Here is a 71,678-nt window from a genome sequence, read left to right as displayed (position 1 = left end):
CGTCCCTTGAGAGACCTGAGGTGCAGTCCTGTCCTATTCAATTTTGTGCGTTGAACCGACCATAAAATGCACTCGACACAAAAAGTTTGGAAACTGAAATTTGATCATATCTCCATATACTACTTCTATATTTCTGTCACAAAAAGAGTGAGAAACTAGGGATTGTGAACCGACACAAAACTTTTTACCTCAGCCTTCATCAAGGAAAATGACCCATTACTTTGGTCACATGACCTTAAGGACACATGAGATCTCGAGTCATAAATGCCCAAAAGCCTTGAATTTTTTTTGTCCCCATTCATGAACCAACCGACTTAAATGAACTTTCAGCTTTAGATTTTATTATTTAAAGTAGATAAACATGTTGCACACAAAAATATTTTTAAAGCATCTTATTACATATTTTTCTGCATCAGTATTTGTTAGATAAGGGCCATGTGTCTGATGCAAAGAAGTAAATATTAATTAGATTAACTTAAGTCAACACGAGATGATTAAACGTTTGTGTGTAACTGTCTTTAGATGTGGGCTAACTATGAGGAGCCCAAGGACATTGTGGTAGTGGAGGAGTCAGAGCGCAATGTCAGCTACAAGGACGTGGTGGTGACGGAGGTCGGGGAGGAGATGAAGTTCTACGCACAGCACGTGGAGACTGGTAAGTACACAATCTTCATGTGGGAATTCCAGTGAAAGCTCATCTGTGTTGGTGAATCCATAGTTAGCAATACTAAGTTACTAAACGTTGGCTCATGATTCCAAATCATATATATAAGAGGGTAGGTGTGCGTCGTGGGCGATTCATGGAACCAAAAATATGTTTCTGCGAAGAAAACAACCCCTTAATTGGTTTATTCCGGTGATGCCGGCATGTTGGTACAAATAAAGGGTAAAGAGTACATAACCTTGTATTATAGTGGGGAATAGGACAGATATGCCCTATGTTAGGTGCTGAATCCACAAATAGTGTCATCTTGAGACTAAAATACAGTCTCAAGTTGCATCAAAATCCGTTAGTTGTAGATACGTTGATGACAGTTAGACATCCATGCAGGTAAACAATACTCAAAGACAAATCAAACTCTACTGCTGTACTGCTGGATAAATAATAGAAAATTTCCCGAAGTTATCTAATAGACTAGTATGTTAGTTATCCAGTAGTAGAGTTTGATTTGTTTTTTTTAACACCGTTGTCTAGTTTAAACTTTGTCCCAACACAAAAAAGGAACTGACCATAAATTTTCGGTTGATCTCATCAACCTTTGTCAGGTGTGTGATCCACAGACTGCCAGGAATGTTCAATTGGAGCCAGAATGGTTTTGCATAATTAGACAAATAAACTTTAATGGAACTCTAGATATCTAGATACATATATCTCACAGAGGAATTTGTTCTTGGAACTGTCATTTAACTTTTCATCGTCTGTTCTTCCAAGAAAATCTGATTAATTGTTGAATCTGATTAGAGATGAACAAAGTACCAATTAACATTAGAGGATTAGTTTAATTGCCTAGCTGTGCAACCACCAATTTAGATTGGATTTATGGTTCTCAATTATGAATAAAACAAAAAAATCACAAAATGTTTCATAGTTATATGAGATCTTTGATTTCATGTTTGCCACTTTTCCACATCCAGATCTTCAATCAATTTTCCGTTATTAAGTTTCAGATATCACAGCCTTGCTATGTTATTGTATTTTTATCAATAAAGCCTTTGACTCAGTTTTAAGGTTGTAAAAGCGGTTATGTCTCATAAATGTTTCCCTTTCAATGGAGGGGAATCCATAAAATCATACAGTTAAAAATGTTGCTTTTTATTGCATAATAATCAAGTTACAGTTACTTTAGCACATGGACATGAAGTAAATGTGTTTATGAAGAACCGCCTCCATATATTTTATGCTTTTTGTAGCTAATAATGGTTTACGACTGATTTTATGGTAATGGATATTTTATATATCATGTATCATAAAATGATCAAGCCACACTTAGTCCCAGGCTCTTAGTCTACTAAGTTTTACTTAATGGTAAATTTGTTCCGAAAATTCTGCCAAATAACTTTGTTTTAGAAGTTTGTGTTTACTAGTTCCAGATAGACAACATCATTAACATCATCTTAACACCCCTACACTTTCATGTATCTTGGTATAGCCCCTTGCAAAATTTGTCTACTTCCCCATCACAATGTCTTTGAGACCTTGACCCTTTTGACTACTTTATTGTTACATATTGCATCCCAAACCTAGTAGCTTTCTTTAGAATAGCAGTAGGGGGAATTTTGTCACCTGCATAAAAAATGGTGTACTTACCGTATTGTTTTGGATCTGTTTGGCTGTTTGTCTGTTTGTGTTAACACCCCTACACTTTCATGTATCTTGGTATAGCCCTTTGCAAAATTTGTCTACTTCCCCATCACAATGTCTTTTAGACCTTGACTTTTTGACTACTTTATTATTACATGTTGCATCCCAAACCTAGTAGCTTTCTTTAGAATAGCAGTAGGGGGAATTTTGTCACCTGCATAAAAAATGGTGTACTTACCGTATTGTTTTGGATCTGTTTGTCTGTTTGTGTTTCTGCATACTTGTGGTCAACTAAAAAAGTCCTTTATGGATCGTGATGATATTTGGTATGTAGGTATACAGGTCTTATGAAGACACAGGTCTTAGGAAGACAAAGGTCAAAGTCAATGTGATGTGGCCATGGGCCTCCTGGTGGCTGTCCTTGGCACTGCAACAAAACTTTGTATCTTTTGTAGTTTTTGTATACATTATACTTTCTCCGGAAATGCTATGGTCTTAATTTTTCGGTAGCAGATGTCCGCCAGGAATGAAGCATTCACGAAAGCTCTTGTAGGTATGAGGTCTACGAATTCCTGTTTAATGTTTGGAGTGGTAGATTGTTTTTTGAAAATTATTGAATCGGATGTATGTTTTGCTGATTGCTGATTAAATGACTCTGCAGGCCCCCATCTGGAGAAGATGATGGAAGAACTGCGTACAGAGATGACGGACACCCCCCCTCTCCAGGGCGCCTACACCCCCCGGAAGGGGGACCTATGTGCCGCCAAGTTTGTGGATGAAGAATGGTGAGTTAATGGGATAAAAGGATTAATGACTCGGTGGGCGGGCGGGCGGAAGGTTTACTCTCAGCCTGGATGGCTGGCTTGATTGACAGATGAATGGGAGGGGAGGATTGTGGGTAATAAAAACATTTATCTTTGAAGTTTATCTTTATTCAAAAGTCAACCTGGCAGTGAAATATAAGCATTCTGAATTACGGTGATTTTTACCATTTTTATGCGTCACCTTGATGAGTATCATGTGTATAGGCAAGGCTTATCCTTCCTTAACCATCACCGTGCTGAAGTCGTGTTTTGGTACCAAATCTGTAGCAGTTACAGGGTTATGCAGCAAGGAGGTTAAAGATTTCGTTGTGCCTTTTCACAGATTTGTTAGGTTGAAACAAACGATACATCAAAATGCAGTTATTCCTCGAGGTACAGTAAAGAAGGGAATATTCATTTCCACCCACCGTCGCACCTTTTATGACGGTATGACTCATGTACATTCCAGCTTGGCTGACGCAATGCAGTAAATGCAGAGTTACGAGTCCCAAACACGGCGTATAACATGACAATATAGCCCTCACATTCCCAAGTCTGCGACATTGAAAGGCATAACGTTCAAGGTCATTACCGTAAAGGTAGAATACGGGCACCTTGTGACGCACGTGGTCCTTTTTTCCAAGCCATCGGAAGCCATGGATCAGGTATAGAATAAAACCAGAGCCTCTTTATTCCAGACATAAAGTCAGTAAAATGTTCAATTAAATACCGTTTGATGATTTGGAACAAGTGGCTCTGTAACTTTCACTACTGAGGAAATGTTTTCCTTTTTCCTGTCTGGGTTTTTTTTTGGGACCAAATTACAGCAAAGACATAATAAGAGACGATATAAGACTTACAACATGTAACTCCATTGCTGTCGTCATATTGTAAGGACATTTGAACGCATTCCATAATCTTACCCAAGATTTAAAATGCTTTTTTGCTGTCATCAGCAGGTTTTTATCATTTTCTTCCCCTTTCTAATTTTTTTAACATTTCACCAGGAACAGAATTCATCCAAAATTAGGCATATGCTAGCTTTCTTTTCAGGAAGCCTGATGCTATAAAAAAGATGATGCACTCCTCAGTAGTAAGCTTGGAACTTTCTAAGAATAATGATGGTTTTAGATGGTGATGCCTACATTTGTATAGCTATGGGCAGATGTCATGTCCACTATGTATGTATACTAACCATAAAAAGGTCTAGGGAGTAAAAGCATACTTCGTGTATCAGTTACAACTGGAAATGGAGTGGGATTCTTAGGCCTTCCTCAAGATGAATGACCTGTGGATTTGCACGTGTGATTCCTCCATTTGTGGTTCAAAGGTGCCTGGGAGGCTGTACTGTACCCTGTCTCCTGCTAAGGAAGACTGACTGGCTTGGATTTCTCAAACATCTTACATGACAATCATTGATAATTTTCGGTACCAAAAAGGTCTAAGATTACCAACAGGACTTTGTATGCATACAAAGCTTGATACAGCAGTTTCTTGTCTAGCCCCATTTAGCAAAATTTTGTGAAATTTGTTCATATACATGTAGGTATATTTTATTTCTTTCATGTAGACAATGTAGATTAGTTATAAAATTGAAAAAGACTAATTACATGGTGTTCAGATCAATAAAATCAGTCTTCCCCAAATAGGAAGCACAGACGTATCCCAAATTAAGTTTGGTACTTACACAAAGGACAAAATCAAATAGAAAGCAAACCAACATACTTGCCTTGTACTTTGTGCTGGATAGAAAAAAAAAGAACTGGTCAAAAAAAAATCATCAAATATCAACATATGTCCAAGTTTGTGGGGAAGTTTGGGCAGTAGAAAATGTAGTTGACCCTGATATCTTAAATCTGTTCAGAAGAGGAGACAATAACCAAAAGCAATAGAAAGCATATTTACCTGATACACACTGGCAAGAAAGCCTTTAGAATTGCTCACGCCAAAAGAAAGGGAAAAAACACATAAATCCAAGTTTGTAATTGTGGGAAATTGTGGATGGTCCGTAGGGACAAGTACATGTAGTTGACCTTGTCATCTTTAAAAACAAAACCAACCTTCATATTTAGTAATACATGTACTGTGTTCTATATATGTAAATGGCAAGAAAGCCTTTAAGATTGCACACTCCAGAAACCGAAAACACCATAAATCCAAGTTTCTACTTGTGGGAAAGCGTGGGAAGTGTCCCAGGGACACGAGGACTTCATCATCTTTAAAAGAAAAAACATCATAGTTTTATACTATATTTACCATGTATGTACTGGCAAGAAAGCCTTTAAGATTGCACACTCCAGAAGAAAACTGAAAACACCATAAATCCAAGTTTGTAATTGTGGGAAAGCGTGGGAAGTGTCCCAGGGACACGTAGTTGACCCTGACATCGTTAATCTTGTACCAAGATAAATGCCATGACAGGATATTGTACCAGATGTCGGCAGGGGTGAGGGGCTGCATGCCTCCCCGATCAGAGACATGACATCGGATCACAGCGCCAAAATGGAACTGTCAGGTCCGCCGGCGAACACGATTTATGACAGGATGAAAAAGGTCACACCCCATTGGTCAGAAGATGTAACCGGTGCAGTGGAAGGAATTTGGAGGATGCCGCAAAACCTGGATTTTTGACCAGAAAAGAGGAAATCTAATTTTCCAGCAATGGCCTATATTTGAAGTAGTCTGCAGTGATAAAGATGCATCATGTTATCTGCTTACAAGTAGGTCAGACTTGAGATTGAAACAGCTCGTGAAGGGTGACGTATTGATGTTACAACCGGGAGGTCTTTGATGTAGCTTTTTATCATTTTTGTCCCATACTTGCATAATGTTGCATATTACTCACTCACAAACGTACAACATCGTGTATACAAACAAAAAAAACACCTTTTTTGTTTTGGATGAATGTTCCTTTCTTCCTACAGTGATATGCATACATAGTATGGTTCCAGCCAACATTTTAGCAGAACAATAATAGTGAGGGAGAAAAGTGAAGCCAGGAATCAGTGTGGAGCTTTTGAAAATCTAAACTAAGGTGAAAAGTTGTCATTCCAAGCGTGCCCAAGGGTGGACATTATTCTTTGTAGGCCTCATGTAATTGGAAGCTTATTGTCAGTTTGGAGCTGGGTCATACATGTATCAACATTTTTCACATCTAATCTCACTGACTGATAACACAAGTACATGTAAATACAAGTACTATTACACCTGCTGGAAATGAGCATAACTGTCCACAGTGGGCTGTTAGTTACAAATACATTGTAATAGCAAGATGGACCGATACAAACTAGAACCCTCGAGATAAGAAAGTATTCCTCTTCTTTTTTTTGTATTGAAAACATAATTTTATACATATATATCACAAGCTAATTAGAATGCCAACACACTTCATACTGTATGTACATGTATATCTGCCCTAACATTTGTGGAGTTCATATATATGATTGTTCCATATGCTGTCAAAATATCTAGAATATTCAGCAATGATTTAGCTCAATTCTAATAGAGTTTTGATCCTTTGTGTTTTATCCATGCAGGTACCGTGCCAGGGTGGAGAAAGTGTCTGGGAACCAAGCCAACGTCTTGTATGTGGACTATGGAAATGTGAGTGGTCATATCTCATTACCTGTTGACGCACTTCAGTAATGGCGTGTTCACGTTCGCTGTAGTTCATCGTACAAACTGTATGATTTTTGGTTAAAATTTTCATTTATTTTGAAGAAGGGATGACATCATGTGAATGATTTTCATCTATTTCCCACAAGGGACATGGATATTGTAAAGAGGATGGTTTCTTAGGTGGCATCAGGAAGCAACAGTTAATATATTACATCAAGTAGATGTAGAAACAGTGTGGAGTAATTTATGTTCGAAAAATTCAGTTTCTTGTAGGATGGGAAGAAGAAAAGGTACACTAGTGGCACAGCCATTGGGTAGGGGAGGGGGGCTGGGGTTTCTCACTCCAGTTCAGCAGTTCAGTGGATCATGCTAATTGCTTGGTAGTATAGTCTTGCGGCATTCCTTTATAATCACATGTTCTATTGTTTTTTTGGAAGGTTTGCCCTGTAGCTGATTGATATGATTAAGCAGCACACAAACACCCATGTAGAAGTACATGTAAGGCCATGCTGATTTGATGTTGTTCAATTTCCAGTCAGGCCTTGAAGAACTAACTGCCAACAATGATCTAACACAGCCTTTTCATCAACAAGACTGCATTTTGTACGATGCAGGGTTGTCCCAAGATGGCCTTCAATTTGCGATCTTATGACAATCATACTCCATTACACCGTATGACCCATAAGGATGCTTTTTTTGTACGAAACCAACTAGTTTTGCTGGGCGTCAGTTCTACATATAACTTGTAGAGTCATGAAATGTTATACCAATCATAAAGTACTACCTTGTTCAATTGAAAACGTCTGACATTTGTCCCAGGTGGTTTGTAAAAATGATCCAATCCTAAAAACTTTTATTCAGCCTTTCAAGCCAAGCTATTGGGGCTGACTTAGAGAAATTAGCTTTTTTTATACAATCAATAAGAAGCTATCATAATAATTATTGTGTTTCTGGATAGGGGAGGGGGGCTGGCATGGGGTTTCTCACTCCAGTTCAGCAGTTCAGTGGATCATGCTAATTGGTTGGTATATGTAGTAGTCTTGCGGCATTCCTTTATACTTGAAAAAATTACTGAAAAAATTACAGTACAGTACGTGATTGAATTTGATGAATCTCAAATTTTTAAACTTTGCTTTATTTGCCAGAAACTGTGAAGTTTAGTCCCCGGGAATCTACAGATACCTGTAGTATTTCACATTGAAACACCTCGAATCGGAGACCATTAACACTCAGTCATGTTGTGAGTTGGGAAAATTGAGTCAGACCCTCTTCAAGCAGACCACCTGTTCAACCGGACTGTTTTTCTCTGGTCCCCTGGGTGGCCGGCTTGAGCAGGTTTGACTGTATGTAATGTCATGTAGGTCTTTTAAAATCCCATATGGGAATATTTGACAGCCCACCATGACAAGAAATGCGATGCCATCATAATAATCTTTTATTGAACTTTCATTCCAGGCATTGATTATGATATTGGATTTGGGATGAAATGGCCAGACAGAATCAGACGCATGTATAGTACAAGCTTGTGTTCTTCGTAAAAAATAAATACCACTATAAGGCCACACCAATTTAATTAATTGGTTCTCGGATTTGGCCTCTTCTTTTTTTCTGATTTGCAAAAAATTCCAAAGTTCAGGTTCTGAATCAACTCCAAAATGCTTATCTTTTGGAGGCAATGGTTGAAAAAAGTCCTTGTCTTCCTAGTCGTCACTGTTTTTCTATCTATCAATGCAGTGGTTTTATTAAAAAGTTCGAAATTCATAGTTTTCAAATTATAAGCCACGTACCCTGGTACATGTGTATGTTGACTCAGTGGCTTCTATTGTATCATTTGGGGCTATCAAAGGCCTTTTTTTTTTTCACCCTGTCGCTTTATATTTTATTCGGAACTAACAAATTAAATTGGTGTTTCCTAATGAAGTGGACTGTCTTGTTTGTGATCATTGAAAATAGCAGCGGCAACGTCTTCCCCCAGTTGCATGACACTGACTGATGCACCAGTGTATCGGAACCAACTGAAAAAACCAAACCCTCTTACTTTATAGCCCCGGGCTAAGATCCTATAAGAAAACATGAATTTTTAATTTTCAATTAGAAATCCCCAATAAGTCATGCAGCCACGTGTAAATGATTCAGAGACTTTTTGGGTTACTGAGGGATGTGGGAAGATGTCAGATCTTACGTCTTAGGCTGGGATTCTTTGAGGATTTATCTCAACATTAAGCTGGGATTTGCGCTGATCCTCACCTCAGGCAGGTATGAGGAGCTTAGACAAGTGGGAGACGGTAATGACGCTACACTAGACGTTAAAGTCATGACGTAATAAAAAGGTAAAGGTCCCGTAGTCAGGGCTCGAAATCCTTTTTTCTGCAAACCTGCACTAGTTCGGTCAGTGAACATTGAAAATTACTTGCATCAGATAAATTTTACCTGTACCACTTAGACATTGAGAAGTTAATAGATGGCATACTAAAAAAAACTGTTCAGATCTAGCTAGAAACCATTGCTATCATTTCTTTTATACGTCATAAGTGGTCTTAAACAGCCAAATGTAGCAAATAAAGATCTACATACACCTACATGTATATATGTACCCAGTACATAGACCAGTGCAGGTTAGGTGCACATACATGTAGACATCAGAAATACCTGCACAGCTCCAATTTTACCTGCACTGATATGATGTTTATTATGTGCATATGCACCCAGTATTTTGAGCTATGGTAGCCCTCTCATTCTAGATGAAGGAAACATAGTCTTGAAGACAGAAATATACAGAAGCTAGAAGTACCCGGGTCCATTAGCTGTAAGAAAACAATTCTGACTTAAAATACAGGAAAGAACAACATGGGTTTCTTGAATTTTCATTAAACAAGTATTGTGAAATGTGCACAGAATAGTGTTCTTAAGCTTGCTGACAGATAGATTTTCTTTTATATACTACAAAAAAGATGCAAGATGTGTAAAGTGCCTTCCTCGGGGACACAATCGTTTGCCAGGAATGCCAGGATTTGAACCCATGACCTCTCAATCCTGTGCCCCTGGTGTAACCACTCAGCTATCAGCACTATAGAGATCATGAAGTTTTCAAATCTCTCAAACTCCAGGTCAAGATAGCTTTGAATGATGACTAGACTCAGATGTTCAAGGGTTAGGTGTAACAAGTCGATCAATGTAATGTAGCCAGCTGCCACCGCGCCGCCTGCCTGCGAAGCTGGTGTGTTACACCGAAGAGGGGTTATACCAGCTATACAGATACAGAAGCTGGTGTGTTACACCGAAGGGCGGTTATACTGGCTATACAGATACAGAAGCTGGTGTGTTACACCAAAGGCGGTTATACCGGCTATACAGATACAGAAGCTGGTGTGTTACACCGAAGGGCGGTTATACTGGCTATACAGATACAGAAGGAAGCAAGGTTACCAGAATGATTGACACGACGTTCCAGAATTTTACTTGCCTGCATTGTAGGTATTATTGAGAGGATAATTAGCTTCAGCCTAACTAGATTGAGCTGTGTGAAGAAGATTGTGACACTATGTAGGTCAGTGATAATGGACTTAGCAAGCTTGTCTGTGCAGAAATTGGATTGATTATCAATACAGCAAGCAGAAGTGAATATGCAAATGTCTATGTGGTATAATTGAAACTTTTTTTTTCCTCCGTGTCCGGAGGATTTGTTTTGGTGTGTCTGATTATGTGTTTGCTTGTGTACATACATGTATGTACATGTATCTGTAGGTATTTCTACATATCAGGCATGTCATGGACAAGAAGTTAGGTGCTAACACTACCAACTACATTTGGTGTTAAGATGCAGTTTTGGGGTTACTCACGCCATTGAGTGGAGTGACAGACCCGTATCTATTGTTCTCTAGTAGGTATTTCTACACGTCATATTACGCATGTCATGGACAAGAAGTTAGGTGCGCTAAGAGCAGAATGTACAATGTAGGTGTTAAATGCCTTTCCATGAGCACAACATTGTGGCCTGCGAGGGATTCAAACCTAGAAACCTTCAATAGAATAAATAATTATCAATTCTTTATTCTCAATCACTAAAAGTCTTGTTTACATGTACAAGAGCCGATGATTTTATGACTGTCTGTCTTCATCGGGACTATAATAACTGGCTTGCTGTGCACTAAGGCTAGGTGTGAAGTGAAGCTGCTAACAGTGCAGTCACAAAATGTATCATTAATGGGGACCAGATCAGCTTTTTGACTGCAACAGTTTTTTGCCTTCTGCAGTTAGAAAGTTTTCTGTTAGGTGGCAGTACTGAATGGTGGTGTACACCATGTAAAGTGATTTGTTGTCACAGTCTTATGAAAAAGAATGTGTATCAACCTACATGTCCATGGCTGGACCACATGTCAATGTTTTTGTTTGTTCATTGCTTTTATAATTATAACATTGTCCTTCAATTTTAGTGTCTACATTCCTTATGCTGAGGTCACATTTCCAAACCAGGGCCCAGCCGGGCAGCTTTTGGGAACAAAAAGTACTACATTTGACATGTACATTTGACAGCAAAACACAAAAAAATCTTATAAGAATTGTTGATTTTTCATCCATGCAAACAGCCTGGCTGGGCCCAGTTTGAAAATGTGACCTTAGCATGCGCATAACCAAGGAAGTTAAATACAATTTTTAACCTCCTTGGCATAACAGTTGCTTTTCAGGATATAATTTTTTGGCAACACCTCAGGTTGGAGCTTTTTTGATATTCATGGTAGATTACACGATTGCATACAATGTAGTTGAAGGTGTAATACTTACCTGTGTGTCTGTGTTCCAGAGAGAGGTGATCCCAGCTGCCAGACTGGCCGCCCTGCCCTCCACATTCCACACCCTCTCCATCCAGGCTCACGAGTACCAGCTGGCCTTCATCACTGTCCCAGAGGACGTAAGTCTCGTAACAGTCACACAATATCTGCTTCATATTTTGAAACTTTTGAAACTTTATTTTCAATACAAACATGGCAGACAAAAGTCTGAATTGCGTTGGTATTTACAAACCATTGAGCTCGTTTTATATTATTATACACAAGCTGTGGGTATTTACAGTTTTAAAAGTAAATTCTTAATTTCTATATAAAACAAATTGGCATCTCTTAAAGATAAAAAGATCAATTAAAAACTCGTAGTTAGGCGTAGATTGACAACAAGATAGGTGCAGGGTAAACTTTAGATTCGAAATTCAGACAGTTTGTTCAGAGTACAGTTCAGAGTTCACTGTCCCTTGTTGAGAAGGTTTAGGAGGTATGGGATAGGAGAGTTTTTAAGTCTGTTGGTCCGACAGAGAGGTGTGTTAACTTGAGGCAAATGTATCTATTGGGTTTAATTGCATAAATTATGTTCATTGCTGACTTAATCAACAAGTGTAAATGTATTTATTGATGAAATTATTGTTTATCTGTGACGTGATCTACAAGTGTATAGTGTTAATTGGTGAGTTTATCAGTGAGTTTATCAATGGTCAATGGTGTTCAAGAGCTTTTGTGTTTACTACTGACTCTATAATATAGAAGTAGTTTTGCATGTATATTTCAAATTACATGTAAAATGTTTGCCAACATGCAATTTTTTATGTGCCGTGGGTTAACATTGGGACTTTTAATGTTGTATTCAAAAAGTGTTTCTGAATTGCAGAACTTAATTTTGATATTCTGCAATATTGCTGAACACTGAAAAAAGTATTTGTACCACTGCAAGTGTATTGTGTTCATGGGTAAATAAATCTACAAATAGTTTGAAGCAGCTGTCCTTGTTAGTACATGTACATGACTTGTATGATGTATCAAACAAAAAACTTGCTTTCAAGAAATGAGTTGGGTCATGCCAAAAAATACCCCGGCTACACTGCTTGATAGACAGTGTAAGGGGCTAAATCACAATGTAGGGGGTCTAAATTACAGCGTAAGGGGGCCCCTACGCTCAAACAGCCTAGTGAGAGCTACGAGTAACCCCCTCCCTACCCTCTGCCCTCCTCAGCCCGAGGCTAAGAAGGACGCCCAGGAAGCCTTCGCGAAGGACGTTCTGAACCAGCAGCTGGTGCTGAACGTGGAGTACAAGAACCAGGGGCAGGACATGGTCATCCTGCTGACCGCAGACAAGAGCTCGGACATCGGCCTGGGACTGGTGAAGGACGGACTGGTCATGGTGGAGGCACGGCGCGAGAAAAGGCTGCAGAAGATGGTGGGTTTAGATAATAAAATTAATCATTATAGTTAGAATAATTGGTTCTCAGATTCGTCCAGGCCTTCACTTTTTTTTCTGATTTGCAATAAAAATTCTGAATTAACTGAAGTTCTGAATTAACTTTAAAAATTCTCATATTTTGTCCTCAACAGTTGATGAAAGTCCTTGCAAGAGTATCTTTCATATGCATGTACCATAATTCATATAGCAAGCTTTAGTGTTTATTAAAATGTGATTTATGCATCTTTTTGGTGATAATCCTGTTGTGTACCTGCAAAAACGGAAAGATAATTTAATTCTTCCAAATACAACAGAAGAGATCACATAATGTAGCAGTTTATGATGAGACAGTTGATAAACTTCCTGTGACTTTTCTGCAGGTCAATGACTACAAGAAGGCCCAAGAAGCAGCCAAGAATGCTCGGGTAAGAACATCATTCATTGAAACATATCACCATTTACAACAGTACCATATTTGTCATCATGCAACATTCAGTTTTTTTTACTTTAACTTTAACCCAAGTGTCACTATGAACCCAGGTAGGCTTATAGCACAAGAAAATGTGTAAAACAACAATGTTTAAAATAATGAAAATCTTACATAATATTGCTTTAACATAGTCTGAACTAATTTCAAGGAATGTGAAATCTGTACAATGTCATGTTTGATGACAATTGTTTGATTACATGTATGTTTGTTTGTTTGTTTACAGCTGAACCTGTGGCAGTACGGTGACTTCACCGCCGACGATGCGGTAGAGTTCGGCTACAAACGCTGAGCGGCCCGCTCCACACCCAAGCACAGCAGCACAAGATGGAACATAGGGTCTTCCAATTCATCACAGTTCTGCCCGAGAGAGAGAGAGAGAGAGAGTACACTTTTCCAGACAAACCTGTAGTATACTACAGTTTAGCACACACAGTAAAAATGTAGTCGGTAGGCAATTATTATGTAATTAGACAGAATATGTAATTAATATTAATAGCAAAAAGTCTGAATAAAAACAACTGTAATTTTGATTTGTCAAATGAATACTATTAGATTGCTGCAAAGCAATAAATTTTTCCGCTGCAAAAAAAATGTAATGCTTAGCAATGATACTTATTAAGACTTTTTTCACTTGAAATATACTCAGTAATCAGTTTTAAAGGGATTTTATTGAGCAGTATTTAAATTATTACTACTCAAGAAACTAACTTATGGCTTGATCTTGAATCAGACAAAGCATATTGGCAAGTAACAAATGTATTAAAGGGTTATTATGTAACATATTTGCACCAGAAATCTAAATATTTGACTCGAAAAAAAAATCTTCATGTGATTGTCATTTACTTCCACTTTTCACCATATTTGTGCAATTATCTCATTTTTTACATTTATGGTTGGTGCTGAAACAGGCCACACCAGGCACACTCAGTTTGTGGTGCCACCACAAAATACACAAATGTAAACAAACATGGCTGACAGCTGTGTTTCCAGCTTTTTTTTCCATGGTGTAACATTTTGGCACTTACAGTTCCTGACTGACGCATATTTGTATTGGAGAAGGGCTGATTCAACTTACTTTGTAAAGAAATGGCCAAAAAATTGACTTGTGTCAAATGTTACATAATGCATCTTTAATACCCAACACTGGCAAGTTACAATTTTACCTACTTACATTGTACATGTACATGTAGATGAAATGTATGGCCAGTACAAGTTACATCTCATTAATGTTATGATGATACATTATTATATTTTGATAAGATGTATTTGCCAAAGAATTTGAGCATCTATTATTCTCAATAAGTAATGTATAACTGACAAAGCAAAAAAATACCATAGTGATATCTTTGAATACTCGAAATTAGCAAATGTAGGATACTTGATAATTGAATGTTATGAGAAAGTATAAAGAGACTGAGACGATAATAATTTGTTAGACTATACAGCGTAATGTTTTCATTTTCCATTCCAATATATTAGCAAAGAGGTCATTATGAAAAATAACTGTAATAAGAATGAACTGTAGGGAAAAGGTGTACAAGGGGGGCAAGAAATAAACAGAACTGTGCAAAATCAAGTTGTTGTTTTTTTCATTTAGTTTATTTCTCATTATTGATGTGAATAGATAGCTGACATTATTTGCACCCTAGACTTATAGGAATGCACGTCGTATGTATGAAAAAAAGATGGACAAAATACAAAATGTAATTCCCCTTTGTTATGTGACCAGGAACGTTCTTTTGGGTTCAATTACTCTCAATTACGCCTACAATCTTTCATAGTTCCTATTATCGTAACTTAGTGCACTAGTTTCTTTTCTATTTCTATGTAATACTGGTCAAAACCCCTCACTGGGGCATCACGACCAGGGTACTTAGTGCACTAGGGAGGTGTTCAGCACTAAGGACAGGTTTACCTGTGTGTGGAAGGTGTTCAGCACCAAGGACAGGTTTACCTGTGTGTGGAAGGTGTTCAGCACCAAGGACAGGTTTACCTGTGTGTGGACGGTGTTCAGCACCAAGGACAGGTTTAACTCAGTGTTGTGGAAGGTGTTCAGCACCAAGGACAGGTTTACCTGTGAGTGGAAGGTGTTCAGCACCAAGGACAGGTTTACCTGTGAGTGGAAGGTGTTCAGCACCAAGGACAGGTTTGCGTGTGTGTGGAAGGTGTTCATTCTACCATGGAATAAACCGCGAAAATAGAAGAATAGGAAAATTGGGCAAGAGTGTTATGTTTCATACTGTGGCCACATAAAAGTTTATTCTTGAAAACGTTTATTTGTGATGATAGAAATACTAATTTAAAGGTGCCCTGTAGCTGCATTTTTACCCATTTTTTAAACCGAGATTGACATCAACGTTAGTATCCTTCGTAATTAGATAATCTAATCGTCCTTCTTCGACACATAAGTGCCTGGCACGGAAACGGGCCGTCATTGGTTGTCATAATTAGATTATCAACTTCACATTAATTATGCACGGCCGTTCTGCACACCTGTGTAAAAACAAGTTTGGTATGGTCCACTTTCAAAATGGCGGTTTCATACGACGGGAATACTCTGGGCTGGTTTTTTCACAACTTTCTTGGTACTTTTAGACGTTTTCGTCGATAGAATGTCTTAGTAAGTGTGCAGCAGAATGTCTGGGAGTTTGTGCTGTGGATTTGTGTCGTTCTGGTGATGTTTTGAGGAGAAAATGCGGACTTCCTGACCTGGCGAATTTTGGAGAAGACAAAAATGGCGAGACAGCTCGGAAGCACGTGAAGGGTAACGTTAGCGTGGTATGAAGACGACTTCACTTACTGTAAGTGTTTCAGGTAAACCAGTACATTGTTTGGCTGACATTATTCCTTAGCAACTAGCACGAACATGTCAACATATTCCGTAAGAAATTAACTATTTCTGTATTACTAGGCAGCGACCGTTCCCAATTTTACACAGGCTTAGAAAAGTTCATCAAGTTGCCGCGTTTTCAACAACATTTTCAATGTGTGGTGCGCTTGTAGAGTGTTAAATGTATGTGCATGTCTTTTTAGTCAGTTGTTCAGCGTTTTAAGGAATTAAAAGAGAAGGAAGGAAAGAAATTCTGCATTGACCGAACCATTTTCTCTCTTTATCTCCACGTGGTTCAAAACACCTGTTGGAATGTGGCCATGTAACGTTACATAATTATTTTTGATGATTTTTGATGATCCCGCCAAAAATTTCAAGGCGCCGAAATGAATACGATACAAAACGTTTGAAAACTAGTTATGTCGAGTTGATCATACTTTCGTTCTTCATTATCATTTGCACCGTATGATGTTTAATTTAAAAGCTTGTTCGTTTCGTTTTTAGAGTAATTCAGTAAAGAATAATGACCAAGCCCAAGTATTTCTGGCGCAAACACTACAGTTGACTATGCTTGACGGTAGCAATTCCTATTTTCAAAACGTTTTGCGAGTTTTTTTCCACATAAAGTTTCAGTCAAATTGGGTTGATTTATTTTATTGTTGTTTCTATCCCCATTTTATGGTCATTGTGTAGAGTTTTCATGGAGGTTCGAGATATGTGTTTGTTGTAAAGTAAAGATATTTAAGGTGTGTGTGCGCATTGCTAGTTTTTATTATTTGAGACAAGTGTCTAACTTCTAATTTCTGTATATTAGTTGATATTTAAGTAATGACTGATGCAGTAATGAGGACTTCTGTCTGAACCTGACAAGACAGACTGGACCAGACCAGATGATTCGATGACCCGAAAGGAATATCAGGTAAGAAAAATCCCAATTCTGCATTTTAACTACAGCTATTTGATGTTATTTGAGACAAGTGTGTAACTTTTAATTTCTGTATAGTTAGGTGGCTGCTGACTGATGCAGTAGTGGTGAATTCTTCGTAAACCTGACGAGAAGATTGGACCAGACCAGTTGATTTGAAGACCAAAGATGACTCTCAGGTGAGAAAAATCTGAAATCTCCATTCAACTTACTATTTACTTTATTTCAGACAAGTGTATAACTTCTAATGTCTGTATAGTTAGGTGGCTGCTGACTGATGCAGTAGTGGGGACTCTTGTCTGAACCTGACAAGAGAAATTGGACCTGATCAGGTGATTTAGAGACATAAGAGCAAGATGATCGACATCAACAGGTGAGACAATGCTTTAGAATATCTGTTTGACTCTAGCACTCTTCCCTTATGTCTTTATAGAAATAACATACATGTAGCAAAACATCTTTCACATAAATTTTGTATTGCCTTTGACTTGAATAAATTACTATTACTAAGTATATTACACTTCTTGAGCCCTTGTCAACATTTGTAGGAAGAGGCAAAGTAAAAGGTCGCATACAAGAGATCATCTTTACCTGGTAGCTAGTTACCCATTCATACAATAGTCATGTACCTGGCATCAATTGTTCTTTTATGATTATGTAGTTATATTTAGGGTCAGCAGTACTGATGTTTCTGTCCAAACCAGGCTAGATGACACAGCTTGAAGTTGACGACAGAGTGAAGAGTTTGTACAGGTGAGACAATGCTTTCAACTTTATTTTTTCTCTGTGTTAAGAACTCAGAGGCATAACAAGCTACATTAACACTGTGTACATATCTAAGGGATACTGGTAGTTAAATTGCAGGATTTTATTACTTTCATAGTCACCTAGTTGCCTGGAAATTTTTGGGGGAGCATAACACTAATTATTCATTATACGTAGGTGTGTCCTGGCATTCCTGTCCTGACTGGGAGAAACCTGTGATGACGGCTTTGACAGCAAACTAGTTGACTTGATGATGCAGAAGGAAATGAAGACACCAAAGCAGTGAGAGAAGACAGTGGGCACACTTGTAACTTGTGAGTATAGTTAATTTGTTCAGCAACAAACCTAGGCTAATACATTTCTATCCTATAATCCAATCATCCAGTCACTAAAGCTTTCACTGCTTTTAATTGCATAGTTTGTTACACTTTTTAGACTCCTTTTAACATCTTTAAACAATTAGTCTGACAAAAGAGGTTACATTGTATAATGTCTCCAGTATAACCTCCTTGGTCCCACATTGCACTTTTAGTCATTTGAGATACAGCACATCACACTTTCTGCACTGTGCTTTGGACCTTTACAGGCAGCATTTGGCTCCATTCTTACCGTCATAAACTTGCATGTTGTGTGACATAATATCTTGCATTAGTAAGGCCTATGCTGGTGTCAATACAGTGACTTTTTTTCTCTGTCTTCAAGATGCGGACCCGGAGACTGGACTGCAGCAGGAGGAAGAACCAGACTTTTGTAGGCAGGGCTGCGTGAAAGAAGATGGGGAGGAGTGAGTATGGTTTCTTTATTAACACGAGACAACACTCCACATGCACACACTTGCACTCACATTTCTCTTTTCTCATTTAATGTTTATTGTAGCTGGCGACTTCAATTTCATTTCAAGCAACACTGAAAAATTCTTCATATTGTATGGTTGAATGCCAAATTGCTCCAAAATTGTCGCTTTAGACCTTTACACTTAAATTCTCCGGCCGAAAAACTTTGTATCTTAGCCGACCGCATTAATTCCTTATTCATCCTTTTCGTATTGTATGAATGCCAAATTGCCCCCAAAATTGTCTCGCCGAAAAACTTTTAATCTTAGCCGACCGCATGAATTCCTTAGTCATCGTATGCATCCCAAATTGCCCCCAAAATTGTCGCTTTAGACCTTTACACTTCAATTCTCCTGCCGAAAAACTTTGTATCTTAGCTGGCCGCATGAATTCTTTAGTAATCCTCTTCGTATCGTATGAATGCCAAATTGCCCCCAAAATTGTCGCTCTGGACCTTTACACTTAAATTCTCCCACCGAAAATCTTGATATTACAGCTGGCTGCATTGTTGTCGCCCCCAAAATTGTCGCTTTAGACCTTTCTTTACACTTAAATTCTCCCGCCAAATACATGTCTATCTTTGTATTAATTCCACACTAATTCCTTGTTCAGTCCATTTTCCCGCCAAAAAAAATTACTTGGCCCCTCACCTGGTTAATTAATTGGATTAAGTTTTCCCGCCAAAAAACTTAGTATATAGAGCACTCTAACCTTGAACTTGTGCCCCCCTCCCCACTCTTCCTGCCCACCTCCCACACTTCTTCCACAACTCTAGGAGTATGTTAGTTACACTTTTCTCTGCACTTCTTCGAACATGTAGTCACCACACTCTGCTACACAAACACTTTGTTGATCGAGTGCAGTCTTTCCACCACTTAGACTTTAGAATAATCTCTCGCTCTGCTGGTCGGTCAATTGCACTGGTATACTGATGTGTCGAAGCATCAATGTCTCCGAAAAGACATCCCCCGGGGAGTACACTTAGTGCATTGACCGACGAGGAGAGCGAGAGATTATTCTAAAGTCTAAGTGGTGGAAAAACTGCACTCGATCAACAAAGTGTTTGTGTAGCAGAGTGTGGTGACTACATGTTCGAAGAACAGTGTAACTAACATACTCCAGAGTTGTGGAAGAAGTGTGGGAGGTGGGCAGGAAGAGTGTGGGGAGGGGGGCACAAGTTCAAGGTTAGAGTGCTCTATATACTAAGTTTTTTGGCGGGAAAACTTAATCCAATTAATTAACCAGGTGAGGGGGCCAAGTAATTTTTTTGGCGGGAGAATTTAAGTGTAAAGAAAGGTCTAAAGCGACAATTTTGGGGGCAATTTGGCATTCCTACGATACGAAGAGGATGACTAAGGAATTCATGTGGCCGGCTAAGATTCAAAGTTTTCCGGCGGGAGAATTTAAGGGTAAAGATCCAAATCGACAATTTTGGATTCATACAATATGAAGAGGATAGGAACGTGGAATTCATGCATCCGGCTTAGATGCCAAGTTTTTCGGCGGAAGAATTTAAGTGTAAAGGTCTGAAGCAACAATTTAGGGGTAATTTGGCATTCAACCATACAATATGAAGAATTTTTCAGTGAAATGAAATTGAAGTCGCCGGCCACAATAAACTTTAAATGGCTCCTTACGAAAAAACAGAAATGCGAGTGCAAGTGTGTGCATGTGGAGTGTTGTCTCGTGTTAATAAAGAAACCATACTCACTCCTCCCCATCTTCTTTCACGCAGCCCTGCCTACAAAAGTCTGGTTCTTCCTCCTGCTGCAGTCCAGTCTCCGGGTCCGCATCTTGAAGACAGAGAAACAAAAGTCACTGTATTGACAACAGCATAGGCCTTACTAATGCAAGATATTATGTCACAAAACATGCAAGTTTATGACAGTAAGAATGGAGCTAAATGCTGCCTTTAAAGGTCCAATATTTCATTGTCATTTTTAGGGGTCTGCATGGAAGGTCCCGATCACGCTTTGCACTAAAAGCAGCAGCCACGAGTTATTTCTTTATTCATGCAGACTGGAATTGCGAATTATGCAAAATTCAAATTGCAAGGCACAAAAGTATGCAAAGCAGTGACCCGGCATTACGCTTCATTCATGCCGTCGCTGTAATATGTTACGACCTGACTTCACATTATGCAAATCTAATACAAGTGCTTACGCATTGCGGCATGCAGACCCCTTTTTGAAAGAGTTCTAAAAATAAAAGCCAACTCACGTCCAAGGTCCGATGTTCTCTTGTCTTGTAGATAGGTGACAGGTCCCTCAGGAACACACACAGGAATAGGACAGGTACACAGGATAGCCAACAGATCCTCAAGCTGGAATTTGGACAGGAACAGACAGGTCCCACAGCACACACAGGAACATGGTCAGGTACAGTCTCATCTTCCCGTAAGCTGTAGGGTGTAAAAGAAATAAACAGTCAGAAAAATCTCATGCCAAATTTACATACACAACGGATACAGCAATGTTTACAATATTCCCATATGCGTGACATCATAATATTCACAACATTTGTTACAAAACCTCCTTTGATTGGGGGAAGAGCACATGAAACATTAGTGAGGCAAAAGAAGAGCACAGCCAAAAGAGAACAGAATATTCTGACAAAACAACAATCACATGAAAATATGTCTCACACATGATATCACAGGTACATAAGATATCACAATACATTTGTTCTAAAATTTGTATTGGTTGGGAAAAGGACACATGGACAGTGAACAGACATGAAGAATATCATAACCAAACAATAATCACACTTTATATCACAATCCAAATAACATACACATGTAACATACATCTCATATTCACATTCATTAAATTATAACTAGGTACAAAAACATCAGAGCCAATGACAAAAGGAAATGCATTTCAATTATCAAATCATTGACAAACAGACGAAGCTCATATGCACAGAAATAAAACAGTAATTAGGCAATAGTGTTAAGAGCATTTCTAAATCTAACTTATAAGCAAGTTAAGTAAGACTGCTAACATCTGTGTCCATAATATCACCAGGGTCCATAATATCGCCACCTTGAGAAAAAGTGTGCTTAAAGATATTTTACTGCAACATACCCTAGGTATGTACATTTGAGGTGTGCAGGAGTGCATACCAAAAGTATGTTGCAGTAAAAATATCTTAAAGCACACTATTTCTCAAGGTGGCGATATTATGGACCCTGGTGTTATTATGGAAACAGATGTTAAATGCAAAGCCAAACATTATGATGTAACAATTTACAGCAAGTACCATCACAAAGTTATGATTAAACAGCATGTATGTATGATGATTTTCCCACTGGCATATCCATCTGAAAACATTTTTTTTCATAAGGCCACACCAATTAAATTTCTTGGTTAACGGATTCGCCGCTTCATTTTTGTCTGATTTGCAAATAAAAATAAAAATCCAGAATCAAATGCAAAATGCTCATTTTTTGCCCTGAACAGTTGAAAACACTGTCCTTTTCATCATAGTTGTTATAGTTATTCCATCTTTCAATGCAATGGTATCATTAAAAGCTCAAAATTCATTGTTTAAATTTTGAACCAGCCTGGTGTGTTGACTTCATGGCTCCTATCGTACCATTTTTGGCCATAATAGCATGCCTAGGCCTATTTTTATTTTTATTTTTTTTTCACCCGCCCGCTCCATTATTTTTCTAGAAAAATCCGTTAACCAAGAAATTAAATTGGTGTGGCCTAAAATATGAGCTCAAACACTGAACTGTTAGAACTGGGGACAAAAACGGTAAAGTTGCATGACTTGTATCATACTATATGTTAGGTCATGACGTTATCAAAAACATAAAACCTGTGTGCTGTGCATCATCATTCTAAAACCACACATTGTAGATAAAAACTCAAGTTTTACATTAAAATAGCAGACGACAAGTGTTTGATACAAATACTAAATACAGCAATAAAAGATATGGAGAAAAGCATGGGTCATATGTCAATTTACGTATCAGCATCAAATAAGTCAAGTTCGAGTCTCGGAGAGTCTGTTTGGGATTTAACGGTTACCAAACTAGATGTAACATCCGTGTCCATAATATCACCAGGGTCCATAATATCGCCACCTTGAGAAATAGTGTGCTTAAAGATATTTTTACTGCAACATACTTTTGGTATGCACTCCTTCACACATCAAGTGTACATACCTAGGGTATGTTGCAGTAAAAATATCTTTAAGCACACTATTTCTCAAGGTGGTGATATTATGGACCCTGGAGTGGTGATATTATGGACACCGATGTTACTAGTATGTGCTGTGCATGGTTCTAAAACCACACATTGTAATGGATAGATAAAAACTCAAGTTTTACATTAAAATAGCAGACGACAAGTGCTTGATATAAAAACTAAATACAGCGATAAAAAAAGATATGGAGAAAAGCATGTCATATGTTAGTTTACGTATCAGTATCAAATAAGTCAAGTTCGAGTCTCGGAGAGTCTGTTTGGGATTTTAATTTTTTTTTTAATTCGTTCACATAGAAAAAGGTACAAGACACATGGTGGTGCCCCACTCAAGTGGAAAGCACTAATATGTTTACGGCAACACTTAAAATAAATACATATAATAAAGAAAAAAACAAAAGCAACTTTGAGACAGGCAAAAATACAGAAAATTCAAAAGCGCAAGTCCGGTTCCCCACCCACATTTAACGGTTACCAAAGTAGATGTACATTTGTAAAGCACGTTGATCAACATCCCACGAATGAGAGCGGAATATGATACCAGACTGCCAGAGATAACAACATGCAACAACAACAAGAACCATCCAACAACGCAGGGCATAGAAAAGTCCTGAACTGTTCCATACCAAAACACCGCCTGTCGTACGGTCAAGCTTATGGTGGATTCTTGGTGTCTTTTCTACCTGCAAATTTACCTTCCTGAGCACTATGTGACGTATATAATTACCCTGGATACGGTCTTTGATACATAGAACAACTCTGTTACCGCCCCCCTCCCCACTCGAACTTACCGGTCGCCTGTCTCCCCTCCTTACAAATCTATCACTTTATCCATGTCATCCTCCACACAACGGTACTATCGTGTCCGCTCTGTCTGCTATCGGCCTCGGAACACTTTTGTTTTGGACTGAAACGCATAGAATATGACCAAAACACAGGACAACAACAAACCACGTTTCAAGCAAAGCTGTTCAGGTCAGGGGTCACATAAAGGCGCCCCTCAGCGGATTACTCACAAAGTGCACCTCTTAAGATTGGTGACGTTTTCCTGTTTCAGGATCATTAATTTCACCCTCATTGAATAAAATTTGATTCTATTCTATTCTATTCTATAAATACTGAGCAAAACCCTATCTTGGGCATCTCGCTCAGGGTGCGCGGCTATTGCGGCCGGTGGGGTGCGGTGAAGAAAGTGCAAGAAAACAAACAAACGAACATAAATTTTGTGAATTTTGTGACTGGCCGCAATAAGCAATCCCGACTTACATCTGTGAGACGGGGTGGCCCAAGTGCAGGGCCAACCCCGTCTTGAATGTGTCGACAGATAGTTGTGTCACTAAGTGTTGTGGTAATGCGTTCCATTCTATTAACTTTATAGTTCTTGGGAAATAACTGGCTCTGAAGATGTTTGTTTTGCAACTGAGAGTTGTGTATCTAAGGGGGTGGCCCCTTGTAGTGTTAGTGTTCCTTGTAATCGTGATTGATTGACCCGTGTTCAAATAATTGGTGGTTACGGTGCAAAAAAATTGAATAAACAGTTGAATAAATGAAAGTGCTTTTTTATCGACCACACAAAAGCGCCTCTATCGGTTACTTACTAAGTGCAGCGTTAACTCGTGGGGATAATTGCCGAATCTTATTATCGAAATTCTGTCTTTTTGCTTCATTCAACTTAAAGGAGATTTATCTATGACAGTCCGGAGAGTATCTACGACAATTTAAAGTACAACTTACCACCAAAAACGGGCGTGGCGCGTCTTCCTTGGCGTAATTGTTACCCGCTCGTTCTTCCCGTCCATGTACACTCGCCATCTTGGAAAGCTAAAGGACTAAAAGGCGTGTTTCACGCACGTGTCATGGGCCACCTGTAAATCCTAAGCAAAATTTGCATTCGATAATCAAGCTTAGATTAGATTTACGACAAGCCAATAGGCAATCATCACACATACAGGCCTGAAAAATACAATGATTTAATTATGACTTTCATCTTACAAATTCGAATTTTTCAATTTTTCTATCCTCATCATCATGCAACTTTATAAATTTGGTGATTGGTTAGAAACAACGATGACGTGTCACTTTACGACCAAATATGGGCAACCGACTCGAAACCATAAAGCCGCTTAGGCCACACCAATTTAATTTGTTGGTTCTCGGATTTTTTCAGAAAAAATATGAAGCGACAGGGCGAAAAAAAATAAAAATAAAAACAGGTTTAGGCATCCTATTATAGCCCCAAATGCTATGATAGGAGCCATGAAGTCAACACAAAAGGTTGTGTTAATATTTAAACAATGAATTTTGAACTTTTAATCAAACCACTGCATTGATAGATGGAAACACTGCAACAGCTAGGAAGAAAAGGACTTTCCACAACTGTTGGGGGCAAAATATGAGCATTTTTTAGTTGATTCAGAACCAGAATTTCTTTTTTTTTTTTTGCAAATCAGAAAAAAATGAAGAGGCGAATCCGAGAACCAACAAATTAAATTGGTGTGGCCTTACGTATTAATAAAACAACTGAAGTTACGAAGGATTTTCGGACGAATGGGACTATTGTGGGCAACTATGTCCCCCAGATAAGCTACAGAGTTGTAAGAACTGCCTCTGCAGAGAAAAGGAGCCGATTTATGAGGCTAGGAGAGGTGAAAATGCTCGGCAACGGCGTAATATTACTACGAACAGGGGAGGGGGGCATTATGCGGGGATGGCTTTCAGCACCAAGGACAGGGCTAGCTTCAGTTTGAACCTGGTCTTTTCTTCATGACAACAAACTGAATATTATCACACTGACGAAGAATGTACGAAGGAAATCAATTTGTGAATTTTTCGGTGTCATTCTTCATATCATATCAATGGAAACAGAGTCTCTGTCAGGCATATAACTATGGCAATCCCCAAGCTGTTACGACTTTACCTTCCACCATGCATCTGCTTGGTTTCCATTCATATCTTCCTGCCTCTCTACTGTAGTCAAATATCTACAAAACTTGTACATGAGTATAGGCAAACACACACACACACACACTCACTCACACACACACACACACACACACACACACTCACTCACTCACACACACACACACACACACACACACACACACACACACACACACACACACACACATACACAATACATACACACACACACAGCACACAATACACACACACACACATACACACAACACACGCGCACACACATACAAACACACACACACACATACATACACACACGATTACACACATACACGGGCGGGGAGGCGGGCATGTGGGAAACACGTGTGGGGCAAGTGGGTTGGGAAACATGCTGGAGTATACATATGCATGTCCACACACACACACACACACACACACACACACACACACACACACACACACACACACACACACACACACACACACAAACCCAGTCACACACACACACACACACACATTCCTGCACCAGGTGGTACATAGGGCAGCACCAATCCCCTGTTCAACAGCCCTTGGGCCAAACAGAATCCCTACAGCAGGGGGCTAGTCTTGTCTTGTTTTGTCTTGTTTGGGCACTGCACAACACCCCTAAATTGGGGTAAAACGTGCAGGGGAGCTGTGTGATGCGCTATTGCTGCGTCCTCAGGTGTTGTAGTACTGCAGCGTTGAACTTCGTAGGTTTCGCAGTATCAGTTATCTCTTGGGGCAAAATGTTCCAATCTCTGACAATTTGTGGAAAGTATGAATATTTGTAACAGTCTTTGTGAAACGTTAGTGGCTTGTATGAGTTGGAGTTGAAGTGTCACGATTGGCGCGGGATAGGCGGCAACAAGGTTTTGACCGGAAGGGCTGATTTTGAGTGTCTTGCTTTTTGAAGTAATGTGAGTCTACTTGCTGTGCGTCTGTCCTTTAATGTGTCCCACCCTAAATCTGTGACCAATTTGGTAGTGCTGGCATAAGTGTCATAGGTATTTGAAATGAATCTGGCCGCTCTTTTCTGGACCGATTCTAACTTGTGAATATGTTCCTTGTAGTACGGATCCCACGAGGCGCTAGCGTATTCTAGATGTGGTCTGACTTAACTAGTGTATGCATTCATCTTGACTGATTTAGGACTGGTAGTGATATGTTTTTCACTCAACTACCCTTTCCCAAATGCTGAGTGCTAATCAAAGAAAGCAGTATGAACCATTATACAGTCTTTGGTATGACTCGGTCGGGGATCGAACATACCGAATGCAAGGCAAGCACTAGCTGCCCACTTAGTTATTGCACTGGTTAACAGGTACCAAAGTGGCAAACACACTGACAAACACACCCAAAACAACAACTCCATATCCAGAAGAATGTGGTGCATATACTTTACTGTGCAACACTTGATACAAGGTACAAAGAATGGCACGTTTTAGCAACAAAGTTTTTTAACAATAATAAATGACTTTACTAAGTGTATTCTACATATTACAGTATCATACAGGAAAGCATTGGAATAATGTATGTAATACGTATACAATTTTACATTCAAAGTTTAACAGGGTTGATGACAAGTTAGTCTCTTACAGCAAGGTTAAATTGGTAGTACTATATACATGCTAGATCACAAATTCAAATTTATTCGATAAGGCTCTCATGGGCAAATACCCGAATTTCGTCCTTATTACATAAGTACATAACACATTAAAAACAATGATTTGTGACACTCTTCATTGTACACATGAAACATGGCAAGCACACTATTAAAACATTTCGAAATGATTACACAATTAAAATTTGCACACAATATGTGGTTATCACGTATGATTTTTGAGCTACTGGTGAATTGTCTAATGTAATAGAGGCGAACAGCGCAGTCAACGAGTTGCTAAGTCTCTTAGTCCTGGCTTTAGGTACTAGACTGATTTTGCCAGAGTTTCTGAGTGTCCGTCCCGTGGCACCTGACCTAGTGTGTGGTACTAAGTCATGTAGAGGGTGATCAAGATCACAAAAAGCAACATCCAGCACTATGAGCTCAGTATGTGTACTCAAACAATGAATAACATTGACTCCAATAAAGTTCAAACCACTACAGGCCCAATTCTTGGTACCATGGATCCTCTGTAGTTACTATTGGCTCGAGAAATGGTGCATACTCATTAGACTTTATTGTGCAACACTAATTAAAAGTCTTAATACAAGGTGCAATAAATAGCAAGTTTTGGCAAGAGGTATTTTCTAACAATTACAAATAGCTTGCCTTCATTTATTTTACATAGTACAATATGCAAGAAAGCATTTAAGAACATCAAAAGTAAGTACATGTATATTAAGTGTTGATAACAAGTTACAATGTAGAGTGCCTTACAGCAAGGTACATTCTCTATACACTTGCTAAATTACAGGAACACAAATACAATAATAATAATGTTATTATCAACCACTATACACTATACGCATGTACCCAAACAATGTATAACATTAACTCCGAATGAAGTCCAAGCAGACCCTAGCCACCATAGTTACTACACAGGCTCTCTTTTCTTGCTTGCTTAGTGCTTACGCAAAAGGGCTTCATTTTTGCAGTAATTGAAGAACTCTCAGCTGCTGTTTGATATCAAACCGAGTGGTTTGAGCACGTGGGCTTTGAGTCAATATTGTGAATGATTGACACTGCTGCATTCTTTGTCAGATGTTTAAAGGATCGCTCCCGCATCCAAAGGACTGGCAATTAACATACCATGTGTATCATAACACGGCTTCATTACTTGAGGAATTTTGAAATACTTGATGAAAATAGTTCTTATCATTTTTATTGGCTTATTAATGTATGAGTGACGCACTTTGAAGGTAGAGAGAGAATGTCTTTTTCATAAGAATCTACTGTTGGAAAGGCAACTGAAGGTGACTCAAACTTATTGCAGTACGACTGTCATAGAGATCATCTAAAATCTACATGTATATATCAATGAAACAAAATTCAGTAACTGTTGTTAACTGTGCCATTTCGTCTCACATTTGCATTCAAATGCAATGATGTCAAATCAAAATTAGGGAAAAGGATAAGTAGTAAAATGGCGTCATCAATAATGATGTAGTTTTGAGTTAAACATAATGTACTTTTATGCATGTTGTACCTGCTAAAGCCCACGTCTTGAGTATTGGTGTAAAAATTAAAACCAAAGGTTGTCTTGTTCAAACATGATTTTGCAAACTCGGTTTGCATTTCGGTTGCTTGATTTAGGGCTACTGGCTTTCCTTCTTCAAATCTGTAAAATGTTACAGCTCCTCTTTAACAGGTTGTTATAATTAGTGATCAATGTCTGATATCAAACACTTAGTGGTTTGAGCACGTGGGCTTCGAATCCGTATTGTGAATGATTGACACGGCTGCATTCTTTGTCAGATGCTTAAAGGATCACTCACGCATCCGAAGGACTGGCAATTAACATACCATGTGCATCATAACACGGCTTCATTACTTGGGGAATTTTGAAATATTTGATGAAAATAGTTCTTATCATTTTTATTGGCTTATTAATGTTTGAATGTAGAGAGAGAATGTCTTTTTCATAAGAATCTACTGTTGGAAAGGCAACTAAAGGTGACTCAAACTTATTGCAGTACGACTTTCATAGAGAATTTTGCACTGTCATGACACGGCTGCATTCTTTTTTGTAAGATGTTTAAACGATCGCTCACGCAGCAAAAGGACCGTCAATTAACATACCATGCCCATCTTTGTGAACCATCATAATATTTGTTGAAGACAGTTATTATTCTTAGTAGCTTATCAATGTATGAGTGACGCACTTTAAGTTAGAAAGAGAAAGTCTGTTTCATAACTATATCTGTAGGAAAGACAACTGAAGGTGACTCAAACTCATTGAAGTCTATCGCAGGTATATAGATCATCTAAAATTTCTACATTAGTGAGTGAAACAAAATTCAGTTGAATTTTTGATGTGCCATTTAGTCTCACGTTTGCAATGATGTCAAATCAATTATTACTAGGTTGAATCGTGGTCAGGCGTCAGAATAAACGGTTCAATGGCAAGCGTTCGTTCTTAGCGAGGCTGACAGAAACTTATGAAGTTGAGCATACGGACACAGATATGCTTGTACCCCCCGCGAATGTTCTTGTTCATAACGCCGTATATGATCGGGTTCAGGACACCGTTTAACGAGAGTAGCAGTTGGCCAACAGCGAAGGCTTCAGCTGGTACTTTGCTGGAGAAAATCATCATCACAATAAAAGGCATATTGCACAGCGTGTACGCAGCAAACAGGAACATCATCATTTTGATAATCTGCCTTTCAGCGGCGCTATTGTGGTTTTGAGAACTGTTTCCCGGGACAGCGTGAGCTCGCTGTGGTCCTTTATTTGTACCAGTCTGATCTGACACTATGGTGGCGGTTGGGATGACGTTTTTATCTGGCTCGTTGCCTTTTGGTTCCTGGTCACTGAGTAAGGATTTTTTGCCCTGTTGTTCACCTGTGCCAGGTGCTGAAGCAACCTGCACGATAGTAACTTTGGGTTTACCTGGCTTGACAACTGGCTCATCGTCACTTGATGAGGGATTTTCGTCTCCCACCCACACTACACCCTCCAGGTTTCTAACCGGCTTTGTCACCTTGTCGGTTTCCGCGCTCGTGGAAGGAATGGCTACACCACGACCACCCGACTTCGAGAACTGAACTGCCAAACGGTTTGTGGGGCCCTTTGCATGACCTTGGACACGATTCTTACTCTTTCTCACGTGGTTTTGGATAAGGATGTAAAAGGCAAGGGCAGCGATGTACGGGAATATGCAGTTTAGAATGGCCGGGGAAACCTTCGCCCAGAGTTTGTCAGAATTTGCCGTCCCACACCGTTTCAGCTTTGGATCCATCTTAACTTCCTCAATGATGTAAAGAGGCAAGAAAGAAAGGATAGGGACCGACCATGCAAGCAAGATCATGACTATAAGGGCCTGCTTGGACTTCAGACGTGTGCTGTTGGTACAGATCGTGAAATACCTTTGAAGAGCGATACACAACATGTGCCATAAGGACGCTCCCAACAGCACGGGAGAGGTATAGCCTATCAACCAGCACAGGGCTGGCGGGGGCTCCCAAAGGGGGTTTAGAATCTGCTGGATCCAAAAGGGGGAAAATATGGAGTTGAAGAGGATGTCTGTACAACCGAGGCTGACCAGAGGCACGTTGACCAGTTTTCGTAGGTCCGGGCGTGTGCAGATGGCTAGGATGGTGAGGAGCCCACCGACAACAGTCGCCACAACGGCAACTGTAGGTCACAAATTTTGAATAGTTTCCCCCATGAGTTTATGAACAAAAACTGCTAAACAGGACATTTTTAGCTTTCTTTTTCACAAAACAGAGATACCTTAGAGTTACAAAAGTAATGGGTACTAGCTGTTTATGTCAGGCTGTATTTGTGACACTCTTACGTTCAGTGAACCTCATTGTGCTTTTCCTCCGAATTTCCACCGAGATAAAAATTAAAGGATATAAAGAGAAGAGAAATAAATGGAGAACAGAGAAAACTAAATTTTAGATGTTACAAGAAAACAGAAGGCAAAAATATGAACTTACTTCCGTTGACCACAACCAGAATGTACTCCCAAGCAGTTGCCATGACAAAGTTTGGTTCCCTTCAACCTTCGCTGTCCATCAGTTCTGACTCTCTCAAAACAGCCCTACATCATGTCACACCTGGAAATTAGAACAATAGTTTTATTTCTCGAGAAAGGTCTACATGTGCACCACTCCCGTCACTGTAGAGATACTGGAAAGATACATGCAATCGTATGCATGGATACCAGACTATTCTTTATTCTCTTAACATGAAAATAAAAACGAATAAGTATTTGTTGCTTACTACGACTGCTTAAACATTGTACATTGTATAATAAGTGCAAATTCAAGCAAAAGGGGAAAATATACCATGTACAGAGTTACCCACCTGTCACAGTGGCAAAAGCTGTTGGTTTGAAACAGAAATCTGCAGAAGGTTGGGTACGGGCACCGGAGCTGTCAATAGAAATGCTCCGTGCGCAGAGTTGCGCAGAGTGAGCGACAACCTGGGCATCCAGAGATCATATATAGACTGATGAATGATTGCCCAAGGACATTATTTACGTCGTATACCCATAGGTTGTAATAAACGCATTCCAAACACCAGAAATACCTCATCAACTTGGAATGCTGTGCTACCACATACATGACTATCAAAGGGATTCCCTCTCTCTCTGATACCCTCCGTCAGGAAATAGTTGAGTAAGACATAAGATGTGTACACAGAAATTGGATGATATTTAAGATAAAAACTCAATGGACTTAGATTTTGCTTTAGCTTATAATTGTTATGTTAAAGCTACACTAAGACAGCTATAAATACTGAGCCCGAAACAGGTGGATGTAGATTACATGCACACATGGACACACAAGAAGCATGTCATAAAAAAACAGTTTTTTAGAAGGAAACTTTATTTTCTTTGTCTGGTTTGGAGCAAGTTACTCAAAGTTACATTGCCCTAGAAACCTGCATCAAATTACTTCATCACATGAATTAGCATTTCCCACACTAGTGTGCAGAAACTAAAGAACTTGTTACTTGAACTTCTACCACAGATACTGCAGTTTGCTTTATAACACTTGTGACAATCCTTGAACTATCATTTTATAAGGTTATGGTTCAATTCTTATCCTAAGGCCGTTCTGGTTTGATTATATGGATGACATCCTTTGGACACCCCAAAACTGATGCAAGTGTGCAAAAAATGTCAAGCAAAAAAAGGTTGCCTTCATTTACAAAATTTCAGGAAAGTTGAAGAAATGACTGAACAAACAGAACATGGTATACCAAATAATACATTGCATATTTTTTTATACATAATTTTTGAGTTTGAAAGACTTTGCAAAGGCCATGCAAAATGACTTTACAAAATGCATGTGTCAACCCTGATACAAATGGCAAAAAAAAAAAATATGGCAAAAAAGGCTTTCTACCACATGACTGTCCACTTTCTGATTATTTTTTTGCAATATATAGCAAGTATTTCCTCATTTTGCAGCTTCTTTGTAGGACACCATGGTCACAAACTGACAGTTTCGGATGAAAATTGACGGGCATGTGGATGCCATCCATACAATCACATCTGTGTGGCCTTATGGCGCCACTTTAGACTATTGTGATAATTGTGTATTAAAAGGGATAATTAAAGTTTCTCAGTCACCACCCTATCCACCTTATTTTGTATTTAATCAGTCATGAAATGTACATTTTAGCAGTGAACAACTACACTTCAGTTGAACACTAAAAAGCGTGGACTAATTATTTTGTCGTACAGTCTGGCATACAATATACAAATGTAGCTCTGAAGCGAAATTACCTAGTAGGGCGATTTTAGGTTTAAGCAACAGTTACAATACTTTTATAATAAGTGATTTCATCCTATATTAGTCTGTTCACTTTGGTGGGTTCTTCTGACACATGTTCACTTTGTCTCCCATGCTCAAGGCCATCCCCTGGAAAAGAAAAAAAAAAAGGTCATAAAAAGTGACACAGTGATCTCTATAATCAGTTCAGCTACTCTAAATGTACTTAGAAAGAACATGAAATTTGCTTACATGTAACGTTAAACATCACAACGTTCTGACAACTGAAACTTTACAACATTGCCTTTTCAAACACCATTGCTTCCAGAGACAATGTCTCATATTCAGATTTAGGGCATAAGCTTCTGAAACGTATGTTTTGGTTTCCCTTAAGGTACTGTAGATAAGACAGTTACCTCTCTTCATAGGAGGCTATGATGAGAAGGCCTAACACAAGGCCCCAGAAAAGTACTTGCCCTTATGTCAAACTTCTTCAACAGAAAGCCCTTCATAGCTGGGAAAGCTTAGAGCCTACCTGTTCCTTCTAACCCAAAAAAGTCTACGAATTGGACCAAAATTTTGAAGGAAAAGAAAGATTTTTCAAGGATGTTAAGTTGTCACTACTCTACGCGTGGGGTCGTGTGGCATAGCAGTAGCGTGTTTGGCTCGGAACCAAGAGGTCCCGGGTTCGAACCCTACCTTGTCACCAATCTTGTGCCCTTGGGAAAGGCACTTTACATGACTTTCCTCACTTTGCTCAAGTGAAAATGAGTACCTAGCTTTGGTTAGGGACGTCCCTTGGATAGGACGGTTAAGTTGAGGTCCCATGTTTGGGAGAGCCACACCCCACGCACGTTAAATAACCCACCACACCTTTCAAAAAAGAGAGGGGCATGCCCCAGTGTGCGATGGTCCAAATACTACTATGTGATGATTCACTACGGACTCCAGGAAGAGTAGTGTGAAATCCACACTAATGGATATCCTAGACAAACGTGAACTGTGACGTCAGCCCTTTAAGTATATTGTACGTACCTGACTCTTGGCCCTGATACGAATGTGTCCCTGTACCGGGGCGTCCTCGCCAAGGTGTATCATCTTCTCAATACTCAGGTTAGCCAGCACGTCCTCACCAAAGATGGAACGGGCGTACAGGTTGGCTGCCATGAAGCCACATTCTCCAGACAGTGCCTGGAAGAACCAATCAGAACATACATTACAAGATGAAGCATAATCCTTCACTTGTAGTTAGACTTACGTTGAGTACAAACGTTTTATGTTGAATACGATTAAATCTAATATAAATTTGCCTAGCAAGCATACTAGTTTTTAAAGAACTTACATTGAATACATCACACTGCACCATTTACACTTGTATTCACTAACTTGAAATCAAGACATCTGGAAAATATGCAATCCTTGGCTTTCTGAATTCCCCCATGCTGGCCCCATGTCAGAATCTGAGACATTTTACTTTTTGCCATTCTGCCTGTCAATCTTTGCCCCACCCACATGCTGTCAACCTACTCTGTTAGGATAAACAGATACGCAAACCCACAGCTTAGCCACCCAAAACAATACTTCAATACTCAGAAGTAACCAGTTTACAAAGTAAAACAACTGACCTTCTCCGGTGTGAGACTCTTCATGTTAGTAGACTTCAGCAGATGTCCCATGTAGGTTCCCAGGTCGGTTATGGATGTGTTCACTGTCACCTGTAGCAAAGAAATGTTCCTTTGTATTCAAATTAAGCTTTCATGACGTCATGAATACATTAACTTTTTCTGACTTAATGTGACCATACATGTAGGTTACCTTTTTTTGGCTCTTAAAATCTGTGAATCTGGCATGCCAGCACAAAACAGCCTCAGTTGTGCTTTGTTTTGTTTGTTTGTGTTTTGCTCCACTATTTCTGATAAGTGTTGTGAGATCGTCATAACTAGCTTGAGGGGTGTCTCTCCTCAAACACGAGACCTAACTTAAGTCAAATAAGGAATATAGATGTACAGTGTAACTTGTGTAAAGCGCCTAAAAGGGCACAAAAATGGAGTCTGTCAGGGATTCATGTCCAAAACTATTAGATTCTATGTCATGAACCTTTCCACAAGATCTAGATCACCTTGCAGTGTCATTTATCAGTAATCATCAATAGTTATCTGTTCCTAACTGTAGACATTTGCAATGTTTTCAGAAGACCCACCTTGTTTTCCCACTCGAACTCTGCCCACATCTGTCTGAACTCGTTGTCAGAACACTGTGCCGGCACGATGTAGTCCATGATGTCGATGTGGATGTCGTTCAGCACCACACAGTTACGGTCGCTCGCCGCTCCACTCACGTCATACACTGACAGAACAAGATGTAAGAAATATTTCAGCAAAGATGTAAGCATGGTCACAGTTTTTTGCATTGTTTGGTTTTGTGTACTGTACGTGCCTTTATGTGTAACACACCAGTTTTGTAGGTAGGTGCATCCCCTGCATAAGACTGTAAGATCAGAACCACTCACATCAGGAAGGACCCCTACTCTTTACGATAAGTGTGGTGTGTGGTGGGTTCTTTAACATGCTTGAGGCGTGGCTCTCCTCAAACACAGAACCTCTGCTTTACATCTAATATGAGAGGACATCCCTACCCAAAGATCGTTATTCATTTTCACCTCTCTCAAGTGAGGAAATAGGTGTTAAGTGCCTTTTCCAAGGGTACAATATTAGCACCTGCTAGAGATTCTAACCCAAAACCTTTAGATTCTATGTCCACAAGACCAAATTGCTACCTGATCAAATATGCATGTTTGAAATGCAGACTCAAGCAAATAGGGACCTTTACTCTTGAAACATCTAAATTTCTAAAAAGAAAGTGAAAACAAAGCAGGATAGTTCTTTGTAACAGTACAGTATGTATGTTACGTCTTTTGTAAGGGAAGTACATGTACTCACCGATGTTGCCAAATATGATGCCGTTCTCAGTGGAGGCCACCTTGACGTTAGCCTTGATGTTAGCGAAGTCATGAGGAGCCAGGATGATGGGAGAGGGCTTCTCTACCAGCTTCAGGTCACCTGGAACAACAAATCAAAGATTTTACACCTCCAGGAATTATGGAGAGTTGTTGTGAACAGACCTGCTGTCTACCGACCTACAGGCTGCAGGACTGGACATCAGCACCACCTGGGTGGCAGCCAGAGACAGGCAGACCTGGAGGGCTGTTAATGCAGAGGCACTACGCCCCCTGGAGGGGCATGCAGAGCTGAGTGAGTGAGTGAGTGTTGTGAATTTCTTGTTTTATCCATTGTGAATTTGTCACTGTTTCTGTGCACATTCCACGCTTGAATGCAAGCAATCCTTGCAATGCTTGCAGTGCTTTTATTTTTTACTTCTTCTCCCAGAATTCCAACATATAACAGTTAACTACTGCATTACACAACTGTTTCATCACGAACTTTAAAACTGTATAAGTTCTGTTTTCCCCTTCTACTACGAAATTGAGTTGCTAAGAAAATAAATGAATTTACAGTACAGACCTAGAGTAGCCAGTTCCAGAGTGACGCTCTGTAAGGTGTCACTGGTCTGGTTGACTATCAGAACGTCCAACACGATGTCATACTGGTTCACATGGACATACGCCTCCGCATACACCGGGTCAGAGAACCCTGTCAGCTGGTTCACCTGGGAACAAGAACACCACATATTCACAAGGAGAAAATTCTTTTAGAATTTGTATAAAAGCAAAACTCAGTATTGTTAACAATGTCATTATGATATAATTGGGAAATGATAAGAACTTAAATCCAGTACAATTTTCTAACTAACAGCTTCTACTACGGTCACTTGTTGTCTCTGACGTCACGTTCCAAGAGTAGACGGGTCCATTCCGTGAACAAGGTTGATGGAGTCAACCGAAAATTTGGGGTAAGTCCCAATTCTGTATCTAGTGTTAGAAGTTAAAGCTCAGTCTTTATTTCATAATCAAATTGATATACTTGAAAATCAAGATTTTAAAATGTGTGTATCATGAAATGGTGTTCAAAGACGCTTCATTGTTACCAGTAATCATCTATACCAGGTGAAGTGAGGAAATAGGTGTTAAGTGCCTTTCTCAAGGGTACAACACTGGGGCCAGCCAGGGATTCAAACCCAGAACCTTTAGATTCTACATCTATACAAGCTTCATCTCTTACCTTCTGTAGTTTTGAGGCCTGTGGGTCGGCAGCATCCTTCTTTTGTGGAGTCCCGACTGCTTGGAGCAGGCTTAACTCAAACAAGTCCTATAGAAAACAAGAAATCTTTCAATCACCACAAATAGACCAATACTGGATGTCAATCACAATTAGCAATTCAACCAATGATAGCATGGGAATTAGTGGTTCGACCAATAAGAATGTGGCTGCAAATGTGTAACATTTCTAATCACCACAAATGGAACAATCCTGGCTGTCAATCACAATTGGCATTTCAACCAATGATAGCACTGCAATTAACAGTTAGTGGTTTGACCAATGAGAGAGTAGCAGCACATCTGACAAACATTTGGATGTTATGTTCTTATTTTGCATTACTATTCTACAGAATTGTTTAAACTGCAAATTCATGACACTGTAAAAACCTTATCTTCCTTCTTAATGTGAAATAAAAATACAGTGTAAGTAAATGAATCTACAGTACCTCAGTGGTGCCATGTTCTGTCTTGTTGACCAGCTGCATGAAGCTGATTGGGTCATCAGGCTGAACACTCACTGTCTTCTTCTCTATCACAGTCTGCAAGGAAGGTTCAACAGTCACCAAACAGTAACAAAAGGTTCTTGAGAGGGGTGAAGGAAGCCATATACATCAGGGCCCATCACCCTACATTGAACCGTGACAGGGGCCGACATCGTCTACTAGATACCTTTGATCCAGTGTTGACGTCACACTTCAAAGAAGCCACGTGACAAGTCTCACTGGGTCAGTCTACTGAGGAAGACCAGAGTGACTGGTCGAAAGCTCTAGGTGAGAGAACTTTTTTGTGTTGGACCAAAAGTTTTAACTTCAAACAGTTACAAAAGCATCGCACTGATAACGGCCATGATAAGGGTTTAGAGTCAAAGGGCTCCACTCCGAAGCCATTGCCAAAAAATATTCAAACAGAACCTTCAACATAATAAGCCAATCCTGACTGTGTATCACAATTAATGGTTCAAATTCGTCCTCATTTCCTCCTGGCTTGCGAGGAGACCATTTTGACCTCCAATTCAAACTTCCTGTCAGTCTGTGGTTATGCAATTCCCCCCTCACTTCCTGTGACTGTACTTTACATCTTGTATTCAAATAACTATGGATAGAAAAGCTTAGAAACAGACAAATAGACAAAAAAGCAAAGCCTCCATACACAGGGAAAAAATATTACACATTTGTAGCAAACTTTAAGTGCTGTTAATTAAGACATTTTTAGAAGGTCAGTGACCTTTTGATTTTCCTTCTCCTCCTCATGTAGAGCAGCCAGCATGGTGGAGAGGGAATGGCGACACTCCCGACTGAAGATGTCGTTCACCGCGGGAGTACGGTCCGACAAGACCTTCAGGCACAGGGCGATTCTGTCCAGGTCGTCATCTGTGATTGGCTGAATGGGAATAAACAAGTTGTTTATAGCTTCAATCCTTCCAATGAGTTCCCTACTTATGTCAACTAGTATTAACTCTTTATCCTAATTGGAAAACACACAAAAATCACAACTAATAGTAAAACACAGAAGACATCATACCTTGGTTGCTAGTCCAGACTTTCCCAAATGGATAATGGTTGCCATGATCAGCATACACTCTGCATTGAAGGACTGGTTGGGAAAAAAAACACATCAAATCTGTGAGCCAGCTTTTCACAATAGTCATGTTTTATCACAAGACTAGTGATTTTGACTACCCGTATTATAAAAAATGACAATTCAGACATTATGAAATATTCTATGACTTGCTACAATAAAAAAAAGATCTCCTTACGTTGTGTTTCTTGGTGTTGTGTACCAGTTCTCCATACCGGATGGCCAGTTTGGTCAGCGTGGTGGCCAGAGACGCTCCCACAAAGAAGTCACCGTCCATCAGGAAACCTCGCAGTGGAGGCCTGGGGAAAAGAAAAAAAATTGACAATCAAATATAGATCCAATGAGATACATACTAGTTTCCAAAATGGCTCCTACCTTGAGGTGTTGCCAAAAAAATGACAGAATCAGACGTCATTGTTGAAAATAACATGCAAAAAAAAATGTAGCATTCAACAGCACATGAAGACATTTTAAATTGATGCATCATCTAAAGGACTGACCCTTGCTGTCAATCAAAATTAGCAAATTGACCAATGAGAGAGTATGTTTATCGAATTATTGCATTTCTACAACTTTGTTTACATATCATTTTGCTATCTAAATAAATGACTAAGTCTTTCTAAAATGTACCTCTTTTCCTCGCTGGACTTCTTGACAGTTGCAGTGAGCGCGCTCTGTGTGGCGTAGGTTCCCTCAGCCGTCAGGAGTTTCTGCTGAGTAGGGGTGAACTCATCCTCATCCTTTATCTCTCCTGCTGCCTTCTTCATCTCTGACTCAACGATCGGGATCTAACCAAAAAAAATGTAATTTGTTTAATTTTGTTAAAAACCCAATTACAAGAAAAATGAAGGTACTGCTTTTGCTGTGTGTGTGTGTGTGTGTGTGTGTCTTTGTGTGTCTCCATGTGTGCCTGTGCGTGTGTGTCTGTGTGTGTGCCTGTGTGTGTGTGTGTGTGCCTGTGTGTGTGTGTGTGTGTGTGTGTGTGTGTGTGTGTGTGTGTGTGTGTCGTCGTGTCGTCGTGTAGTGTGTGTGTGTGTGTGTCTCTGTTGTGTGTGTGTGTGTGTGTGTGTGTGTGTGTGTGTGTGTGTGTGTGTGTGTGCCTGTGTGTGTGTGTGCCTGTGCCTGTGTATGTGTGTGTGTGTGTCTTCACTTGTGTGTGTGTGTCTGTGTGTGTCTTCATGTGTGTGTGTGTGTGTGTGTGTGTGCCTGTGGGTGTGTTTGAGTGTGTGTGTGTATCTGTCTGTGTTTCCTCATATTCATGCTTGGCATAACTCAAGAAGGGATGGATTGATATGTACATGTAGGTTGATCATTGGAAGATGACGGTCAAATGTGTGACTCCTGGAGGCTGTCCTTGGTACTGCAATGGTACTGCAACGGTACTGCAACAGAGCTGTTTTTTTTTACGTATCTTGTGGTTCTTTGGATAATTAAAGATTGTGAAAGACGTAAGACTTACATCTCCCAGCGAATGGCGGATCTCGTGCATGAGTGCCTGGATGTCCTCCGCTGTTGTACAGTACTCGCCCAGAATCCACAGTGCCGCCCGGTGGATCCTACAAAAAGTGCATGCAACCAAGTTACATGTAAGTTTCACAAAGTTTCAATAGTTTGTCAATTCAAACATCAGAAACCTGTCTTTTATAATGATTATAAGATAGTTAAAGGAACACTTAAGTCGAGAGGAGGATTTTATTTTCCAATAGATAATAATTTTGGGAAATAAAAATGCATACAACTTAACAGTATGTGATAAAGTATCTACTAATCCCACACACACAAAAAAATGCATCAGTAGTCTGGAAAACCCTCTCGATAGCCTCTAAACAATCCTAGGATGTATTGCACCCAGTGCTAAAGGTATTATGTTAACCGAAGGAAAAAATATTGTTTTTGCTACATTTCCTCTTCTTCTTCTGTAAACAGTGACCTCTGATTTGACTGAACCAGACTGTCTCTCACCATGGTAACTGGTGTTGGGTTAAATCATGTTGCAATTTTATAGTAGGAGGGCTTTAAACTCCTGTCTATATACATTTGCTTTGCAAATGTTATTTTTCTAGTTATAACATGACTTACTTGACAGACTTGATGGAAGGAAAAACCTCCAACAGTTTCTCCAGGATGACGTGTTTCAGCTGGTCGAAGCGCTGGATGGCTTCGCGTACAAACACCAACACGTCAGCCGCAGCCAGCTCATTCTGGTCACTGAGGAACTCCATCAGCTGTAGGCAACAAGAGTTTCCACAGAGATATAAAATAAGCAGATATATAACCTTTTAATCTACAAAAAAGACAGCATTTTTCTTAGTTTTGTTTCTTCTGGCCCTAGACTATAGTATAAAATTTTACTGCAAATCTTGAAATACTCACCGTTCTTTTATCTTCATAGTTTTCCCTTGAGAAAATACCAAAGGTAATCCTTCAAGTACCAGTTCCAGTCTCTTCTTATTGTGGTAGTTTACTTTTGAGAATAGCCTTAGAGATACAAAGGGGCTTCTACATGTATATACCCTGTACTAGTTTTCTTTTACGGTTAATTCCTTTATTTTTGCAAGGACATTTAACGAAAGATGGGAAAAGTGATTTTTGGAGTACAGAAGTAATGTCATGAATTCACGGTGGAGTGATCTCTGAAAAAATACCACACAACATTTTTCAAGATTTACGGTATGTATGAACAGAAAAGATGCTAGTTATCTCACCACAGGTATGACAGTCCCGGCCATGTCAGGAAACTTGATACTACAGGAGTGCAGGGTTCGAACCAGTAGCTGACGGTACTTGTCTGTGTCCTCATGTTCAGTAATGTCATTAGTCTTAATCACTTCCTTCTTCAGCACAAGTACCAACTGGAAAAATAACACATATCAAAGTTTACATTGTAATTCTGTTTGTTTGCTTGTTTGTTTCACGTAACTGACATCTAAACAGCTTTTAGGTGTAAGTTACAACTAAAAGCTGTTTACATGCGTGAGTTACTTAAATGTTAAACCCGACAATTTTGTACAGTAGGAACAATACTGAAATAGGTAAAAAGTGCCTTTCCCAAGGACACAACATTGGGGCCTGCCAGGGATTTGAACCCAGAACCTTTAGATTCTGAGTCAACAACCCTAACCACAAGACCACCTTTGTATACACTGTGAAAATTGAACTAGATATGACTTAAAAGCTAGTTTTCCAAAGTCTCAAGGAACATTTAGACAGGGTTGGCGAATTAAGGCTTTTTTGGGCAAATCTCCATAAATTGTATCTCAATCACTGAATTTTCAAAAGTTAACATACCATAGGCACTGGAAACAACTCAAAATCATAAATACACAGGCTAGAAATGTGCTTAATCAAGAGGTCAATATAACAGAAGAGTCTACAAAAACTCAGCCCACCTCTTCAACATTCCTTGAAGACACCAGGTCAAGAGCCAAGTTAAGTGTCTTCTTCCGGACCTCCAAGTCTGGTGTGGACAGCACACGTAAGATGTCCATCACAAGATCCTACAGACATCAACCCAAAAATTAAACATGACCGAAACACATCATTTACCACTACAAGTCAACAGTAACTTTTAATGCCTTTATTAGTAAGCTAGTTCAAGGTTTAAACTGCACATGAGCCATGCCAAAGGTAAAGGTCCCTAACTTATAAACAGTTCTTGTTTATTGTTTAGACCATGTTTGATTCATGTCAACAAGTGTTCTGCTTATATCTCAGGGGCCTTGAACTTTGACATATTACCCACAACGCACATGTGCAGTTTAATTTTAGTTTTGTTTTAGTTCCTTTTTTTTTATTCAGTTCTTTTTAGTTCCTTTTTTTTCTAGTAAGCAAGTTGTCTGGTTCTACAGTTGCAAAAAGGGGAAGACTTACTTGTTCCTGGGGTGAAAAAGGATGCATGCAACATACAAAAGATTCAATTTGGTTAACCAGACTGTATATATTATTGAGAAGAGCCAAAGATATATTTTTGAAACATTTCCCATCCAACCATAATATATAGCAATGCTAGAAATACTTTTTTCTGCATACCTGCACTAGTGCAATTGACACTGAAAATTACCTACACCAAATTTTTCCTGCACCACTCAAAATTTAGGAAGTACGGATCATATTAAAAACTGTTTAGAAACTATTGTCATGATATCGATATGTACTTCATAGGTGGAAACAGTCAGTGCATCATGTCATGTAAACATCCACACTAACCTGCATATACCCAGTACATGGACCAGTGCAGGTTAGGTGCAGGTAGACATCAGAAATACCTGCACAGCTCCAATTTTACCTGCACTAACCTGCATATACCCAGTACATGGACCTGTGCAGGTTAGGTGCAGGTAGACATCAGAAATACCTGCACAGGTCCAATTTTACCTGCACTAACCTGCACATGCAGGTGGTATTTCAAGCCCTGTATGGACTAGCTTTTACATAGTTACTAAAAGAACAGCACATACAGTTAAGCAACTTTGTGTTATGTTTTGCTTAACGTGCGAGTTTCGGGCGCACTGCGAATGTCGTGTTGGCGTACCTGCAGTACCCTCTCGTGCTGCGGGTTGTCCTTCAGCGCGATAAGTCTGTCCAGAACGATGAGTTTCACGTTGTTGTCGCTCTCCTTCACAATAAGCTCGATGTAGCAGCTTGCTGCAGCCTATACAACATACATGTACAACGAATCATATCAGTGACCTAAATATAGCCTATGTCTAGCTGAATGTTCCTGAAATATTTTGAGATTATGCAAATTGATAATGTAAATAAGGTTTGTTTAAAGGGGTTGTTAAAAGCTATCTAGTGATGATGCCCCAACTATACTTGGTGGCAACGAGTTCCACTCTACGAAATTTTTTTAACACCTCAGTTCTTGGTTGATAGATATTTGACTACCTGTCACCCTTCAGTAAATGTAACTAGCACATGGCAAAACTGTAATGCACAGGAACACAGTCCGATACACAAAAAACAGTACAAAAAACAATTTCACGAAAGTAACAACAATACGTGAATAGTTTCATCAGGATGGTAGGACACTGAGTGAAGAGACTCTCTTTCCACAACCAAGTCTTTTATTCAGCCGACGTTTCGGTGACCGTCTGTCACCTTCCTCAGGGCAATTCTGACTGGTTCACATTGCACTGCAGCACAGGTGTCGCCGCTACAGATGCATTCCCATCGGCTGAATAAAAGACTTGGTTGTGTAAAAAGAGTATCTTCACTCAGGTAACAACGTTATTTCTTAGTGTGGACCAGAGAAAGAGACACAGGAACAGATCTAGAGTTGTGTACCTTGATAGCAGTGGGTGCACTGGACAGAGTGACCAGTGTTCCCGCCGCCTCGTAGCGCACGGCCGGGCTGGACGAGTTCAGCAGGTTGTAGATACAGCGGATGAAGCGAGCGCGCTCACTCGGGTTAGCGTGGCACACCTGTGGGAAATATACAGCACAGTTAACAAGAAATGATTTAGAAACTTCTGACTTTCTGGATGTATACCAATTCTCGGCTTCCTGAATTCTCAGCGTCCCATGTTGACCATTAACTCCAGCTGGCTCCCAGCCAGATTCTAAGACCTATGACTCTCTGTCATTCTGCCCGTCAATCTCCCCCGCCCATGTGCTGTCAACCTACTCTGTTCAGATAAACAGATACACAACCCATAGCTCAGTTACCCAAAATGATTGTTTGGTTCACATGCAGATTCACATGCAACTGGTCCTAAAAAAACAAACAAACCTACATATAGTTGACTACGAAATGAATAGATGGATGGATAAATGAATGAATGAGTGGTTGTATATCAAAACCACTATGTTATAAAACAGTTTACAAAGTCTTTGAGTTAGAAATTTCACTTTGAAGACCTTTCTGCTTAGAACCCTACCTTGTACACCAGCTCCACAATAACCAGCTGTAGAATGTCACCAAAGGTATGCAGCTGGTCGATACAGGTGCTCAGGTAGTCCAGTGCTCGTTCCTGTGAAGAGAAGAAAAAAAAACGAAAATCATCTTCTGTTGCATATCTGTACTTTGAACTGTAAAATGTAATTTCAATGATTTGACCCGAATAAATGGTCTGACTCTCTTATCAAAGTTGTTTCTGGTCTCTGAACCTGTCTTACCTGAAATAACTCTGATGAGAGACCATTTTTTGGCTCAAATCATTCATAAAATGTAGTAAAAATATTTGAGCCAAAAATGGTCTCTCACCAGAGTTTATGTCTTACCTGAAACAACTCTGACGAGAGATTTTTTATCAGATCGTTGTATAATGTAGTATAATGATTTGAACAAAAAATGGTCTCTCATCAGAGTTGTCTCTGGTCTCTCACCAGAGTCTGTGCCTCACCTGATCAGCGTGGATGAGCATCATGAAGGCGTTCCTCTTGCAGGAGGCGTCCTGTTCCTGTTCCAGGAAGTTGTGGATCAGCTCTGGGCCATCAGGAATCAGGGAGTCAAAGTTCCTGCAAAAATTCAACATTTCTTATATAAGTAAAATATGCTTTTTACTTGGTTATCAAAATTGTTTGCGCATGCCCAAGGGCCTAAGCCCCGTAACAAAAATGGACCTATACCCCTCCAGCACAATTGAACTGTTCCTAAATCAGCCCTGTCCAAAATATGAAGTGTTCTAATAGTAGTAGTCTATACCCCCATGCAGCAATGGAATCTTCCAATGCCTTCTGCGGTTGGAACATGTAGAACCCAGGTAGAACCCGAGAGTTCTATAATTATATAGAAACTTTATTCGCAAAATCATGCCCGTAGGCTAATTGCTTTTACAATCAAGTATAATACTCATTGCAATACAGTAACAGGAGACAGGTAACAACTGTCTGGAAAAAAACTTCTACTTCTACTACTACGCTAGCTATTATGGGGTTCGACTTCTTCTTTGAAGGCATTGGATAATGAATAGTCCCACATTCTGCATGATTAGTGGGTTTTGTGATCTTATAATACACCATATATGTGCCATAATACACGAGGTATAACCAAAGAAAGGTGACTGACTTGTAGATGGTGAAGATGGCGAGCACAGCGTTCCTGCGCACGTAGGAGTGGCGATGTTCCAGACAGGTGCGGATGGACGGCATGAGGGGCTCCAGTAGCTCCGGCTCCTTCAGCTTACACAGGAACCGCAGCGTGGAACCCCGGATGAACTCGTTGGGATGTTGAAGGTCCTGAAGAAAAACAAGAGATGTTTTTGGCGACGTCTCAGGGAGGAGCCTAATGATACTACAATATTGTGTGCAGTTCACAAGAATTCTAGAATTTGTATAGGAATTTTGCCCACAGGCATGGAATGTCCACAGGAATGACTCCCAGCTCTGTTTGTTGACATGCCCACATTCCTGGAAACCCTTTGAAGAACCTGTCTGCCCCAGATGCCCTACTTTCTAAGACCCCAGGGCTCGTTCACAAAACACTCAGGGGAGGGGAGGGTAACAAGGCTCCCTCAAAATCATGAAATCATGGCGGTGCCATGCAAACAATAACCCTAACAAACTACCATCGCCATGGCAATGTATGTTTTCATTGTTAGTCTTGTTTAAACTTAACATCTAACCCTTCCTACCTTAGCACATGGCAAACAACAGACGCTAAACTGGATAGTAAATGAGGGAGTGAGATTGTATCAAATTTTTTTTTCCCAAGAAATTTCGAACGATACTAGTAATAAAGTACTAGTATCCTAACGTCATCTGTCTTCACAGCTCCCTAATTCAACCCAAAACATGTAAGTGGTTCGTAACTTCATATGAGCTTTGAGGTGAAAATTGAAGCAACTACACAAGCTACAATGGAACATACATGTACAGTATCATTACTATCAAGACCAGAAATTAATTGCCTGGATGCCAGACTATTTCAAGGGCTTATACAGGGTGAGGCCAACTCCTTGGCTCTAAGGCCAACATGCCCCCAAGGAAACTGTTTCACAGGTTACCTTTCTGTAAGCATCGCAGACAAGGATAAACTCGTGCAGCATCTTGCCATCTGGTCCACACTTGGGCACGATCTCCCAGAAAATCAGCAGGAGTTTCTTAATGGTGTGGTCTTGGAGAGGCATCACAAATCTGGACAGACAAACAAGACAGACTTAATGTAAAGAGAGACAGCAATCTTAAAAGCTTGAAGTAGCAAATGGAAAGTATACTACTAGTAACAGCTTTTTTTTTTGGCATTGAAGCAATGTTCTAGTCAGCATTCATCTTTCAGTTATTTGAAGGAATTTTGCCACTCATTGTGTTATGCCATTTACACATGTTTTGCCCAATCCATCATCTTTGACGTAAAGAAAATGATGTGCAAAGATGGAATGCAAACCAGCAAAAATTGATCCTCAAAATGCACGAAACAGCGTTTCAGAGGGTCACGATTTCAAATTTTCATGGGAGAGCATGCTCTCTGAATGTTACAGCAAACCAACCTGAGACAGAAAAAAAATCAGGCTGGCTAGAACACTACATTGAAGCAAAAAAAAAGTAATTATCATTGCTATGTCTTATATTAGCATCCTTATGTTGCATACCTGATAATAGTCATGAGTAGAGAAGGCATCTTCTCTCCATTGAGGATCATGTGGATGACCTTCTTCAGGGCTTCTGTCTTGGTGCGGACATCCCCCTTTTCTGTGGGAAATAACACACAAAAGATTTGTAAAACATACATAGCCTGCTGCAGTACCATAGGAAAATGCCAGGTTAACCATTTTCGAACTTGACCTTCCTTTCCACTACTGTTACTCACCTACCAAACATCATTACCATCAACTTGATTAAAATCCATTCACAGCTTCTTGAGTAGTGCTGTAATTTAGTAGCAGACTACAGCTATTCTACCATGACACAACCCATAACATAGCCTTCTTGCTGAAGGTAAAAAAAAAAAGTCTTGCATCACTTTCATGGAGTAGTACCCAAACATGAAGAAATGTACACCAAATCTACATGTCTGCCCATACCCAGATCAGTCTTGAGTTGCAGTTCTGTGGGAGGTTCAGCATCAGAAGGGATGTTGATGAGGGTGTAACATGGCTGCTCTGCTGCAGTTGTCATCTTCACTTCTCTTCCTGAAAAAGTTAACAAAAATTATCCAATGCAAATTATTTCAGCATGGCAATACATAAACTATTCTGGATGAGAAAATCTGTCTGATATAATTTGCAATTGGCATTTTCTGTCAATGACGTTGAATTTTTGACCCGCAGTTATCAGCATGCTTATACTATATAGGATTTATTTACTTCTTTTTTATGGATTGGCCAGAAAAATTATCCAGTTCTGAAATAATTTTGCTAAAATTTATTAACATTATATCTATAACATTCTTGTTTGAAAATATACAGATTTAATAATACATATACACGTATTATTATATACATGAATTTATTTGTGCAGAATTTAAGGAATTCGTAAGTTCAAGAATTTAAAATCATCAAAAGTTCTTGACAAGAAATGTTACTAGACGGACACGTCGGCTTGTGAGGGGGAGGGGGGCATGCCGGTTTGACGTATTTTTAAGCTCAAAGAATCGAGTTGCGAAGCCTAAAACACAAGCAGTTTTCGATTCATATTCTTAATACGAATCCCTGAGACCCCAAAACAAGTGTACCTTACCTGTCAATGTCTCAAATATTCAAGAAAACTCCAAAAACCACTGACTTTCTGAGTCGCGCCCGGTCCCAAAGGTAGACGTGGCCAACTCTCGCGCGAGACGCTCATTAGCACCACGTGACTACGAGATTCTGCGTGACTTCACCAAATCCAATATTTTTCATAAAATATTGTCTAAATTTATTCATTAACACCAAAATATTTTCAATTGATAAAATATATTCAATACTTCAGAAATATAAACGTATACAAACGTTTTTGATTGTTTTGAGATTTGGCAAGTTACGTCATGTCAAGAATACTGAGCTGTGATTGGTCAGTTCGTTGACACGAATTTTGAAATCCGGGACCTAACGGAAGACACCATTTTCTCGAGTTCCAAGACAAGAATAAGGTTGTGGTCGGTGGAGAACAGGGAGTAACTTCTTCCTTTGCCGGCCCGGAGGCATCGGTATCTCAACAAATTTATATGAACTAGGTAGGTAACACTCATATTTTTGTGTTAGAGAGTTGTATAAGTCAAGAAACTATTGTTTTAACCCGCAATTTGTTAGGTTTTTGCAACCTACATGTGGCACAAACCGGTGTTTTGAAAGTCTAAGTACTATGTCTGATTTTGCAAAAATTTTGTCTTTCCAGATTTCGTATTGGAGTGTAGAAGAGGACAAATTTAACCTTCGTCATGCCGAGGGAACCTAGCAAAAGCACTGTGCTGACACACACACGTAAGTAATCACTAGATTTGACTGTTGTTAGTGTTCTTGTTGCAAATAAAAAATTATTTATGGTACCGTATATACACTGCATTGCACAGATGATGTGTTACAACAAAGGACAGTTATCTAACAGATACAGATATGTAAGAAAATTGTTTATAGTCTGATTTGGACTGTTTTGTTCTTCTAATTCCAGTTGGGCTTCGCCTGCACATGTTCATGACATCACAACTGTCAGAGTTCAACAGGACGTTTGAAGATGAGCACATGACATGGCTGAACGAAATCCTAGAGGTGGCCAAGAAATCTTTTGCCAGGTAAGTAAAATGCACTGTTTCAAGTAACTGTCAATGCTTAAAGACACATAAATGTTGTACTTCAGTATTTTTCTACGCCTCTACCAAGCTTTAGATCTAGAACTAGAGGCGACTGGACAGCGGCTAACTATGCAATGGTGGACAAACTCCCCTGGCATCGAACCTGTCTGTTTGGCCAATTTCCAGTCCCTTCTGAAGCCTGGTATACGTAGAGGCTAGTATTTTTCACACTCACATTCACAAGTCCTTTCTTCTCTGTCCAACATGTCTGAACATGCTAGATACCTTTTACTAATTGAATGCATTTAGTTCAAATGCTAATTTGTTAACAATAATAAGGTACAGGAGAGGTTGTTTGTTGTCTGTAGAGTATGAGGTGTGAACTTGCCCATAGACTGATGGTAGATGGAGGCTTTTCAATATCATAATGAATTATTATTACCATCACCACAATATGCTATACTTTTCTCAACCAGGAAAGAACCAGAGTTGCTACCCAAGACACCGTCAGCCAAGAACCGCAGGAGACGGATACGCAAACTTCCAGAAGTTGAGGAGGAGGAGGAGAATGTGGAGCCTGCAGCTAAAAGGAGGTGAGAACAAAAACTGATTAAAACTACCATAACAGACTTCTTTGTTATAAACCTTAGAACCAGGAAAGTCAATTGTACATGAATGCAAGTTAGATGCTTGCTAAGAAATAAGTATTTGTTTCTCTTTTTCTAGGAGCTCTGCCTCCAGAAGGAGTAGGGCCATGCGGCGATCCAACGCTCACGAGCTCAAGGCCATCTCCGAGACAGAACTGCTGAAGGCAACTCTCAAAATCCCTCCACAAAATGTGGAAGACTGCAAGACTCCGCCCCCTACGGCTCCCAGCCAATCGGTGAGCTTCGCCCAGCCGCCTCCCACCAGGACCTCCCGGTCTACTCGCACGCGGGGAGGAAATACCACGGAGTCGGATTCAGAGGCCGAGGTGACGGTGATTCGACCAACCAGAGCAACCCGTGCCTCTAGGCAGAGAAACGTGGTGCAGAACAGCACCGATACAGAGGGAGAAGAAACTACAGCACAAATCCCAAGGTCCAGAGTCAGCAAAAACAAGAAGTCTGACTCTGAATCAGACACTTCAAAGGCATCCGGCAAAAGTGACACGGAGGGAGAAGAGCCCATTGCAACAAACCGGTCGACACGTACCAAAACCAGACTGCAGAAGGAATCAGACTCTGATGCAGTGCTGGTGTCCGACAAAAGCGAAACTGACGGCGAAGAAACTACAAAACCAACGAGGTCCACACGTACCAAAACTAGACAGCAAAAGGAGTCAGAACCAGAGTCTGATGCAGCGATGGCATCTGACAAAAGTGAAAAGGATGGCGAAGAAACTACAGCGACAACGAGGTCCACGCGTACCAAAACTAGATTGCAAAAGGAATCAAAATCAGAGTCCGACGCAGAAATAGTATCTGGCAAAAGCGGAACCGACACCGAAGGCGAAGAAACTGCCACCACGACCAGGTCCACACGTACCAAAACCAGGCTGCAGAAAGAATCGGACACCCAGAAGTCGCCCACAAAGACGAGACAAGCCAACAAGATCAAGATCGCAGACAAGGTAGCCGAGACAGCAACAGAAAGCGAGACTTCAGAGGGAGACAAGAATCCTACAACAAGTGAAAGTGAGGAGCAAGAGGTAGAAGAGATGGAAATAGAAACGCAGCGCTTCTTCCCCGATGTTCTGAAGCCTGCAACCCCCGGTACCGGCTTCGTCAAGGATCTCATCAAGAAACACGAAGAAATGATCGTAAGTTCTTCCGATGATGACACACCCCAGAAACATCTGAAGAAGCCAAGAGGAGGAAAAGTGCAGCAGAAGTCAAAGACGCAGCTAGTAGCAAGCCCCGCTCCTCAGCCGCAACCAATGAGAAGCACTCGCTCGAAGGCAAGGCAGTTTGTGTCGGCTGCAGCCAGTAAGATCGCGGAATGGATGGGAGGGAAAGAAGCGACAGTAACTGAAAGTGCAACCACGGCGGGCGCTTCTGAAAATGTTGAAGAAGCTGCAACCCAAGAAGAAGAGATGCAAGTGTCTGTCGAGCAAGACAGCTTAGAAGAGGAGACCGCCAAGTCCGACATCTCAAGCACGAGCAACAGATCGACACGGTCTACGCGGTGTAGCCGCCGCAGCTCCAAACGCCAGTCTGTCAGGCTCTCCTGCAAAGTCGCGGCTGCCAAGAGGAAATCTTCCGTCCTCCCTCGCCAGAAAGTGGAGGTGGCGGAGACAGCAGGGCGCATGTCCACGCGAGCTTCGCGTTCCCGCGCCTCACACGTGTCGACAGTGTCGGATGACGGCAAAGATTCCGCAGTGGAGGAGATGGAACGACCACCCAGTCAGAAGAGAACATCACGAAGTGATGATGTAAGTTGTAGACTCAAATTTATAAGCTCAGGTTCACAGATTCAGCTGCAGTTGAGCAAGGTCAAAAGTGAAGCCACTGAATTTCCAAATTTGCAATTTCAGGGTGGCAAAACCAAGGATATTCTAGATGAAGAAATCTGTCTGATACTGACATTTACTACCATTTCTTAGCACATTTTCGACATCATTTCGTACTTTAAGAATGTGAAAAAGCCCCAAAACAACCTACATGCATATGAAAAGTCTCAATAAAGAACTAGAACCAGTACGTATAACCATTTTCCTTCAGTTGTTTCTACTTTCTCCACAGAGCTCAGATGGAGGAGAGACCGCCCCGGCCAAGAAGCGATCCAAACTGTCCCATTCTGAGGAGCCAGAGGTCGTTGACCTGTCCAGGGATAGCCTAGAGAACAGCCAGGGCTCTCAGGCAAGCTCCAAAGGAACAAGGTCAGTATTTCAGTCTTTAAACTAAAGTGTCTAGGCCTAGGGAAAAAATGTTGTGTTTCCTGTTTCAAGACCAACCCTAGATTCAGCCATTTTTTCTCTGTATTCCTCAATTGTTAAATTTCCTTTTTCTCCAGCGCGAGCATAGCGAAATCTGAGGATAACTCCACTGAAGATGATGAAGAAAGTGACATTGTGGACAAGACACCGTCACCCAAGTGTCCGCGGAACAAGGTCAGAAAAACTCCAATCAACTTCAGCTGCTCATGTATTTCTAACTGTCAGTGTCTTTTTGTCCGTGGAAACTCTGTTCTGGTGTCCTAAAAACTGCCACCTTTCTGTTAACAACGGTATTGCATGCATGCAGTAAATTAAATAAAAACTCCTCACTCTACAGGCAATTTTTTCAAGACCTCTTCTGAGATCACAACAACGGGTGAGCTTTTAAAAACAACTTTCTTGTGTGCCCTAACTCAGTAACTGGTTTGCTATCTAGAAAAAGTACAGAAATACTTTTTTTGTAATTAGAAATTCTTACTATCCTGAAACTCTTAAACTTATACTCAGTAATAGGCCAATCCCATAGCCCAGCCCACTTCAGTGAAAATGTAGAAATGCTAAATAAAAACATAAAAACAGTCACTTATTAAAGAATCTTCTACTAACTGTAATCTTACGTGACTGATGAACCTCTTCAACGATAATATATTTGATGGACAATTGCAGCCACTCTCTCATTGGTCAAACTGCTAATTGCCACACTGTCATTGGCTGAATTGCTAATTGGATGGGCTTTCAGGATTGGTCTATTATGAGGAAAATTCTTAGTGTTCTATGTAGTCGTCCTAGTTTTTGGCAATGCCTTAGGGGTGGAGCCATGAAGTCACCATTTTTGTGTTTTCCCCCAGGTTGTTCGTCCCCGTCCGAAGCAATTCTCGTTCCTGACAGGCAGCAGCAGTTCTCTCATGACCCCGGGTAACCTGAACGCCACGGTCACCTCCTTCATCAAGAGGAACACTCCTGTCAAACAGATGTCTTCAGAGGTAACCTCCTCGCCTTCCTGAATTCCCCCATGTCACCACCATATTTTTTGTGGATCTCGGCCAGATTCTGAGACCTTCTGAATCTTCATCTTACCCCATCTCCCCTGTCCAACTGTCATTCTGCCTGTCAATCTTGCCCCCACTCACATGCTGTCAACCTAGATCTTGAGCCACAGATTCTGCTAGCCATTGATTAAGATCACTTTCCTTTTCTGTAGCAAGCTTTACAATAATCCATCCATATACTGTATCCCTTTCTAGCACTGTAAGCAACAAGACATAATTAAAAACTTTATCTGATCATGAAACCATGCACACATTTATATTGTATTTTTTTGTCCACAGGAGAGAGCCAAACAGATGAAACTAAAACTGGCCGCTAAGAAGGCAAAGGAGGCAGAAATCATCAAGAAGAGAGAGGAGGAGAAGAAGCAGAAAATGGAAGAACAAAAACGGTCAGAATCAGATACATTCCATTAACAAACAACAAACAGTTTTTGGTTATAAAGTGCTTGACAATAATCTAATTCTTGTAATCAAATAGTTTAGAATGTGTAAAGAGAAAGTGGCAACTGAAAAACAATCATGTAGTTACATGTAAAAAGTAAAATCTTTGTTCCTCAGAAACTGACATTTACCCTTTGGCGAACAGTCATGATTTTTACTAATTTTACCAATCTCTACTTTCTCAACAGAAAACGAGAAGAGAGAACCAAGCGCGCTGCTAAGCTGCGAGAACAGAGAGAGAAGGCGGACAAGGAGAAGAAACTCCGTCTGGAGAAGGAGTACAGCCACCGCGTGGCCGAGACAGAGAAGATAAAGGAGGAACGTCTTGCAGAGGACGCCGCGAGGAAGAAGCTGAAGTTACAGAAGAGAGCCGAGGCCGAGGCTAGGAGGAAACAAGAGGAGGAGGCCAGGCTACTGAAACTGAAGGAACAGGTTAGTACATAGGAACTAAAGGCTCAGCCCCTGTGGTGTAGCAAATTAAGCTAGGAGGCAACAGGAGGAGTCAAGGGACAAACTGGAGCAACTGGTTTAAGGAAAACTATAGGCTCAGCCCCTGTGGTGTAGCAAAAGAATGTCAATGTTGATGAGACTGGAACAGGTTAGTTTGTAGGTAGTCAACAAAAGTAATGGCTCGGCCCTGTGTTGTTGCAAAAAAAAGGGAAGGGAAACAACAGTAGGCCAGGCTAAAGAAACAAGTGTAAGGAATAGTTTACTACGTAGGAAGTAATGTCAACAAAGCTAGAAGGTCAGCCCCTGTGGTGTAGCCAAAAAAAGAAGGCAAGAGAATGAGACTAAGCCAGTGAAGCTGAAGAAACGAGTTAACACAATTAGGAACTGGTGTCATCAAAACTAATAGTTCAGCCCCTGTAGTGTGACCATTAATGGAATGAAACTGAAGCAGGGTTCTCACCAGGATTTTTTCACAGCATAGGGGTCAGGTACAGAAGGGCAACTTTCTGTAGAGCAAGTCCCACATTGAGTCCCAAAAACATGACCACAGTAGGGGGTCTGGTATTCTTCCTCCCAAAATTTTGTAACTCATTATCTCTTGAGACACTATTTCTTGCTTATTGGGGAACAGATTTTGTTTTCACTTTGTTATTGGTTCATTCTAAAGTTATATTTTCATTTTTTGAATGATTTATGAAGGTTCTTCCCAAAAAAACACCCCTATACTGGTTGAAAGACAGTGTAGGGGGCTAAATCACAGCGTAGGGGGTCCAAATCACAGTATAGGGGGCCCCTACGCTGAAATAGCCTAGTGAGAACCATGCTGAAGGAACAGGTTATTAGTTCACATTGGAACTGGTGTCAAAAACTAAAGATGGTGTCAAAAAAGCTCTTACTGACTTGGGAAATGTTCTACAGGAGGAGGAACAGCGACGCCACCGCGAGCTCATCCTGCGTAAGAAAGAACACGAGGAGGCGGAGAGAGCGGCACGGGCGGAGGAACTGCGCCGACAGGCCGAGGAGCGGCGGCAGGAGCTGGAGAGGGAGAGACAGCGCGAGATCGAACTCAGGAAACAACAGGAGGAGGAGAAGGAGAGAGAGAGGCTACGCCTCGCAGAGGAGAGGTGAGATTTGTTATTTTGATCTCTCATGAGATTGCAGGATTTGAGATGGGGTTTTCTGCGTGTGAAAAACTTGCGCATAAAAATATGCAAATTAGCTGATTCCCAAACTTTTTGCTCTTTTAAGCTTGGAAAAAAGACACGAAAATAAAAATTTAACACCATCTTGCTTGCATTCTACTACACTACATAGTCTTGTTAATGTTATGTCAATTTTTCAGTGATTTCAGGTGATTTTGAAAGGTTAAGTTTCTACGCACAAAAAAGGTTGAAATTTGTGCGTTAAAGAATTTGTTCAAGAAAGCATGAAATCAAACTTCTGGAATGACTTACAGAAGAGAGGTTATATTTCGATCTTTCATGAGATTGCAGGATTTGAAACGTTAACCATCCTACTGCTGAGGTGACCACACGCACAGATGTACTGGTTATGAGATTATGCAGCATGAAGAAGGTTAAGATTTCAACAGGTTAAGTCAAAGATAGATCCTACAAGTACATGTACATCTGCAAAAGAAAAAGACTAATTACTTGTATGTATTTTGGGTTTCTAAGCTGTGGGTTTGTGTACCTGTTTCTCCAGACAGAGTAGGTTGACAGCGTGTGGGTTGGAAAAGATTGACAGGCAAACTAACAGGTCAATGTCTTAGAATTTAGCTCAGGGAGCAAGCAGGAAAATGTTGACATGATGTTGATCATAGAGGAATTCAGGAAGCCAGCAGGGATTGCACACTTCTTAATCTTAAATCTCTGATGTCTTTTTATTGTTTTATTGAGCATTAAAAAGTTATTTTCTTCCTTTCTTGTAGGGAGCGCGAGCGTAAGGAAAGGGAACGTGAGAAGGAGCTGCAGCGTGAAATGGAGAGGAAGGCTCGCGAGGAGGCGGAAAGGAGAGCGCGGGAAGAGGCTGAACGCAAGAAGAAAGAAGAGTACGAGAAGCAGAAAGAAAGGGTTAGCTGCTCTCCAATCTTTATTGTACTAGTAACTAGTTGCTTCTTGTACTTTGACAATGGATATTTTTTGTATTGCATTTTGATATTAATATGAAAGTAGGAACCCTGCCTCTTCTTACTCTTTTTCTTCCTTCCAAATAAAAAAAGGTCAATGACCTGAACCAGAAGTCTGTCACCATGCTAATTGGTGTTGGATTACATTATGTTTCAAGTTGCAGGACAGAGTTTAAGGGGCTGGTAATGATATTATGAATGTGTTTGAGTAAGAATAAACAGCAGTAGTAAGTTTGGTAGGCTGGACCACCTAAAGGAAAACATTATGCATTTGCTTTGCTGTTACATGTCTAGTTTTGGCTTCGATTGTTCAGAAAATCATGTCAAATGTACTTTTGTACAGTGTTTTGACTTCTGCTGTGTGTTAAAAATTAAATGCTAGAATAAAGATTTGGAACATGGCTAGCCTTTTATGTCCATTTCTAGTTACAAATCTAGTAATATGTCTAAATTTTTACCGATTTTGTCACATTTTCAGGATCGGCAGCGGCTTGCGGAGATCATGCAGAAGGAGCGCGAGCGACAGGAACGGGAGCGGCGAGAGATTCAGGAGGCCGAGGCGAAGAAACGTGCGGCCATCATGAACTCCTCCCTGAACACCAGCTCCACGGCTGCTAACACCAGTATGAACAGCAGTCTGCACAAACCCAACCTTAATGGCACCTTCAACAAGGAGGTGGGTAGATGGTGGAATTATACAACCTTGTGTAATACATTATGGTGTAAAGCTGCATACCTAAACCCACATTTAGGTTCAGGTCCGGATTCAAGTCCAGAGGTTTAGGTTCAGTTCCAGACTTGTAAGTCCAGACCTAAACCCATGGCATATACAAAATTGCATGTTGGCAACCTTTCAATGTTGTCTGTGTGAAACTTTGGCCACATAACATGGAGGCCGGTACTTGACGATGCCCGATGGCAATGTTTTCTTCATTTTGCAGCAAAGATTTTACAATCTATTGAAGATTTTAGGTGGTTTCATTTGGAAAGAAAAGGGGTACGTGAAATGGTATTTTATGGTAATAAGTCCGGACTCGGTTCTTGACTTTTAGGTTTTTTTAGACTTGAACCTAAACATTCTTACAAGTTCGGATCCCCAAGTCCAGTGAACCAGTATGCATCACTAAGTAAAACTGAATTTCAGAATCAATTTTTGATCCAGACTGGTTCTAGCTATTTTCTAGTGCTAAGAAATGTCAGTAATGTCATCAGATTTATTTATCAGATTAATTAAGAATATTTTGTTGGTTTTTGCCACCCTGAAATTGCATTGTGACCCTTTGCCTTACTTTGCCACTTGTAAAAAAAAAATTGCCTTGCATCCTTACAAGAGAGGATTCTCTAAAATTGTAACGTAGTTGCTGTATGTTCTGTTGGAGTTATCTGTATCTGTATAGCCGGTATAACCGCCTTTCGGCGTAACACACCAGCTTCGCAGGCACGCGGCGCTGGCAGCTGGCTATATATTACACCGATTGACTTGTTACACCTAACCCTTGAACTTCTAGCTCTAGACATTGTTTAAAGCTATCTATTGACAATGCCCCTACTGTACTTGGTGACAGTGAGTTCCACTCTGCGATAGTTCTAGGAAAGAATGAATTCTTGAACACCTCAATCCTTGGTTGATAACTCTGGTACTTGAATGCATGGCTATTTCTTGTTCTCTTCTGGGCTGGTATTAGGTACTCAGTAGTTGGGACATCCACCAGTTTATTAGTCATTGTTAGAGGGCACTTAGCATCTCTCTGATGGCAAATTGTTTCTATAATGTATTGCAATGAATCTCACGTGGGTCAGAAAAGGAGGGAACATAGATTTATTATCTTTCAAAATTATTTTCCTTGAAATATAGACGTTTCTTTTTTGTTCAAGAGTTCTACACACCCAGGTAGTGATGCATACCGGTTCACTGGACTTGGATCCGGACTTGTAAGAATGTTTAGGTTAGTCAAAAGAAACCTAAAACAAGAACCGAGTCCAGACTTATTACCATAAAAGATCATATCACATACCCCTTTTCTTTCCAAACCAGCTAAAACCTTCCGTAGATGTAAAATCTTTGCTGCAAAACGAAGAAAACTTTGCCATCAGGCATTATCAAGTACCGGCCTCCATGTTATGTGGCCAAAGTTACACCCAGACAACATTGCAGGGTTGTCAACATGCAATTTTGTATATGCCATGGGTTTAGGTCCGGACTTACAAGTCTGGAACTGAACCTAAACCTCTGGACTTGAATCCGGACCTGAACCTAAAATTGGGTTTAGGTATGCATCACTATTCAAGAGTTGTACACACCTAGGTCTGGTGTATTTATTTTCTGTGACCTTGCCTTCCAGGGGAACCCTAACTCGTACGACATGACCCCTCAGCAGAAGCGTACGTACAAGGCCGCGACTGAGGATAACTACCACATCGAGGATCTCAACAGCGATGACTCTACAGACGACGAGGATCAGCCGCGTAAAAAGATCCCGCGATGGGCGCAGGGTAAGTCTCAATTTCAATTTATTTATTTAACCAGTAATTACAACTAAGGCCATTTTGGCCTGCTTTTCAGGTAATCCTGGATACACATAAAAATACACACACAAATACACAGTACATAAACTATTACTAATTACAACATCCTAAACATCAACAGTGTCAAATCCTGCACCTAATGAACTGTCTAGGGCATATCATGTATTTTCTTCGTCCTGAGATATTTTGGAATCAGAATTAAGGGAAAGAAGAAATTAAGACTGGAAGAAACAGTTCAGTTAGATTATGTTATTATAAATAAATTCATTTACTTTCACTGTGATTTTATCGAAAACACCAAATTTTGGGGTGCCTATATACATGTATAATTATGATGTATGTTAGGTTCTTTAAGATGCCTTGAGTGTTCAAAATGTGCATTAAATGGCATTCTCCTTTTATACTACAAACATTCTATTTATTATTTGATTTTTGGAAGGTACAACATAATATTTGAACCAGCTTTCACCAAAAGTTCGACAAATATCTTTGTCCATTTAATGTCTTCATTGTATCAGTACTGTAACAAAAATGATGGCATGGGGCAGCTTTTGCACTTCAACCTTTTGTTCTATTATATATAATTGTCTGCATGGGTTGAGAAAATTTTTCTGTCTTCTTCATACAGGTGCCCCATTGAAAGCTCAGCTGATCAACCAGTGCTACTATCCTCCTGATCTCAGTAAGATCTTCGGTGACATCATCGACACTCCGGACCTCAGCCAGGTCTTCGGCGTGAAGAAATCTCGCTTCAACAAGCGAACAAGCTCCGCTGTCTGGAACTCCCCTCTACTCAAGTCTTAAATCACCATTCTGGATAATCTAGTATAGACTTATTCTTGCAAAAAGTACTTGCATTAAAAGAAACTCCTGTAAGGAGGTTGTTTTTTTAAAGTTCCTCCAAAGCGCAAGATCTTACGAGCAGCACTTAGCAAAGTCGGGTAAAGGCTTTAGATGACATTTTTTCGTTATTCCTTTATCCTAACTGTAAATAAATGGGGTAAAGTAGAGAGATTTTAGATTTTGTGCAAATTTGGAAGTGTGAGCTAGGTCGTAGAAAGGAGCTGTCAAATTCAGTTGAAACATATTTTACATTTTAATTTCTTTTACATTAAGTCATTTTGAGCAGTATGATTCTAGTATGAAAACAAAAGTGAGATTTTTATGTTCATTTTTGACACATTATTTTGTTTTTTATTGGAAAAATAAGGTTTAAACTTGGCAAAGAGTCTACATATTGCAGACCTACATGTATATTTGAAGGCACTATAGAGCACACTAGCATTATGATCAGAAAAAAAAACACTACATTTACTTCAGATGCTGTATAGTTTTCTTTCACTTCTCGTAGATTTTATGCTGCTTTTCAGATTCAAAATACAAGTAGAGAGAAATCCTCTTTGTTGTGCAAATTTATACAAGTCTCAGTTTAATATTACATCATTGATATCATAAATAGATGTACATATAACTAGTCATTTTTTTCTGTCTTATTTTTCAATGGTCGGAAAACATGGGATAGCATAATAATGCTGGGAATTGGGATCTGTTTTGTTTTTCAGATCATTTGAAAGACAACGCATATTGATAAAGAATTTGCTGTTTTTATTATTTCTAGATAGTAATAAACGTGAAAAAGCTACTTTTGTGTCGGATATGACTGTCTTGGCTTACTTTATCTTGAGTAGAGTAGCTTACTACACTTTTATTTTATACATTTATTATCTCCTTAGCCCGGAGTCCAGCCTTGTTAGCTTGGTCCGCTTCCCAGCCAACAATCTTCTAGCCTCTACCAGGCTTGAAGGAGTAGACATTGGTCATTTATTTTGACAAATACTTATATTTGTTAGGCAAAACTGTGATGTTGCTGATGGAAAACGGTTGCTTGTTTCATAGTAGGCTAGCCTCTACCAGGCTTGAGGGCGCGGCTAGAAATAGTAGAAATTGGCCAAATAGAGAGATAACACACCGAGGGAGTTTAGCCATTCAGTTTGCCGGCCCCTCGGTGTGTTATATCTCTATTTGGCCAATTTCTACTATTTCCAGCCGCATCCTCAAGCCTGGTAGAGGCTAATTGTAGGCTGGTTCTAGCTATTTAGACCATGTTGATTTGATTCCATGGATAACATCCTCTGGGAACCCCAAAACTGATGCAAGCGTGCGAATAAAAAAAATTTTGTAAAGAAAAAAAAATTTCATTCTGAAATCTACGTGGTCATGAAGGTTGAACAAATGACACAGAGTATGGTATGGCAAATAATCCACTCTTCAAATTCATTCAAATTTCTTTACATTTTCGTCTTCTTAGTTTAATTTTGGCATTCTACGACATTGGTACCGCTTTCCAATATTTTTCTTGCAACTTACGGTGTATATTTGCAACTGTTTTGTACGATTTACAGATTGGTTGAAAACTTGCACGGATGTCGTCCATATTATAATCAAATCAACATGGCCGTATCGCGGTACCAAAAAGTAAAGACTCTTCGCAAAGCTTTTCAAGTATGAAATACTTCAACAGCCGACTGCTGCCCACCCCTGGGACAGGGAAACCGGCAGCAGTAAAATCTAAACCAGGATAGTGAGTGAGTGAAATGAAAGAACTTTGTCATACATATATAAGAAGCATTAACTGCTAAACACTGACCAGACCACAGACAAAAATACAAAAAGTAAGAGTTTTCTTTATTCTTACTGCAAAGTTACAATTTTACGAAGCCAAGCTTGTCCTTTATCCCTATACCTATGGTTAGTTCACTGTACAAGGCTTCTGGGTCATTTTGTCATCATTGCATAGTGTGGCACTCACTGCTAAAAAAATCTGGCCACAGCTTGCTGTACAAAATCGCTCTGAGACATAGGCGCTACCGCAACTTTTTGATCATCTTTCGACCAAACCTGCTACATGTATTACTGATCTTGGCATGTTAAATGTTGGATACCCCAATAACACACTGAAATTAGTCACTAAAACGTCACAATGGGTATCTTAATTTAAGTTCCATTGACAAAAGATGGTGTTCAACTAGAAATGTAGAAGAAATGGTAACTTATACAACAACTGCTTAACTCAAAATAAAACCCCAGTTCTAAAAGTTACTACAATGGATATGGGTTTGTGCTTGCTAAAGTAAATTTTCTGTGGAAGTACACTGCTCCACTCCTGAGCAGTTGCCAAAAATCTGATCACACAACAAGAGGTATTGCAGCTGGGTTACATACATGTATGCAGGGTTTCCACCAATCAAAAACATACAGGTGTGATTCTAAATCAAATCTAAAACGAATTGTGTCAAGATAAATACTAGTTATGGCAGCAAGCATTTCGCTTTTTGTTGGTCTGTTGCACCATTTACTAACATTGATATATGTTACATGGCTTGTACACATTCTAATCTATCTTACTCATAAACTGTAGGCACATTCGATACATGTAAAGGTTTAGAAGTCTCTGCTTCTGCATGTACTTTGTAACAGGTGTGCTGATTGGAGGCCTTCATTTCACAAGTAGTACTTTGTAACAAGTGTGCTGATTGGAGGCCTTCATTTTACAAGTATGTAGTACTTTGTAACAAGTGTGCTGATTGGAGGCCTTCATTTCACAAGTAGTACTTTGTAACAAGTGTGCTGATTGGAGGCCTTCATTTCACAAGTAGTATTTTGTAACAAGTGTGCTGATTGGGCTCTTGCATTTTACATGTACTTTGTAAGAAGTGTGCTGATTGGTGCATTGCATTTTACATGAATGTGAATATCTCAGAGTACAACAGAAACCTCAAAAATTATCACTGACTTAAATATTACAGAGGTGAAATTTTGTCTGAACAGTGTGGCACGCTTTACTCTTCCATTTTCAAAATACAGATCTATGAAAATAGACCTAAACTGTTGGAATTAACACTTTCCACAATCCCACACCGTGGTCTCTTAGCATATGGATAGTAAGCCATTTCTGAAAGCTCCTAGTTTGCTCCAACAGCATAAAATGAAGAAAACACAGTCCAACAACAACACATGTCCCTCCTCCTATTACTGATAGCATACTAGTAAGCTAATTGAAGATTTGAAGTGCTTTTGCAGTGTGATGCATTGTGGGTAATATGTCAAAAGTTGAAGCCCTTTGACCCCTCTGTATGTATTGTCAGGATTACATGTATGTCAGAACGTACTGCGCCTGTGCGAAATGAAAACCGTGTTTCGGGTTTTGCACAGCGTAGTACTTTCTGCTTTTGCCAGGAGCCTTTGACTTTGACACAATATCCACAATATACTTCAAACTGCAACTGGCTTATTATCTTATGTGTACATTCAGGTTGATGAATTGACGTTGTATACAATAAAAATAACCAAGCCTACTTGATGACCCCCCTCCCACACTCACCAAGAAAAATAATATAAAACTAAAAATGTCAAATTAAACATCACGACGATTTATAAATTGAGATTTTGCACATGTAGTGTTGACACTTTTGGAAATATTTTTTGTACCATTTAACAGAATCTCCAGTATTACACTCTTTGATCACGTGTGCAGGACTAAGAAAGACTGTCATTCAAAAAAACAGCACAATCTAGGTCTACATGTATATGCACAACCTTTTGCTTAGCTGTAGTTAGTTGAAAATAAGGCAAAATACAGTCCCTACATGTTTTTCAATAGCCTCTACCAGGCACCGCGGATCGCTGGAAAAATAGTAGAAATTGGCCAAAATAAAGGGATAGTATACCGCTCCAGAGAAGATCCAGGGCCATAGAAGCTCCAATTTGTGACCCACGGCCCTGGATCTTCTCTGGTATGCTATCCCTTTATTTCGACCAATTTCTACTATTTTTCCAGCGATCCGCGGTGCCTGGTAGAGGCTAGTTTTTCAAGGGTTCAACTGCTTTATGTGTGCAAAACAATCTCATCTATGGACCACATTCAGTTTCACTGATTCTGCCTACAACTTACAAGTTTACAACTCCACTTTCCAAACTACTGATACATTGTACTCTTACAACACTGGGCACTTTGAATTTTGAGGAAAGCATTTACATGATTTGAGGTTTACTCCGTTGTAAGTCCGACATCGTAACTTGCTATAGTAAGTTTAGTTTATCATGTCATTTCAAAGGTCCAGATTCCCTATGTTTTACCATTTTTTCCTGTCACAATGTAGAGATATTTGACTTTTGTTATACCAGTACCAAGTTTCTACTCAACTTTAAAAGGCAAGGAGCAGTGTTTTTCTGTTACTGTACTCAATCAACTGGATAGACTATGAGAACTATCACAACTTTCAGTACCCTACTGGTAGTCATTGATGAAAAGTAGTGGATGCTACTTGAATCGTCTGACAGTTTTCCAAATCTTTCCAGTTGCAATTTTAGCAGGTAGAATGTTAAAATGGATTGCATTTAACCTTGAATGAATTTGAGGATGATGGACGATGAAATGCAAAATTTTTGTCTATCTCTATATACCGTAAATGCGTTTAGTTTCACTGTGGTTTTATTTCGCAGTAGGACGGAATGGTTGATTTTTCCCATTGTCTCAATGCAGTTTAAACATTTCTGTAGTATAAGTGCAAACACACACATTTGCAGTGTAACAGTTTTGTGGTAAGAGATCACCACGAAAAATGCAAAAATAAGACCACCGTGAACATTTTAAGATTTACAGTACCAAGTGTCGGTGAGTAAAATGTTTATGTTACTTCTTCTGTTAACTTACATTGCCAAATATGAGTTGTGTTATAAGATATTTTTATGTAAAATCAGTAGTTTGTGTATGGAGAGCAAAAATCTTTAGAATGCAAAAAGTTTTGCTTGTTTTTCAAGACCTAAAAATACTTATTATTAATCTGAACGTTGCACACATACCAAAACCCAAAACAGAAACATAATACAGTACATGAACAATATTAGAAGTTAAACCATTGTTTACACACATATCATCAAACAAGTTTGAATGGTAACTTAGGTCACTGCCTGCTTTGCTCTTCCAATAACTTTTTAAAAATCTAAAAGATATTTATTAAAATGGCTATAACTGTCTAACGTCCCTAGTTATTCTCTTACGATTAGTTAAAAGGTTTTTTTTACCTGATGTTAGCGTCATAATATCTGCATATTTTTAAAAAAGTCAGATTTTTTCTTTATGGATACACTATGTACTTGTAGGGTGTGAGCGAGGCAGGTTGCCGGTCTCACAAGATGGTACATCTCCTGCGCTTCTTTTGCTTGGTTTCGTCTACGGGTGGACATTCCTCCGCTCGGAATTTCCTAAGGGATGAAAACAACACATCAGAAATCCGTGAATAATTTTGGTAAGGCCTACGAAAAAAATATATTCTGTTTCCTGTTTCGGTCCTGAAAAAATTAGGGTCGGTAGGGATTATCTTTTTCTTTCCTTTTTTTTTTTGTTGGACTTTGGCAATCTCTAGTGATCCAACTTATATAATACAGTTTACTTTAAGAAAGTAAAACTTGCACGAGGATTGTATGTTTCATCACTCAGGCATCAAACTCAAAACAGTGATGTTAAGAGAAATGGTGAAAACCTTACCTGACTATTCTAACAAGTTCGTGGAATGCTTGGTCTACGTTCAAGCGGGTCTTGGCGCTGGCCTCCAGATATCCCACCCTCAGCTGCCTGGCCAACTCCTGACCCTCCTCTTGAGTAACCTACATGTAGTGAACACATGGTCAATAACCTGGTCAGCAGATACATAGATAGATACCTAGTTAGAGAACTTAAACCAATAGACTAATTCCATGGCCCCACCCACACACCATTGTCAAAATATAGACAATGGAAAATAGAACCATAAAAATGCAAATACTTCATGGACATGAAGCCAATTTCTCATTGGTTGAACCCTTAATTGCCATTCTCTCATTGGTTGAACCACTATAATGTACAGTACACATATTTCCTATGTACATATATACACTACCAGGACCGTAAAATTTAACGAACTTTTCGGTAGCGTGTACACGTACACGGCGAATGCACGATCGTGTGTTCGGCGTGTTTACGTTTGGGGTGGGCGGGATTTTGGGGGCCAGTAGGGCGGGGAATATTCAGAATATTCATGTTTCAGGCACCGTGTACACGGAATATTCATGAGAATATTCATGAAACAGCACGATTTACGGCAAAAAAAACAACAACGCATCGCCGCGCCAAGGCAACTGCGCCGCATGCGCAGTGTTTTATTTTGGCAGAGATGACGTAAATACCGTGTAGAATCCTTTCATATGAAGCTAACAACAAAATACAAGTACCATCCAAAACAACTAGATTGCCCAGTAACACAGTCTACATGATTATTTTGAGCAGGAAGTGCGATTCTGCTTCCTTTCATCGACCATATTTGAGCGAGCGATGATGTACGAAGTCCCTCCCACCGGGCGCACGTTCTCATGAACGTCTCCCGCGCCTTTGATAATACACATTTACTGTACCACGCCTGCGGAGGGAAGAAAAAGCAGCAGCCGCTTTGGTAGTTGTATTCGTGTGTCAGACACTGAAGTTCTGATAATACCTGTATGTGTCTTACCACGTTTACAATTTATGCCAAAGTCTCAATATCTAAAAAAAATGCATATCAGCCTCCCAAACATCAACAAATCATTCAAAGAAGCAACGAGTCCTTCGCCCACACGGCGTGCACACTCCGTGCGCACGGCGTATTTACGGTGAGATACTGAACACAGACAGAGTACGTGCAGTAAATGAGCTTATAGGGCGTGGTTTCGCTTTTATAGCAATAATTTCCCTATCAGCATTTGTATTCTAAAATTACCATGATACTTCTTTTAAGTTATTTTCATGTATCTGTTGACAATTTGTGGATAATACATGGGATTAGTAGCGCAGCGGCTACAAGCCGTGGAGCCGAGTTTATTCAGATTCAAGCGCAAACAACTTGTTGGAAGTTGTTGGAAACGACTAGCTGGAAGAAATGATAGTTGCGTGGTGTTGGAACTTAGAGAATGATTGCTTCAAGGTTGAGAATTAAACAAAAGCCGACAGAAAAACTGGCAGACATTTTGCCACAAAAACGTACGCCACAAAGAAAGGTCAATGACCGTGCCTAGCGAGTCGAAGTCAGCGGCGTTATAAAAATTTTCTGCAACTGCTATGCTGAAGCTACGATTTGATCATGAGCGCTGTGACAAAAAAAATAGCGGGGTTTGACACTGTTTGTTCCTGAATAAAACAGAGCTTGTAGATTACGTGATACGCCTGTGATTTTTACGTCCATGCTTTGGCCCAGGTGGCCAAGTCTTTTCAGTTTAGGCGTTCACTATTCCCACGGCTGCATGTACTTGATTGACAGGCGGTTCCCTTTGAAAAAGTTGCCGCCGGCAGCCGTCGGCGCCCCAGAGTCTGATCGGCCTACGGGCCGAATAATTCAATTATCTGAGCAGCCAATGAGCACTGAGAAAAATGTTTCGTCCATCTTCGCTGTAAAGTCGATCTTCACCGACTATAATCGAGGTTCTACGAAGAATCCCGAAATTTGTCGAGTGTATACAGCGGTGTTTTCAGCTTGTTGCAGACGACAGGATCGCAAGACAGATGATTTGTGACATTTCAGAATCGAGAAAAATCTACAATACACTGATATTTCTGCATAAAATTAACGAATATTTAATGTACTATGGAAACGTCAGTCCTTCATTCCGTGAGGCTGAAACAGCTATGTCAGACTATTATGAACCAATTATTTCCTGTCGTGGATATTCGCCGTGAATATTCGACACGTTCTGGACTGTGTACTGTGTGTGCCGCGAGTAAAACTTTCAAGCGAATACACAATAGTTCTAGAATTGCAGTGCAGCACCATTCTAGAAGTTTTACAGGGTGATCAGATTCCACTCGATAATACTAGCTTGACACTGGATTCACGCTTGCGTCCGGCCTCTAGTCCGGCCCGCAACATGAGAAAAATCATGACTCATTGTGAGATACCGTAATTTTAAAAAAAGTAGAGCTGCCGAAAAATGTTACTTACCTGTAAAAACAAGCCAGCTCCCACTGAAATCACCTCTTTTCACATTTTGGGGGGACACTACTTACCTCTAAATTTATTGCGTAAGATCCGTCGGGTGTGTAAACAACATTTATTTTCATTCAACAAAAAATGAGCTGTAGCTGTGATCTGTATACTAGTAATACTTGAAGTAGCGCCCTAGTACAATCATTCAATCCAAGAACAGGACGTAGTTTGTAACATTTTGTAATGTTTCTGACACACGAAAAAATGCTGACTAATTTTCTAGTAATTTATTTTCGATACTTATACATGACTGTGCTTTCTATAGTACGAGCAAGGAGGTTCAAGTTTTTTGTATGAAACGCCTACCAAAAAATCAGTTATTAGAAGTCATGTTAGTATTACAGACTAACTAATGTTGGGCAACCAAACACATACATAAACGTTGCTTAAACAACTCGTCCTTGTTTCTTGCAACCCCCTATGTTTTACCAAGGAGATTTTCGGATGTTAACGTCATTTTTATTCGTGATAACAAAGTAACAAAGAAATTAACTGGGAAACGTGACCCTGCGAATTCAAGTTAAACAACTTGCGTATCCGCCACGGGTACAGTACGCCGAGAAAAAGCTTTCGAACCGTCGTTTCTCAGACCAGATTTCTTTTCACAAAATAGAAGAAAGGGGATGTTGCATTTGCATCAGGGCGACAATGATAATTATTTTTTGTTTGACAATACGCCCGCGTGTTTGACAGTGCATAAGAATAGTGAATAAATTACGGGTTTTCTAAGAGTGGTGCACTTTAGTGGTAACAACAACAGACATATTCTCTTACTAGTTCAGACGAAGATTTCTTTTGCCGAAGGTGAAGAAAAATCTTCTTTTCTCTTCAAGCGAAGACAGACTTCGATTCTCAAATATCTTAACATGGTCGATATTACAATACACATTTCTGTCTGGCACTGTCTGTCCCTAGCTCCGCATGAAAAATAATAACAAAAAGCTGTTACAGGTATGCATCAAATGTCGAGTCCAAATCGGATTTTTTCATCGCGGAGGTTACAAAAAGTTCCACGTGTTTTTCTTGTTTTCACACTTAGTTAAATAGGATAGCAGTGAAGAAAGATATTTTCCTATTAAAAATACCTGCGTGAGAACAAAATGCATGTTCTTTAGAGTATCATTTCCTAGTTACTTGTGTCCAAAAGGCTACTACGACATATAGTACCAAGGTCGTTGCTAGTACTTGCCTCTGTTAATATAAATGCTATGTTCCCTTTTGTTTGTACAGTCACACAGACATCGATCGTCTGAGCAAGTTGGAGGAAAGCTACCCATGCCGTTAGGCCTTGCGGGGGAGATCTCATTTTACCTCCTTGCTCTTGCCAATATAGAATTGTTTTGTCCAATATCTGTTTTGGTTTTTGTTCCGTTTTGACTTACTGTTTGCTAGCCGGCTTGATACTCTGGGAATTATAATTTTACTAACGTGGGGATTCACACATGTCAACAGAATTCAATCAACCATGGAGGCTCTTTTTTTCTACCTCCATAAATCAACAAAGCGAAATATCAAACATTTCAGTCTCAACACTATATGTTACTGGGTACAAGAATGTGCAATCTAGACTAGAGTTAGGACAAACTATGATCGCTCCAAAAACGATATAAAAACTCCCGGAAGAAGAAGTCGGCATGTGCATGCAGTATTCTCCCTCGCTCGTGCAGTTTTAGTCTAAGCACCTGTATGTATAAAAGAGAACATACAAAAAGTTGATAACCTGTCAAAATATATCTTATATAAAAATGAGGGTTTGTGACCCCGAGACTTTTCCAACAAGTTCTGTTATATTCAGTGAGAGCTGTCGACGATACAAAAGAAAACATGACGCGCAACGGACTTGTACACCTGGTACTGAAACGATCTTTGGCGTCTCCGACTATCACTATCAGACACAAACGGTCCATATTCATTCTTCTATAAATTAGTACTAGCGAGGACATTATACGTCCTTGGTACTAGACAGTATAATCTGCACAAGGAGGTTTAATCTGAATGATTAAAAAAATATCCGCAGCTTTACGTAGGTTACACATACTGACAGAAAGTAGACTGCAGTAGAAAATAATCAAAGCTCCTTGTGTTTAAATCTTTAAGTTCTAACCTGCTTGTTCTATGTTTGTTTTTGTTACCAAATTATTCCGCATCTAATAGTGGCCGCCGTAGAATAAAATAGAAGCCCTGAAACATTCTATTGGCAGCGTAACTTCCTGTACACCGACAACCTCCTTGGTAAAACAGAATGTCCGACCACAACTTGGCACGCGTGTAGCGAAAGTTGTACCGACTTCTTTGATCTGAAACTCGAACCGCCCTTTCGGCATGCTTTCGGCGGTTGCGTCGGAGTTCATCAATCAATTTTGACAGGACTGGCCATGGGGCGCCGTGATGTCTTGGGAGAAATGTTCTACTACGAGATGTGTGTGAATTTTGACTTTCAATATCAGGATTACTACTCCATTCCTACAAGAACCCTGACTTCATTTTTGAAAACCACTGTTTTATATAAAGCGATTTGGCGGATGCAATAACTCATGATGTGTTTATTCAATACTTGATTGATATAATATGAAAAAAAACCCGTGGTACTTTCCTCCCCGTAAGCACATATTCAGCCCCGTGCCGAACAAATCACTGGCTTTTCATTTTTGTGTTGTTTCCTCGCGCCGCCTCGTGGCCGGCCGGCCGCATCAATGAGGTTTCTGCTGGCCGTTTAAACGTCATCTTTCGACCAGTTTACTAGTATATCATTCACGCCGGGAAGGGCCTAAATGGGTTTGGAAAATTTTTTGACCTTGGGGAAGGTCCTAGGAAATCTTTTAAACACTAATTCTCACCGCTAAATATTGTACAATAGAGCATTACGCAATCCGTTTCGGCAGCGCGGGCCGCGGGGAGCACATGGCGACGTAGAAGAAATCGGCAAATTATTACGCTGTGTTTGCGGGATAAATGCCGGCACACGAACTTTAATTATTATCTCCAAAGAATAACACAGTTCCTATACGAAAACAGCTGGCCCAAAATGTAAACGAAAGGCAACTTTCGCCCGCAGCTGACCGGTAGATATAGGATTCTATTCGTACATATCGTAATGGACACACAATATCGCGACATTGCGCGCTGACGTGACCGGTATACAACTGTCGTAAAATCAAACGTAATTATTTCTTTACCGTGCAGACCAGCGGCTCATTATCGGTATCCCAGTGATAATGAGCTGACTCCCCGCTGATCTGGACTCCGCCCCAAATGTGCACACGGTGTGTGTACGAACGTGTACACGCCGTGCGTTTGTTTGTGTAACAGCGTAAATCGTTAAATTTTACGGTCCTGGTAGTGTACAAAGATTCACATGCAGCTAT

General features: G+C 39.9%; 5 protein-coding genes across 7 annotated transcripts in view; 2 read left to right on the top strand and 3 right to left on the bottom strand.

Moving 5' to 3' along the window:
* Positions 1-14,993, top strand: part of LOC109476608 (staphylococcal nuclease domain-containing protein 1-like) — a 168,464-nt gene extending 153,471 nt beyond the window's left edge. The window contains exons 19-25 of the mRNA XM_019777599.1: positions 523-655; positions 2,964-3,087; positions 6,642-6,708; positions 11,525-11,632; positions 12,721-12,924; positions 13,308-13,352; positions 13,641-14,993. Of these exons, the coding sequence (XP_019633158.1) occupies positions 523-655; positions 2,964-3,087; positions 6,642-6,708; positions 11,525-11,632; positions 12,721-12,924; positions 13,308-13,352; positions 13,641-13,706 (747 nt within the window). The 3' untranslated portion in view covers positions 13,707-14,993. The remainder of the gene's footprint in view (positions 1-522; positions 656-2,963; positions 3,088-6,641; positions 6,709-11,524; positions 11,633-12,720; positions 12,925-13,307; positions 13,353-13,640) is intronic.
* Positions 14,994-29,290: 14,297 nt separating this feature from the next.
* LOC109476594 (tyramine receptor Ser-2-like) lies at positions 29,291-32,312 on the bottom strand. Its single transcript, XM_019777580.1, has 3 exons — positions 31,896-32,312; positions 31,526-31,645; positions 29,291-31,217 (listed from the first exon to the last, which is right to left on the bottom strand). The coding sequence occupies exons 2-3, from the start codon at positions 31,566-31,568 to the stop codon at positions 29,998-30,000; spliced, it is 1,263 nt and encodes a 420-aa protein (XP_019633139.1). The 5' UTR covers positions 31,569-31,645; positions 31,896-32,312; the 3' UTR covers positions 29,291-29,997.
* A 96-nt stretch (positions 32,313-32,408) lies between these two features.
* LOC109476593 (coatomer subunit beta-like) lies at positions 32,409-48,819 on the bottom strand. Of its 2 annotated transcripts, none has more exons than XM_019777577.1 (25): positions 48,723-48,819; positions 48,068-48,175; positions 47,636-47,735; positions 47,051-47,180; positions 46,114-46,283; positions 45,449-45,563; positions 44,984-45,076; positions 44,391-44,528; positions 43,636-43,755; positions 42,494-42,601; positions 41,810-41,956; positions 41,184-41,329; positions 40,564-40,660; positions 39,735-39,892; positions 39,283-39,403; positions 39,048-39,119; positions 38,751-38,906; positions 37,973-38,065; positions 37,489-37,575; positions 36,832-36,976; positions 36,250-36,369; positions 35,511-35,656; positions 34,936-35,025; positions 34,346-34,501; positions 32,409-33,460 (listed from the first exon to the last, which is right to left on the bottom strand). In XM_019777577.1, exons 2-25 carry the CDS (start codon positions 48,159-48,161, stop codon positions 33,401-33,403), a joined length of 2,862 nt encoding a protein of 953 aa, XP_019633136.1. In that variant the 5' UTR covers positions 48,162-48,175; positions 48,723-48,819; the 3' UTR covers positions 32,409-33,400. The 2 variants fall into 2 exon arrangements, with proteins under 2 accessions (XP_019633136.1, XP_019633138.1); XM_019777579.1 differs by having other exon boundaries at positions 48,768-48,818.
* A 257-nt stretch (positions 48,820-49,076) lies between these two features.
* LOC109476592 (inner centromere protein A-like) lies at positions 49,077-60,905 on the top strand. Of its 2 annotated transcripts, XM_019777575.1 has the most exons (16): positions 49,077-49,197; positions 49,359-49,444; positions 49,632-49,752; positions 50,229-50,345; positions 50,479-52,165; positions 52,476-52,612; positions 52,747-52,843; positions 53,007-53,045; positions 53,518-53,652; positions 53,998-54,107; positions 54,348-54,591; positions 55,528-55,733; positions 56,540-56,681; positions 57,216-57,413; positions 59,080-59,230; positions 59,892-60,905. In XM_019777575.1, the coding sequence occupies exons 2-16, from the start codon at positions 49,402-49,404 to the stop codon at positions 60,065-60,067; spliced, it is 3,603 nt and encodes a 1,200-aa protein (XP_019633134.1). In that variant the 5' UTR covers positions 49,077-49,197; positions 49,359-49,401; the 3' UTR covers positions 60,068-60,905. The 2 variants fall into 2 exon arrangements, with proteins under 2 accessions (XP_019633134.1, XP_019633135.1); XM_019777576.1 differs by lacking the exon at positions 53,007-53,045.
* A 3,196-nt stretch (positions 60,906-64,101) lies between these two features.
* Positions 64,102-71,678, bottom strand: part of LOC109476597 (ras-related protein R-Ras2-like) — a 15,044-nt gene continuing 7,467 nt past the window's right edge. Inside the window, exons 6-7 of the mRNA XM_019777585.1 lie at positions 65,811-65,929; positions 64,102-65,527 (exon numbers count right to left, since the gene is read on the bottom strand). Coding sequence (XP_019633144.1) covers positions 65,452-65,527; positions 65,811-65,929 — 195 coding nt within the window. The 3' untranslated portion in view covers positions 64,102-65,451. The remainder of the gene's footprint in view (positions 65,528-65,810; positions 65,930-71,678) is intronic.

The sequence above is a fragment of the Branchiostoma belcheri genome, unplaced genomic scaffold (genome assembly GCF_001625305.1).
Source record: "Branchiostoma belcheri isolate BF01 breed outbred unplaced genomic scaffold, Haploidv18h27 scaffold38, whole genome shotgun sequence".
Taxonomy (NCBI): Eukaryota; Metazoa; Chordata; class Leptocardii; order Amphioxiformes; family Branchiostomatidae; genus Branchiostoma; species Branchiostoma belcheri.
Note: the sequence above shows the minus strand (reverse complement) of the source record. Positions and strands in the feature narration are given on the sequence as shown.

Bases quoted from the DNA above. Each gene is read 5' to 3' on its own strand.
- LOC109476594 (XM_019777580.1), bottom strand. From the start codon at position 31,568: ATGGCAACTGCTTGGGAGTACATTCTGGTTGTGGTCAACGGAA. The intron at 31,218-31,525 runs GTAAGTTCATAT...TGTGACCTACAG, and splicing joins TCTGGTTGTGGTCAACGGAA to TTGCCGTTGTGGCGACTGTT.
- LOC109476592 (XM_019777575.1), top strand. From the start codon at position 49,402: ATGCCGAGGGAACCTAGCAAAAGCACTGTGCTGACACACACAC. The intron at 49,445-49,631 runs GTAAGTAATCAC...TTCTAATTCCAG, and splicing joins CACTGTGCTGACACACACAC to TTGGGCTTCGCCTGCACATG. The intron at 52,166-52,475 runs GTAAGTTGTAGA...CTTTCTCCACAG, and splicing joins GAACATCACGAAGTGATGAT to AGCTCAGATGGAGGAGAGAC.
- LOC109476593 (XM_019777577.1), bottom strand. From the start codon at position 48,161: ATGACAACTGCAGCAGAGCAGCCATGTTACACCCTCATCAACATCCCT. The intron at 43,756-44,390 runs GTACACAACTCT...TATGTTGTATAG, and splicing joins GTGCACCCACTGCTATCAAG to GCTGCAGCAAGCTGCTACAT. The intron at 35,657-36,249 runs GTGAGTACATGT...TTGTTCTGTCAG, and splicing joins CATCATATTTGGCAACATCG to TGTATGACGTGAGTGGAGCG.